This window comes from Crinia signifera, chromosome 4, assembly GCF_055691185.1.
Source record: "Crinia signifera chromosome 4, ASM5569118v1, whole genome shotgun sequence".
NCBI lineage: Eukaryota > Metazoa > Chordata > Amphibia > Anura > Myobatrachidae > Crinia > Crinia signifera.
In genome coordinates, this window is record NC_139220.1 from 325,641,776 (window position 1) to 325,713,864 (window position 72,089).

General features: G+C 42.1%; 4 protein-coding genes and 1 pseudogene across 4 annotated transcripts; 1 reads left to right on the plus strand and 4 right to left on the minus strand.

Moving 5' to 3' along the window:
- The first annotated feature begins 3,449 nt into the window (after nucleotides 1-3,449).
- LOC146073437 (olfactory receptor 6C1-like) lies at nucleotides 3,450-4,412 on the plus strand. The gene has a single exon (XM_083180615.1). The coding sequence runs from the start codon at nucleotides 3,450-3,452 to the stop codon at nucleotides 4,410-4,412; it is 963 nt and encodes a 320-aa protein (XP_083036741.1).
- A 3,740-nt stretch (nucleotides 4,413-8,152) lies between these two features.
- LOC146073438 (olfactory receptor 11L1-like) lies at nucleotides 8,153-9,079 on the minus strand. The gene has a single exon (XM_083180616.1). It carries the CDS (start codon nucleotides 9,077-9,079, stop codon nucleotides 8,153-8,155), a length of 927 nt encoding a protein of 308 aa, XP_083036742.1.
- Nucleotides 9,080-29,305: 20,226 nt separating this feature from the next.
- Nucleotides 29,306-30,235, minus strand: LOC146073439 (olfactory receptor 11L1-like). The gene has a single exon (XM_083180617.1). It carries the CDS (start codon nucleotides 30,233-30,235, stop codon nucleotides 29,306-29,308), a length of 930 nt encoding a protein of 309 aa, XP_083036743.1.
- Nucleotides 30,236-31,844: 1,609 nt separating this feature from the next.
- On the minus strand, nucleotides 31,845-39,058 carry LOC146073440 (olfactory receptor 11L1-like). The gene is made up of 2 exons (XM_083180619.1): nucleotides 38,161-39,058; nucleotides 31,845-32,056 (listed from the first exon to the last, which is right to left on the minus strand). The coding sequence occupies exons 1-2, from the start codon at nucleotides 39,056-39,058 to the stop codon at nucleotides 31,845-31,847; spliced, it is 1,110 nt and encodes a 369-aa protein (XP_083036745.1).
- Nucleotides 39,059-39,185: 127 nt separating this feature from the next.
- LOC146073441 (olfactory receptor 11L1-like) lies at nucleotides 39,186-60,185 on the minus strand (annotated as a pseudogene).
- Nucleotides 60,186-72,089: the final 11,904 nt, after the last annotated feature.

A 72,089-nucleotide genomic window follows, 5' to 3' on the forward strand; every position in this document is an offset into this window, starting at 1 on the left:
CCCATATTCAACATCTAACCTACTAGTGCTAGATGCACCCTCCTCCTGTCACCTAGTTTAAATTCTCCTCCAGCCTCCTGACCTCTGTCCCCAGCACAGCAGCCCCCACCTACTTAAGTGAAATCCCTACCTACAGTACAGATGAACCCTGACTCCTAACCTGTGCTCTAGGAATTGGTAAACTTTCTGAGCATATTACCCTTGCTTTAAGTTTACATCCTAAATCCCTGAAATTGCTTTTTAAGGACACTGCATCTGTCTCAGACTTTGTCATTGATGGCAATGTGCACCCGGACCACTGAGTCATTCCCAGACCTTCCAATAGTCTATCCACCCAGTCCGCAGTGTGCTGTTCCTGAGCACCCTGGAAACAACAGACTGTAAGGTGATCCCGATCCTGGTAGCAGATTGTCCATCCTGTCTTCCTGATAATTGGGACCCCTACCACCAAGATCTAGCTAAATGCCTGGGTTATCCTGGTCCCTTTTGTGCCTGATGGACCGGTCCTCTGGATGCTGCCTCTACGCCATCTCCTCCTGGATGTTCCTGAGCACTCTCTAAGGCTCAACGTGGACAAAATTGAAGTCATTATCTTTCCCCCAGCCACAGTAGCACCCACTACTAACAGCTTTATCACTACACCATTATCTCCCCTGTTCCCCAACTCCACTGCCTGGGTATTACTCTTGACTCCTTTTTCTCCTCTGCACCCCACATCTAAGCTCTGGCACAATCCTGTTGGTTCCAGATATGCAATATTGCTTGCATCAGGCCTTTAATCTCCCAGAGTGCAACTAAGCTGATCATTCACTCACTGGCCATCTCACGGCTTGACTACGGAAAGGTTCCCCTCACTGGCCTCACTGTCTTCCATCTTTCTTCCCTCCAATCAACGTGTCTCATCTTCCTCTTTTGACACTTCCTCTTTTGACACTTCCTCTTTTGACACTCCACTTCTGTCACTCCCCTTAACAAAATTTGGAAAGGTATGCACCAATTGGGATTTCCCATACCTTGGTCATCCTAATCAAGAATCGATTTAACCACAGTCTCATTAGTACCTTATTAGAATACATCTGGTATACATATATCTATACTGTTACTGGCTACCTACCTGGCTTTGCAATTACCATGTGGTGCCACTAAATGCCTTCCTGGGTACTGCACAGCTCGATAAATACAGTATGTTCCCCATGTCCGCATCCCTTATTAGAAACTAGTGCATATCTGTATGTGTGATGTATATCTGTACTGCCATGGTTACTTGTTCCTTGTACTGATAACCCTTTGTATTACAGTATGTGCACTGTTATTTAGTATTACAGTATGTGTACTGTTATTTTGTATTACAGTATGTGCACTGTTATTTTGTATTACAGTATGTGTACTGTTATTTTGTATTACAGTATGTGCACTGTTATTAAATGTCTGTAGAGCGCCTTGAGTCCTGTTGGAGAAAGTGCGATACAGTATATAAATAAAACTAACATACTAGTCTTATGTCAGGCTAAAGAAATTTGACCTATTTATACCTTAAATTTTTCCTTAACCTTTTAATACCGACCCTTCTGAAAAACAACTGCCTACTAGGTATTTTTAGAATCCATGGTGTTTGCACTGCTCACATGTACCTCTCACTGGCATGATGTTGTATTTTCCACTGCAGGCATGGCATGATGTCCTTGTGTCATATACCCATGTGGCTGGTTGTCACCAAGCATTGTCCTGAGAGACATGAACACTGCCATGCCACCTGCAATCAACTGGCTCCTGCACACCTATCCAGGAATTCCAGGAAGTTCCCCAGTAATCACATGATTCAAGTAAAGCCAGGTAAACCTACATCCTTGTTCTGTCCTAATTGCTGCTGCAGCCAATCAGCAACCACCTGGGGGAATGTAAGCAGGCCTCCCAGAGTCCTCCAGTGCGTTTAACTATTGTCTGTCTTCTGTGGAGACTCACAGTGTCAGCAGGGCAGCCAAAAGGTATGCCGGGCACCAGAAAAATGTTGGGGGCATGGTCTAATCATGGGAGGCATGGCCACCTCCAGTGAGACGCTCATGCTGAGCCTGCTGTCAGCACAGCAGATGCTGAAGGTGTGTGCTGCTGCTGCCCGGGAGGAACGGAGGGGGGAGGGATTGGGGGGGGGGCGGACAAGGGCCCCTGCGGGGCCCCTCCAGCAATTCTGGGCCCATGTAATTAGTACCAGCTCCTCCCATTTCTCGGCAGCCCTGAGTGTCAGCTCCCAAGTGTCTTACAAGGCTGCAGGCCTACTACTTAGTTATTGAGCTTTTATGTTGATATCTCAGGGCCCTTATTGCTTATCTATAAACTGCTTGTTGCAGCTTGTAAAGCGTTATCTTCAGATTTCAGCCACTCCTGCTCCTGCGCACCAGCCACAGGCTTCCAGTGGCTTTATCCTCTGCACCCTTCAATGGGGCAACTTTTGGCCCCAAGCACCCTCTCAGCATCCACTGAGCATCCCACCCAGCATCCTCTCCACTTTCTCTAGTCTTCACTCAGCTTACAACAAAACTCTTAGCCTCCCTCCTTGCCTCTCAGCGTCCATTTCTCTCACACCATGGACCCGACAGATGAGTGTCCCCCATTCCACCACACATCCAATCGGTGCATGCATCTCAGCATGTCCACCTCTCCTCCAAACTCCCAATCAGTGCATACCTTACATCATGTCCCTGCTGCACCAATGGTTTTTTGGTCCTTGACTGTTGGAAAATCTTACTGAATCCCTTAAAACTCCTACCCAAAATCTTGCGCTACAAATGCCACCTCTCTTGCCAATTGGTTATTTCCCCCATTCCTACCTCCAAAGCCTTGGCTATTGTGCTGTCTACTTGGACTGTCAACTAAGACACTATTGACCCTTTATACCATAACCACTTTGGTATTCTTGTAAGACCATTAAGACCATATAAATGTGTGGTGCCCCTGGAATGGTTGAGCTGTCCCTGAGTTATTTTTTTTCTTTAGTATTTTACTTACATTGCATATTTTTTCTTCTCTCTCACTTTCTATATAGCTTCACCTTCCTATCACTAATATTTATTAACACTATAGTATCTCACTGGTGTGGTGCTCTGGGCTTTCTAGCTTATGCAGTTTTTTTGGGATGCCACACCCTGCACCTAGATATAGCGCTAGGGACCCCCAATATACAGAGAAGCCTTGACGCGGCTTGGGGGCATATCACACACCTGCGCAGGTATATGTAACCAATATCTATGAATTCTATTATCATGGAGTGTTCAAGATTGGTTACTAATACCATTCAGTGAGCTGGGGGAACAATGTCTTTTTTACTTACTCATGCACCTAAGTGGTATTACTGAACTATTTGAGCATCTACCACTATCCATACCATATAAAATATAATAAGTATACAGTATGAACATAATTCATTTCCATAGAACTTCTGAAACACCTGATAAATGTTGATCTGTGTGTTCCTTTTACAGGAAACTTACAAAAATAATATCACCTCAGTCGTACTTCTCGGGTTATCATTTCTTCAATCATTTAAAAATCCTCTGTTCTTGCTCCTACTCATCATTTACTCTGTGACCATCTCTGGAAACCTCCTAATCGTGGTTTTATTTCTACTAAGCAGTAATCTTCAGACCCCCATGTACTTCTTCATTACACAGCTATCATTATATGACATCATACTGACCACAGATATTCTCCCTAACCTGCTGCACATTGTGCTGTATGACGGATGTGTTATGTCACTTATTGGCTGCATCGTTCAGTTTAATTTCTTTGCTATGTCAGAATCCTCCGAGTGTCTTCTTCTGTCGGTGATGTCCTATGATCGCTATCTGGCCATCTGTGACCCATTGCACTATCATTCTATAATAAATCCCAGGTTTTGTGTGAAATCTATGACTATAATTTGGATGATGAGTTTTATAATGATAATAACTGATTTGCAATCTATGTGTAGTTTGCATTTCTGTGGACCAAACGTCATTGACCATTTCTACTGTGACTTTGAACCCATATTGCAGCTTTCCTGCTCTGATACCTCCATAATTCATATTGAGACTTTGGTGATGGTTATTTTAGCTGTTATAGGACCCTTTATAATAATTGTGATGTCATATGTATATATTGTGTTTACTGTTCTGAAGATACCGTCATTAACTGGAAGACAGAAAGCTTTCTCCACCTGCAGCTCCCATCTGATGGTGGTTTCCATATTTTATGGGACATTAATCATTGTTTATGTGTTTCCTACAAAGCAGTTCTGGATACTCAGCAAGATCATGTCTCTGTTTTACACAGTGATAACCCCTTTGCTAAATCCCATAATATATACTTTCAGAAACAAGGACTTTAAGAATGCTTTCGATAAAATTCAATACTTTCACTTCTACAAGAAATTTGAATAAATATAAAAAACACAAATGAAGCAAATGATTTATTACATGTACTACGCGTTCAAATACCCAAACTAATGCTTGCACACACTGAGGGATATGTTGTTAATGTTATGCATGATATTGTTAATGATATTTTGCACATATCATCTAGTGTGTATGCTCAATATCATTACCAATGTTAGTGTTGGCGCCGGCCTTGACCCCCCGTAGATATATTATAATTTTTTTTTACACATCCCAATATATTTATTATATTTTTATTTACCTAAATGCTCGTTGCCAGGGGTTAATGCTCATTGAAATCTATTCTAAATTAAAAGTGAAGTTTATTTTTTTTAAAACCAACCACTTGTCTCTACGGTCATATGTTCCTTTTTGTCAAAGACAATGATCACCACTTCCTCCTGGTGGCATTTCAGGCAGCAATGGCACCTAGAGGTTCCCTTATGAAAACCTCTGAGTGCAGACAGATAGGAATTATGGTAGATATTTAGAAAAGCTCAGTGGGTACTTGTGTACTAGCACGGCGCCCATCGCATCGCAGACCATAAGGCATGCGATGGTATGCAATGCGATGGCAGCCAATGTTATACAATTTTAAATTGTATACCATCGAATTGTATGGCATTGTATGCCATTGTATCGCATATACAATGGTATGCAATTTAAAGTTGTATAAGCACCCTAATGGAGGCTTACAATGTTAAATGCACCCCCACGCCGCCCCCACTATGAACGTAAACCCGAAGCGTGGCAAGCGCAGCGAGCCCGCGAGGGCCGGCGGTACGCGTCCTATGACCTTTTCATACCCCCACTATCCACGTCGGCGTGTAGTTGATTTTATATAGTGTGGCGAGTGCAACGAGCCACCGAGCCGGAAGCGTGACGAGGGGATGCGGAATACATGTAAAGTAATACGCGGCCGCTCGCCACGCTTTGGGTTCACGTTCATAGTGGCGTTGGGGTGCATTTAACATTGTAAGCCCCCATTAGGGTGCTTATACAATTAAACATCGCATAGGGGGCTTATACAATTTTAAATCGCATCGCAGTGCATCGGGTGTATGGCATGCAATGCGATTATATGTTGTGCGACCAAATGTCGTGGGCGCCGTGCTAGTACACAAGTACAGCTCAGTGTACATACAGTACTCCCCTGGCCAGTAACATTTTGTGAGTGAACAATCCAGGTATGCTAAATACAACCTGCCTCCAATAAACTTGGAATTATCAAAAATATCCTTTAATGACCTGATATGGATCTATTTTGTGGTAATGGTTGCACCAGAAGCCTGTCCAGTCCCCATATGCAATGCTCTCAATAAGGAATCCAGTGCAAAATTATAAAAAAAAGGAGAGTTGTAAGTCCTGGGGGGACCTGTGTGTTCCTCTTACACTAAGGGGCGAGCAAGGCACAGCTTTAGGTAGAATACTTTTTGGGTGGACCTTAGGGGTCTTACACAATTGTGCTTGAGTTCCCTAACAGTCATTTATGGGGTGACACTGTTTCAGACCAATAAACTCTTTGATCCTACACCATCAGAAACTTTTCCATATTCATGTTGCTACAAAGTTACAAGTTTAAATTAAATTTCAGATGTGAGCTCATAACCAGTAGATTACAAGCACTTATTGACTTTTACCTTCAACCTTTAGTTTCAGGTACAAAAGCATATCTGAAGGATACAGGGAATCTATTAAGAAACCTAACCAGTTATGAATGGAAGGAAGGTGATTTACTTTGCAGTGCAGACGTGAGCACCCTTTACACAATAATAGATAAAGAGAAAGGTCTCACTGCTGTATCACTTTTTTTTAAATCTTTCCACGCATGATGAAATATTGAAAACCTTTATTTTAGATAGTATTCATTTTATTTTAAGTAATAACTATTTTTATCATGAGGGCAATTTTTATTTACAATGCGTAGGTACTGCAATGGGCACCAGATTCGCCCCTAGTTACGCCAATCTTTTTATGTCATACTGGGAACATCTTTTTATTTGGCGAGATGGCATTCTGGGGGTGGGTCTGGTGCTCTGGTATTGTTTTATCGACGATATCTTTTTTATCTGGAGAGATGGACAGTCATCCTTAGAGAATTTTTGTCAATCTCTTAATATCAACGAGTTCTCTATTAATTTAACTTTTACTCAAAGTTTTACTGAAGAATCCTTTTTAGATCTTAATATGTATATAGAAAATGGGACAGTAAACACTTAGGGGGATATTCAATCTTCAGGTCACGGCAGGCGAGCTTGCTCGCCTGCCGTGACCCAGTCCCGTTCTCGGTCAGCTCGACCGAGAACACGCAGGCGGGATTCAATGTCCCGCCTGCAGCGGGGCGAGAAGGGGGCGTGGCCGCGAGTTGCGGCCGGGAAGTGACGAGCTGCAGCCGGCAGCTCGTCACTTCCCGGCTGTTCTCGGCAGAACGAGCCCGACAGCTAGAGATGTCGGGCTCGTTCTGGCAGGAAACCCTGTTCAATGCTGTCGGGGAAGACAGCATTGAATAGGGACCGTCGAGCATCTCCCCCACGGGAGATGCTCGACGGAGATTGAATATCCCCCTAAAACTTTTAGAAAACTGACTGATTCAAATGGTTTTATTGAGACATCTAGTCAGTATCAGATGAATTGGCTGAATGGCATTGCTTTCGGGCAGTTCACCCGTATAAAAAGGAATTGCACAGACCAAAATGTTTGTAATGTCCAAATTAACGAAGTATCAGAAAGACTCCAAGCAAAAGGATATTCAGAAGAATTGTTAGAGAATGCAAAAGTAAGAATTGATGGTATTGCTAGAAGTGAACTCCTGAGAGAGAGGGACCCAACAATGGAAATGGAAAATAGATATCAATGGTCTTTCATCTCTCAGTATAATGATTCTCATTTTAAAATTGAAAATGTTTTTAGAAAAAAATGGTATATGCTCAAACAGGATCCAGTTCTGGGGAAATTAATACCCTAGAAACCGTCCTTTATATATAGAAAATCTAAATCGTTAAAAAAAAATCATCTGGTAAGCAGCTCGATAGATAATCCAATAAGACAAAGTATTAGAACAAAGTGATTCCATCGTTGTGGTAGCTGCCTGTTGTGTAAGAGAGTAAGGTCATCAGAAAGAAAAATTGTGGAATTCCTGGTGAAGGGCAAAAAATATAGAATAAATGATTTTATTACGTGGCACTCTAAAAACGTTATATACCTTTTAGAATGCTCCTGCAATTTGTTTTATGTAGTTAAAACCACACGCCAACTAAAAATAAAAGTAAAGGTCTTTTAACCCATACATTTTCCAAACATTTTAAGACCTGTCATCAATCCAATGAATTATTAAATATTTTTGTGGCATTCAGTTAGTGGTACCAAAATGGAGAACAAGAGATTTAGATAAGAGATTGGCTCAAACAGAAATGCGCTGGATATATCATTTGAACACTCTCGTTCCCGAGGGACTAAATGGAGAATTTGAGCTGAAACATTTCTTAAATTAACATTTTTTTTTAGTAGCCCCTATCATATATCATATATATATTCTTCTGTTTTAAACCCCTTTTTTTTACTGTTTTTCCACTTTTTAATCTTCCTGGTATTCTTATATATGTTCTATGCAATTTTTAGATATTTTTCCTCGATTTTATTAAGTTTGATCATAGTATGCACTGCTAAGTTTATTGTATTTTCTTTGAATTTTCTTTTTATTTGCATCCCGTCACTGATGTAATATAATTAATATAATATTAATATAATTAAATGTTATTTTTAAAGGTGTATATGCCTTTTTTCAAAGCTTCCTTGAAGTCTTTGTTCCTCAATGTGTATATTATTGGGTTAAGCATTGGTGTAAACACAGTGTAAAAAAGAGACAGGACTTTGTTCACAGTTAATAACTTTCCCCTGGTAGGAACAATGTATACAGAAATAAGTGTCCCGTAAAATATGGACACCACGGTCAGGTGAGAGCTGCAGGTGGAGAAGGCTTTCTTCCTCTTGGTAATGGATGGGATCCGTAAGATGGTTAATACGATATAGACATATGATACAACAATTATTATGAATGGGCAAACGATTACAGAGAAAGAGATCATCATAGTCTGAATATAAACTACAGACACATCTGAACAAGCTAGACTTAGTAGAGGCGTAAAGTCACAGAAGAAATGGTCAATGACGTTTGCTCCACAGAATGTTAAATTGCACATGGCGATGGCATTGATTAAAGTCATGAAACAACTCAAGAGCCAGGTGAACAGGATAGCTTTAAGGCAAAACATGTCATTGACTGTTGAGCTATATAGAAATGGTTTGCAGATGGCCAGGTACCGATCATAAGACATGACTGTCAGAAGAAGACATTCCCAGACTTCTACATTGGCGAAGAAGAAAAATTGGGCAATGCAACTATTCAAAGACATTGTGCTCCCATCGTGTAGTACAATAGAGAGCATGTTAGGAAGAATACCAGATGTCAGTAGGATGTCAGATAAAGACACTTGTGTGATGAAGATGTACATAGGAGAATGAAGGTTCCGGCTTATTGAAACTAAAGTAATAATTAGCACATTTCCACAGATGGTCACACAATAAATAATAAGCATAAACAAGAACAGCAGCATTTTGAAATTATGAAGCCCTTGAAATCCAGTGAGAACAACGAAGGTGATATTATTTTGCATCTTCTGTCAATTAAACTGCGATATCTTTATAGAAAATGCAGTTATATATTCAAGTTACACAGCTTTCGATCATCATCACATATTTCTAGAACAAAATTAAAAGAAGGCCCGGTACAGTATATCAAACAGACACTGAAATAATGTGCATTGTAAGCTTTTAACATGGTAGTCCAGTTAGTTATCAGTGTTTCCTTCAAGTTCTGGAGGAATTGGTTCAGGCAGTAATAATTCAGAAAATGAGACACAACAAAAAATATAATTAACATATCAGACAATTAATTTCATGTTTAAAATTAATAACGAATAAATGAAAAATAAAGATGGCTTCCAAATGTAGCATAGATCAGACCTGTTGATAAGCAGTTATGTTAGATGTGGGAATTTGCATTAGGTAAATGGATTCTGTGTCCAGTTCTGTGTCGGTCAATGGTACAGGCCCATCTAGAATACTGTATCCAGTTCTGTATTGGTCATGGATGTGGCCTCATCTAGTATACTGTCATATGCTGTTATATATGTTATATGGCCTTCAGAACTTACATTAAGTTCTGAAGGCCATATCTCCAGAAGGATATAACTACATTAAAGATGGTACTAAGAATTACAACTAAATTGTACATGGACTACACCAGAAAACTTACCCCAAAAGAATAAAAAAATCTCAATATGTATACTTTGGAAAAGAGAAGGGAAAAATGACCTCACAGAAAGGGTAGTAGATAAGTGGAATAGCCTCCCATCAGAGGTGGTAGAGGTAAAGACAGTAGAACAATTTAAACATGCATGGGACAGCCATACATAAAAAAAATCATTGCAAGGAACTAAGGATCAATAAGGGTTAAGGTTACCTTAACAATAAAAAAATGGGCAGACTAAAAGGGCCAAGTGGTTCTTATCTGTAGTCACATCCTTATTACACAGCACACTTGTAGGACAGAAGGAGGAGGTTAGACTTGGCTTATTAGAGGGGAACACTGGAGACAGACATAGCTTCGTTTTACTTTTATAGTTAAAGTTGACAGACAAAACACATGAATAAATACAAAGTTCAACAAGTCAGCAGAAAAGTGCAACCTTTATTGTAATAAAATAAAACTTTAACTGTATCCTAAAAATAAAAGTTGTTTTAAAAAGCAATATTGCTATAATACAAGGGCTAAAGTTGATGCTGCATGGTTTATTTTTATTTTTAAAGTAAACAAATAATCAATGTCAAACACTCATAACAATGAACATTAGGATGGACATAAAGTGTATGCTTGTGGGCTATGAAGAATTTAGGGCCTTATTCTAGTTCACTGTTTCTGGCAAATTCCTTCTTAGATGGACAAAACCATGTGCACTGCAGGTGGAGCAGATGTAAAATGTGCAGAGACAGTTAGATTTGCGTGAGTTATTTTGTTTCTGTGCAGGGTAAATACTGGCTGCTTTATTTTTACACTGCAGTATAGATCTCACTTTGAATTAAAACCCCACCCAAATCTAAGTCTCTCTGCACAGGTAACATCTTCCCCCCTGCAGTGCACATGGTTTTGTCCTTCTAAGAAGGATTTTGTCAAAAAGAGTGAACTAGAATAAGGCTCTATAAGAGAAATATATAATTAAAGGATTGGTAATGACGGAGACAGCATGACAAATTGCTGAATAACCTGACAAATATCTGTCTTGAGCTCCGTATATTGCTCAGTGTCTTCTTTGCATCAGCGACCAGAGATGGCCGCTGATAAAAGGGAACCTCTGCCGGGGGAGCCGCAGATGTAATCAGCTGGTCGCAGGAGCAAGCTCCTGCGACCAGTGATCATAAAGAGGCTAAAAACGGGAGCGCGCACCCAGCGATTTATCACTGGTGCGCACTCTAATCGCTGGCAATATGGTCACCAGCGACCATATTTCCAGCGATTTTAGCCCCTATCGCCCCCATGTGTATACAACTTTACACACATGACAATCATTGAGGAACCCATGGAATGAATAAGTGATTTTGATTATTATCAATATGAAGATAAATATGTCAGTACAGTATGTGCAATCTCCATGTGATAAATAACCTACTGGGCAAATAGAAAATGTATAATGTGACAAATGAAATAAATATTGCTGCAGTATTACATCATTTAAGCAACAGGGCAAGCAACAGCAACAAGGCAAGAAAACAGATAATACTTACAAAGAGTGTATCCGTGTCACTGACTGATACACACACATACAGTCACTTGCAAATCTCTGTTACATATATACTCTACCAAGACTATATAATCCTGTGCTAACTGGTAGTAAGTAACCTAATGATGTTCTAGTCCATACAGACTGACTGAGAATCTCTAGTGTTTGATTAAGAGTATTCCTAAGAGTAGTCATACAGGCTTTAGCAATAAATACAATAAAGAAATAAATTGAGTAGAACAATTGCACATTTCATTTAATTAAATCTGATCTAGTTGGATTTATCTATCAATCTATAAATAAATATATATATATATATATATATATATATATATATATATATATATATATATATATATACACAGTATATATACAGATAGAGCCATCCTCATCTAGCCCTTTAATAGGATTAAGTGAGCCAGAGCTATCGGACTTAAACTATGCCATTCCCCTACTGTATTGTTCTACGTATTGTATTGCAGCTGAGAACAATAGGCCTTGGCGAGCCATGGCTCTCCAGAGAAGGCTGGCCAGGGATGGCTCCATCTGTATATATTATTAAAAAAATCAATATCCTTATCTCACGCTAGGGAGCTGCATCATGGGATAAGACCCCTGTTAGTGGACCTTGCATACAAACACAAATACAAGAGATTTCCCAAGTGCGCTGTGCAGAGGATATTTTAACTAAAACATTCCAATCAGAATCTGTGTTCCGTGAGGCGAAGGGGACTCCCAAGTTGCTTATCTGTAAGACAACTCCTCACCAAATGTTCACCCAAGAAGACCACAATGGCCAAATTAGATACCAAATGTAAATTTTTTTAGAGATGTCAATTTACAAGAGTTTTTTTTCTTTTCTGTACATCAATTAATTTATCTGAGATGAGCATTCATTCAGACAACACTTTTTACAGTCCCATGGCTGATACCCCTATCTTCTCACCAACCAGGTTCCATTGGGCCTCTGACTTGGTCTCCTGGGGTAGTTCATGTTCTGCTGCCCAGCTGCCAGTTCAGCAAACCTTTTGAGTAATTCCCTCATATTACCCTGTACTTTCCATTTAAGGGCCAATCTACTTGTCTTAATATAATGTACCAGTCTTATAACACAGACCAAGCTGACATCTGCCTGCTTTGCTAGCTGGTAAAAACAAAACGGCAAATTGTCAATAATGTGGTTGCCCTTAAAGGCTACCTACCTCTTTCTCTGCAGGCACATCTGAGTTGATTAGGCTAACCAACTCACTAAAACCACACCACAAGTGAAAACCCCCTTCGGGCTTCCAAGCCAACTGCACAATGTGTAACCAGGAAAAAAAAAACTTGACCATTTAAACATAGGTAGCTTACCCATGTTCTCTGCTGCATGTAGTGTCCATCTGAGATGTGTCCTTGCTTGCATTCTCCACCAATTGTGAAAACGATGACATATACGGGGATTCATAAGTCTTTGGTCTCTATTTTGTAAATCAGGTCACAGAATTCCACAGGCAAGTGTAGTTACAGCCAGCAGCATACAGGTTGCCACAGTATATAACAGACTCTTGCAGATGCTCCAGTGGTCCCTACAATAATCCGCACCCTGGCCTATCATTGGGGCAGCTAATTCAAACATCATGAGCATTTACCCTTTGCCCCGGAAACACTTATATCAGGAGATCGCAGGTGCTTCTGATTACACAACTTTGCTTCTGCTACTGCTCCAAAACCTTGATCCTCCACGTTACTCTCATGTGGAGAGATGCTGTATTTACATGTACAGGGGTTCTACAAGCTAGGCAATGGAACAGGAATACAGTAGGAATTTTTAAAACTAATTATGTTTTATTTGAATTAAAAAAACATGAAGTGTATTTTATCATTTTTGTTCATCTAAATTTGTCCAAGTTGCTCTGACAACCGTTTTTTCTGCCATCTATGCTACAAATATTACCATTAGCATCTGACATTTCTGACAAACCTTGCGGTCTGAGGGGGCTAGACAGGGGAGTGTCTTGGTCCCTCAGACCGCATGGTTTGCCAGAACTTTCAGTTACTAATGGCAATATTTGTAGCATATGGAACAGTTGCCTCCAATTGGCCTTGACCCTCCAATTAGAGGCAACTGTTCCATATGTCTTAATAATTGCCACACAGAAATGCCAACTTGACATTAGAGTCTGTCGTGCTTAAGATGTGACCAATGTAGACACAATGGGGCAGATGTATTAAGCCTTAACAAGAGAAAAATGCAAAGGTGATAAGGAGAGATAAACGTCCAGCCAATCAGCTCCTTACTGACTTTTTTCAAACACAGGCTGTAACATGGCAGTTAGCAGCTGATTGGCTGGACGTTTATCTCTCCTTATCACTCTGGCATTTATCTCTTGTTAAGGCTTAATACATCTGCCCCAATACTTGAGACTCCAGATGTTGCCAGACTATGACACATGCATCTGACTCAGATTCAAACCTATCTATACTTCTGTCAAACACAGGGGCTTAGTCGGACTTGTTCATTATGGGCTGAATTTGTTCCCATCCCCGGTGGTTTGGGTTCGCACAAGCATATGCGTGAACATGCGCATGTGCAAACCCCCTGAGCAAATGGCTTCTGCGAATTTTACCCTCCGTAGTGGGAGGAGCGGTGGCAAGTAGGGGGCTGGAGCAGGTTAACGCCCAGTGTTTAATGGGCATTCCCATAAAAACTTTGTGTGTCCCCCTGCGCATGCACGAGTGTCACATGACGTCAGCGCCTGCCCCGAATTCCACCATCTCTGGCCAAGATAAAGTCAGTCTGGACTGACTTTTATCTGGTAACGTGAAAAAAAGTGGTTTGATTGGTCAGCGTCAAAAGGGTCTGAATCAGGCCCATTATAGAAGATAATGATTTTTTTAAACAGTTCATTGTTTCAGAAATGTAGTGCAGACATGTAGTGCAGAAATGTAGTGCAGACATGTAGTGCAGAAATGTAGTGCAGAAATGTAGTGCACTGTGTGTGTTCAGATTGATGCACATTCAGGGGATGGACCAATTAATCTATCCTAAATTGGAGTAGGGAAGGTAGTAGCAGTAACACATAAGCCTATAGAGTGTAAGCTTTCGAGCAGGGCCCTCCTACCTCTATATCAGTAGATATAAACTGTTACTACCCAGTTTGTTTTATCACTGTTGTTTGTAAATGTAAAGTGCAACGAAATATTCTGCGCTATATAGAAACTGTAAAGAAATAATAAATCATAATAAAACAGTTACTGCAACCGGTTCAATATATAGAGCAGCATGGACGGTGTAGTGGTTAGCATTACTGCCTCACAGCGCTAAGGTCATGGGTTCAATTCCCACCATGTGTTATATACACTGGGCAGTACGGAGGGTGTAATGGTAAGCATTACTGCCTCACAGCACTGAGGTCATGGGTTCAATTCCCACCATGGCCATGTGCAGAGTTTGTATGTTCTCCCTGTGCTTGCGTGGGTTTCCTCTGGGTACTCCAGTTTCTTCCCACAAATCCAAAAATATACTGGTAGGTAAATCGGCTCCAACAAAATTAACCCTAGAATGTCTGTGTGTGCGTGTATATGTGGTAGGGAATATAGATTGAAAGCTCCACTGGGGCAGGGACCGATATGAATGTTCAAGTAATTTCTGTGAAGCGCTGCGGAATACATGTGCAATATATAATTGACTGTCAGGACTGCCATTTATGTTACATTATGTTTGGCCTGCAGTGCCTCTGGTTTGCCAGAGGTGCTGCTGTTGTGCTATATTCAGCTTGCAGCACATCTGTGTGGCCAGAGGTGCTGCTGTCATGCTTGGTCTGCAGTACCTATGGTTGGTACCTATGGTTGGCCAGAGGTGCTGCTGTTGTGCTATATTCAGCTTGCAGCACATCTGTGTGGCCAGAGGTGCTGCTGTCATGCTTGGTCTGCAGTACCTATGGTTGGTACCTATGGTTGGCCAGAGGTGCTGCTGTTGTGCTATATTCAGCTTGCAGCACATCTGTGTGGCCACAGGTGCGGCTGTCATGCTTGGTCTGCAGTACCTATGGTTGGTCAGAGGTGCTGCTGTTGGGTTCTGCTTGCAGATCTGTGGTTTCTGAGAGCAGTTCCAGCTGGTGTCATCAGCTGGATCAGGCTGTTCTCAGAATACCATGCCCAGCTGCAGCACATATTGATGATAAAGGGGCCTGTCTCTGTGTGCTGCAGCGATTGGTTTGTTCTGGTTTTAAAAAGCTGAATTTGCCCTGAGCATGTGTTGTCCAGTTATAGCTTTCTCAGCCTTGCCTGAAGTGCTGAACCTTGTCTGTGACCTGTGACCTGTAACCTGATACCTTGTTACCTGTTCCTGATCCTGCTAATACAGTGTTTCAACATCCGTCCTGCCTCCATGGTCTGTTCCTCCAGCAAGTAATATTACTACAGTCTTGCAGTCCACTGGGACTCCTAACATTAACTGGTAATACTATTCTCTGTAAGGAACTGCGGAATATGGGCCTTATTCAGATCTTATTGCAGTACAAATTTGCTCTCAAAATGGGCAAAACCATGTGCATTGCAGGTGGGGCAGATGTAACATGTGCAGAGAGAGTTATATTTGTGTGAGTTATTTTGTTTCTGTGCAGGGTAAATACCGGCTGCTTTATATTTACATTGCAATTTATATTTCAAGTTCAACACACCAAACCCAAATTTACTGCAATTTGTACTGCAATCAGATCTGAATAAATAAATATCAGCTTTATATTTAAAAGTGTCACTGGCAGCAGTGGGGTAGGGTGCAGCCAGGGCACCCGGAGCAAGCTCATGTCACAGCACCCCCCCCCCCCCCATATACACAAAAATTGAAGATTTGTAGTGCAAGTTACCAAAATAAATGTTAATATAAAACATTAATGGAGGCCACAATCACTAATAAATATATAAAATACACTATATATATATATATATATATATATATATATATATATATATATATATATATATACACACTGTAGCTCCCATACCTAAAACCCCTCACTGTGCAGCCTGTTGACAGCTACTCCTCAACCCCCCAGAGCCGAGGTTGGACAGACTGGCAGGCAGGTGGCCGTGGTGAGCGATGTAAGGAGTGAGCAGTGATGACTCACTCCATGGGGTTTAGTTGAAATTGGACTGCCGGACTGCCGGACCGGCTGTGTTGTCTCCCTCCAGCCAGTGGTTGCTCTCGCAGTCACTCAGTCCGGAAGCAGCAGCAGCAGGCAGAACTAGTCACACACTACTCCCCCTGTCCACCTACATACACCCCATATGCCTCTTCCCTTACATAACCTACTGCCCATGTATTCCCACATGCAGACCATACCCCTCTACCCCAACATACCCTACTCCCCATATTTCCTTCAAACACCTTCTATCACCACCACACACACTCTATTCCACCCACATATACCCTAAAATCCTCTTCTCCCATATACACCCTGTTCCCCATCTTCATCCCACATATGATCCATGTTCGTCAACTACCATTACACATCCACTGACTGTCCCCAACATGCCATAACTCCCCTCCCACACACCCACATCCCACACCCGGGTGGTGACCTTTATTGTACCTCTGATAATGCAACCAGCAGGATGAGGTTAGCTGTGGCAGCCGTGGGCTTTGATCTTCTTCGTGCATTGGCAGCTTGCTCTGGGCACAGGCCGAGTCACATAGCCGTCGCAGACTCACAGCCGCACAGAATCTGAAGTGCCAGCGGCTGTGACAGCTGTCTCTGGGGGCAGCAGGGCTGCGGATCTGATCCTTCACCCCCCTTGCCGCCGCGCAACATTCTCCCGGATTTTCCCTTCGTGCCCCACACCCACGCCACCAAAACCGGTGCTCCAGTTTTCACCCAATCCTGCCTCCATGCTGTCCCTGACACCTTTGGCACCCGGAGCATGAGCTCCACCGGCACCACTCTAGCTACGCCTCTGACTGGCAGCTCGCAATGAGGGATCTCTCCAGGTTTTTTTTTTGTAATTTTACATGTTATAAATATTAATTCTCTATTTTTATGACTGTTACATAATAATTACATTCATAAAATGTAATTGTGTTTAAATTGAAAGTCATTTTCTAGTGTCATGTGTGCACTATCTGAACAGTAGTGTAAGTTGTATAATTTAAATAAAAAATAATCTAATAAATAAAAAGCAACAATCCACAGAAATCAACACTCCTAAATTTGGGGTGCAACCTCCTACCTCCCAACATGACCCTCTCCAGGAGGGACACATTGCTCTGTTCCTAGACTTCCCTGGTAATGTATGACTGTCATTACCTGTGGTGAAACACCTTTCTTACCAATTAACCTGTTCAATATAGGTGATGGTAATTGTACATTAAGAGAGAAGTCCAGGAACAGAGCAATGTGTCCCTCCTAGAGAGGGTCATGTTGGGAGGGATATGCACACTTGCACACTAGATATGTATTTCCCTTATAATCTTAGGGAAAATATAGATGGCACACAATATTTTGGCAATGCTATTGGGGGGTGCTGTCATAGGTTGAACATATTATGTAGAAAGGGATGCACACTTGGCAATATAAAACTTAACTTTTAATATAATTTATACACAGGGAAATAACAGTGAAATAAAGAGGTAAAATGACAGACAAAAACAAAACATATACACACATATTGTGCTTGAATTTTATAATGAAGTGTATTAAAATCACAATGATGGATTTTTAGAGAAATATTGTGTCAATTTTCGGATAACCTCTGCAGTCGGGCAGTTGTGAACATGTCACTAATAATTCTGTATTTTTGTAAATATCTTTATTAACACTTAGGTTCGGTGGTTCAGGGTGTAGTTTCAGTTTTATTGGGATGCTTCATGGGTGGAGGCAGGATTAAGGTAGGGCACAGGGGGTTCAGAACCCCTGGGCCCCCCTCTATCTAGTGGCCCCTGTGGTTGGTTTTGTAGTGGGGTAGTGCTGCAGCTTCACTGATCTGCCAATGTGACAATGATAAATGGTTCTGAGCATCGGGAGACAAGGCACACTGACTGCACAAGTGCAGTGCATTACTGGGAGTTAACTAAGGGATTTATTCTGGTTCATTCGGAAAGGCACAATCACTCTCTAATGGACGAAAACCCTATGCACCACAGGTGGGGCTGATGTATGATGTGCAGAGAGAGAGAGTTAGATTTGGGTGTTTTATTGTTTCTGTAGTATAGATATCAGTTGGAAGTATACCCCCCACCCAAATCTAACTCTCTCTGCACATGTTACATCAGCCCCACCTACAGTGCATATGGTTTTGTCCGTTAGAGAGTGATTGTGCCTTTCTGAGTGAATCTGAATAACCCCCTAAGTCCCATGAGATTTTGAACAAAAGGTCATAGGCTGAGCAGCTTGTGCAGAGCTCTGCTTGGTGAAGCTCATGATATGCTTCTTAGGCCCATGGAGGACAGCAGCAGAAGCCTCGTCATGGGGGGATTTTAAACAGAGGCAGCTCTGAGCATGTCAGGGCTCCTACAGAGTAAGGTACAGAGGGACAAACACAGGCCTTTCATATGTTTTTTTTTTATATATATATGCGCCAAGGTGTATCAAACAGGTATTTGTAAAAATAATCCAGTCACATATACTGCGCTCCCCTTGAGTATGTTGGGTGTCAGCTGAGTCCAAAAACAGTGGTGGGCTGTTCAGGGAGTAGTTTTGGTAGCAGACTTTGTTTGGACTCTGATAGCAACTATTGTGCACGTATTAAATTAGCATGGGACAGCATTTATAAATAATAAGTTTGACAGTTTATTATACACCTGGGAAAAAATGAAAAAAAAATTAGAAAAATACAAAAAATTGTATATATATATATATATATATATATATATATATATATATATATATATATATATACACAAACACAGGGGGCCCAGCACTCACTACAACAAACTAACTCACATTAACATTCAAATAATCAATAAATAAATAATGGGGTTTTAGTTCATGAATTGATCAATGCATTTAAGCTTGCAGCCCATTGCCAAGGGACCCCATTTCACTGCAAGTCCTACACTAACTGGTTTTCTTGGGAACCTGGCACCTGCTTACACATCATAGCTAAAATGAACATGTGTTTTTTCTCTGGGTTAATGCTCAACTGACAAGTAACATGGCTTTTATAAGGTGAGACAATCCCAAACACAGCACCTGAATTAGTATTAAAGGGGCAGCTGTCACAGGTTTCAGGTAAATGAGCTTATAAAGGGTGCATGAGAAAGCTATGATCACAGTAACAGAGGTTAATTAAAAATCAACCCAAATATATAGATACAGAAGTACCAACACACTCGCCATTCCTAGGAATGGGGTGCAAACAGCACCCACATCCCAGGGTGGGGTGCGATGGCCTGTGACCACACACTAGTAAATACAAACACAGGGGGCCCAGCACTCACTACAACAAACTAACTCACCTTAACATTCAAATAATCAATAAATAAATAATGGGGTTTTAGTTCATGAATTGATCAATGCATTTAAGCTTGCAGCCCATCGCCAAGGGACCCCATTTCACTGCAAGTCCTACACTAACTGGTTTTCTTGGGAACCTGGCACCTGCTTACACATCGTAGCTAAAATGAACATGTGTTTTTTCTCTGGGTTAATGCTCAACTGCCAAATAACATGGCTTTTATAAGGTGAGACAATCCCAAACACAGCACCTGAATTAGTATTAAAGGGGCAGCTGTCACAGGTTTCAGGTAAATGAGCTGAAACCTGTGACAGCTGCCCCTTTAATACTAATAAAAGCCATGTTACTTGGCAGTTGAGCATTAACCCAGAGAAAAAACACATGTTCATTTTAGCTATGATGTGTAAGCAGGTGCCAGGTTCCCAAGAAAACCAGTTAGTGTAGGACTTGCAGTGAAATGGGGTCCCTTGGCGATGGGCTGCAAGCTTAAATGCATTGATCAATTCATGAACTAAAACCACATTATTTATTTATTGATTATTTGAATGTTAAGGTGAGTTAGTTTGTTGTAGTGAGTGCTGGGCCCCCTGTGTTTGTATTTACTAGTGTGTGGTCACAGGCCACCGCACCCCACCCTGGGATGTGGGTGCTGTTTGCACCCCATTCCTAGGAATGGCGAGTGTGTTGGTACTTCTGTATCTATATATTTGGGTTTATTTTTAATTAACCTCTGTTACTGTGATCATAGCTTTCTCATGCACCCTTGATAAGCTCATTTACCTGAAACCTGTGACAGCTGCCCCTTTAATACTAATTCAGGTGCTGTGTTTGGGATTGTCTCACCTTATAAAAGCCATGTTACTTGGCAGTTGAGCATTAACCCAGAGAAAAAACACATGTTCATTTTAGCTATGTTGTGTAAGCAGGTGCCAGGTTCCCAAGAAAACCAGTTAGTGTAGGACTTGCAGTGAAATGGGGTCCCTTGGCGATGGGCTGCAAGCTTAAATGCATTGATCAATTCATGAACTAAAACCCCATTATTTATTTATTGATTATTTGAATGTTAAGGTGAGTTAGTTTGTTGTAGTGAGTGCTGGGCCCCCTGTGTTTGTATTTACTAGTGTGTGGTCACAGGCCACCGCACCCCACCCTGGGATGTGGGTGCTGTTTGCACCCCATTCCTAGGAATGGCGAGTGTGTTGGTACTTCTGTATCTATATATTTGGGTTGATTTTTAATTAACCTCTGTTACTGTGATCATAGCTTTCTCATGCACCCTTGATAAGCTCATTTACCTGAAACCTGTGACAGCTGCCCCTTTAATACTAATTCAGGTGCTGTGTTTGGGATTGTCTCACCTTATAAAAGCCATGTTACTTGGCAGTTGAGCATTAACCCAGAGAAAAAACACATGTTCATTTTAGCTATGATGTGTAAGCAGGTGCCAGGTTCCCAAGAAAACCAGTTAGTGTAGGACTTGCAGTGAAATGGGGTCCCTTGGCGATGGGCTGCAAGCTTAAATGCATTGATCAATTCATGAACTAAAACCCCATTATTTATTTATTGATTATTTGAATGTTAAGGTGAGTTAGTTTGTTGTAGTGAGTGCTGGGCCCCCTGTGTTTGTATTTACTAGTGTGTGGTCACAGGCCACCGCACCCCACCCTGGGATGTGGGTGCTGTTTGCACCCCATTCCTAGGAATGGCGAGTGTGTTGGTACTTCTGTATCTATATATTTGGGTTGATTTTTAATTAACCTCTGTTACTGTGATCATAGCTTTCTCATGCACCCTTGATAAGCTCATTTATCTGAAACCTGTGACAGCTGCCCCTTTAATACTAATTCAGGTGCTGTGTTTGGGATCGTCTCACCTTATAAAAGCCATGTTACTTGGCAGTTGAGCATTAACCCAGAGAAAAAACACATGTTCATTTTAGCTATGATGTGTAAGCAGGTGCCAGGTTCCCAAGAAAACAAGTTAGTGTAGGACTTGCAGTGAAATGGGGTCCCTTGGCGATGGGCTGCAAGCTTAAATGCATTGATCAATTCATGAACTAAAACCCCATTATTTATTTATTGATTATTTGAATGTTAAGGTGAGTTAGTTTGTTGTAGTGAGTGCTGGGCCCCCTGTGTTTGTATTTACTAGTGTGTGGTCACAGGCCACCGCACCCCACCCTGGGATGTGGGTGCTGTTTGCACCCCATTCCTAGGAATGGCGAGTGTGTTGGTACTTCTGTATCTATATATTTGGGTTGATTTTTAATTAACCTCTGTTACTGTGATCATAGCTTTCTCATGCACCCTTGATAAGCTCATTTACCTGAAACCTGTGACAGCTGCCCCTTTAGTACTAATTCAGGTGCTGTGTTTGGGATTGTCTCACCTTATAAAAGCCATGTTACTTGGCAGTTGAGCATTAACCCAGAGAAAAAACACATGTTCATTTTAGCTATGATGTGTAAGCAGGTGCCAGGTTCCCAAGAAAACCAGTTAGTGTAGGACTTGCAGTGAAATGGGGTCCCTTGGCGATGGGCTGCAAGCTTAAATGCATTGATCAATTCATGAACTAAAACCCCATTATTCATTTATTGATTATTTGAATTTTAAGGTGAGTTAGTTTGTTGTAGTGAGTGCTGGGCCCCCTGTGTTTGTATTTACTAGTGTGTGGTCACAGGCCACCGCACCCCACCCTGGGATATATATATACACACACACATAAAAAAGAAGGGGAAGAGTATATCAATAAAAGAGAGGGATATCTCGATAAAAGAGGGAAAAATAATAAAAAAATGTTAGATCATAAAGGATATATACACCTAATTATTAATAAAATGCGAGTATAGAAGGAGAATGGCAAAGAGAAATATATTTTTTAAATTGTAGCTTATCTTAGGCAGTGCGATGACCAAAATTTTCCCAACATGTTTCATCCATCCGCTGTGATGAAGTCCGGATGCTCTATAACTGTACCCTCCTATCCAATCCAGGCTCCTGGTTATTTAGCTGGACTATCTCCTTTTTAGAGTGATTAAGTTAGACTACATCACATCAATACAGATCACTGACCACCACTGCTTGTCAGCTACATTGCTTCATTCTAATAAGGTAAGCAGACTGCCTTCTATCTGAGCTTACTAACAATGGGTTAATTGCTACCACATATTTCCACAATACATTAATTTCCTACACGTGTTTCACAAAAAAAAACCCAGCTTTATCAAGGCCCCACTGGTGGCTGTGCGCACTGGCCTGATGCTTTAGGCGACTACCTGACTCCCCGTATACACCGCTGGCAAGCTGTTCATGTTTTATTTCAGATGTACTGTATGTGAACTTATTTATTATATAATTTTTATACCTCTACTTTATTTGTTGTGCACTGTCTCCATTTTTCTTTCTATGTGCTATATTGTTTGGCGTATATTCATGTTCCGGAGAGAGTGTTGTGAGTGCCACACTACCACTGTCTTTATTGCTCTTCGAGCTGTGGAGGCACCGACCACAACTATATTCATTGTTTGGAGTGCCGGACCTCATATTCCTTTATGTGGTCGATCTCACCTGCCAAGTGTTTGATTGTCTGTCATTGCTACCTTGTGTGACTGTCACACTACTGCAGGTTACCTGGTGTTCCCCAGGCTATACCTTTGTTTTTACCACAACCTTCGCTGATTGGAGCGGTACACAGTTCACTTAACCCCTCACTCCATCCATAACCGCCATGGCGTAGGAAGAATTGCCAGGTTTGTTTAATTTTCCAATTGGAGATACACACACATACCTTCTCCGATGTGGAGATTAATGCTATTCTGCTTGATAAAGGTCTAGACGACGAGATTGTATCTACATCTGCCGATATCGTATACCGGGAAATACTTTGACTAAATAAAAAGGAGGTCGATTATCACCTTCATGCAGTCTCACTTAGTGACTATTACAAAATTGAACATGATCCCAAGGGGATTCAGAGTGAGAAACTGCCCAACGATTGGGTGCTTTGACCCTGCGTTTTGTAAGCGCTGCGTGGGGATCCTCAACCGATTTTCATTCGATCTCATTGTGCTAGTAATCGAACAACCCTTTTAAAGAGCTCAGCATCATTAAAGATAAAATTGCTAAGTTTGAGGATTCCCATCTTATCACTTTGTCTACAGACCTTGACACAGATTGGCTGGACCGACTTAAATTGCAACTTGCTGTCTACAAAAAAGAATTGATCCAATCCAAAAAAGAAATGCTTACTAAAGTACAAGGGAACTATGAGAGGCATACTGTATATAGATGGCTCTCAGGAAATCCCACAGATGGTCCCAGACGCCCCTTTTTCCATTCCAGACAGCGGGGAAAGGGTAATAAAAGCCAGTTCGACACCGACACTTCACAGGAGACACAAAGTTCCCAGAGTGATGAAGACAGAGGCACTAATGATGCTGTCCCTTTAGGGGCATGATCAAGATCAACCAGATCCCGGGCACCCACCACAAGAGGCGCTACTCCCGGAGGGGGCAGCAATGCCAAAGACAAAAGAAGACCAGAACGTCCTCTGATCCTGAAACCCTAATCTTTAACCTTTCCTCACATGACCTCTCTTCTGGTGAAGTGCAACTACTAAGTCAAGGTTTGTCGTTTATTCCGACTGTAGGTCGATATAGGTGATGGTAGGTCACCTCAAAAAATGTGTCAAAGGGGTTAATAAAAGTATTAGCAACCTATGGTATCTAGAATAATCTAAACTAAAACAGTACATTAATCAAAAATTGGTGAAATTAGAAAAGCTTAAACTAAGAATGTTCTTGTAAAAAAAGATAATAAACAGTAAAAACTCTTTTTTACAAGAACATTCTTATTTCAGTGCGCAAGAGCTTGCTTACGTCTTCAAGGACAAGATTGCTAAAATCCAAAATGAAATGTCATGCTCTTCTTCAGCCAGTAACTTACTTACTTCCTTTCCTGATCCCTTTGCCACTTTCTCCTCATTTGACCCCACAAGTGAGGATGAAGTATCCACAATCTTCTCATCCTCCCACTCCACTAACTTTCCTCTTGATCCTATAACCTTACAAGTCAGTAAAGCTCTGTCTCCTGTGCTTATCCCAAGCTTAACTAAAATCTGTAACCTTTCTCTCTCTACTGGTATCTTTCCTTCTCTGTTCAAGAATGCACTTATTACCCCATTCTAAAACAACACCATTATGATCCACACTCAGCATTTTTACCCATATTACCCAGCCTTGTGTAATGTTGTATGAATTTGTAAAACCACATATGCGCACCATAAATAAAAGGTGCTGCTCTATTTTATCAAGAAATGGAACTAAGAATATACAAACATTAGATTCCCAAGAAAGGGGGAACAACCTTTAAGGTAACGCCCGCTCCCCCAGCATGAATGGAGCCTGGGGAAGCGGCTAGCTCCGACATACACAAACCAGAAGCACAGAATCCACCATTTTGGTAAAGGGCATAAACAGCCCAAATGAAGAGATACTGCATCCAGTATTGGTGGAACGCATATGCGGTTCACCTTACGCGGATATTACAAAACCGGATGTCCGGAAACGGGCTATGTAATTCTACATGTTCTACTAAGTTTTTCTGCACTTTAAACTACTCGTTTTTTTAATCAAAAAGGTATGTTAGGATACAGTTCTGTCTCCTATTTCTATTAATATAGCTATATAAACAATATGTGAAAACAACTAGTGTTTCCAATTAACATGCAACAGGTGTTAATCATTTTCCCCTAACACAGAGGATACATAACACTGATAGTAGGTACCCCAGGTATCACCTTGAAAAAGCCTTTGAGCGAAACGCGTTGGTGGAGGGGAGCAAGGACACCCAAAACTACCCAGGCGCCTCACTTTTCATCTCCTGCAAACCAGACCAGTCTCCAGAACCATTCCCATAATCAGGAAACTAAGGGCAATACTTCCATGCACACCAGGTAGAGCACCTCACAACATCAGGCGCTCCCTGGATTGGAGATCAGCATCTCTCCTAAATACAAGTTTCCCTGCATTGGCAATCCTTACGGGACGATTATCTGGAGGCACTATAGGAACGGACACAGGACACTAAACGGGCGGACTGTGGGTGACTATCCTTGCTCTCATTGCTACATTGTGGTACCCTCAATTTTAATGAGATATATGTTTTATTTAAATACTTGAATATTTTAGGTTTTGTTTTATTAAATGGTTGAAGCATACATTTACACCTGTTGCATGTTTTTAGCGAGCGTGGTCTCAATTCCCTTTTTCTCTTGTACTACCTTTTTTTGGGACAGACTTCCCAAAGTTTAGAGACCGCTGCTCCAGCGGGACAACCCCTCCCAGGCGCCCTTACAGGACACTTTGGTGACCTATTCTTTTTCACCATTCTGATCCAAACTGTCTCTCTAACTACCGTTCTATCTCCCAGCTCCCATGTCTCTCCAAGCTACTTGAGAGACTTGCCTACACTCACCTCACACACTTTCTTAACATTGACTAAAGTAGTTAATGATCTGGCCACTGCTAAATCTAATGGACATTTCTCAATTCTTACTCTTCTTAATCTCTGAGCTGCCTTTGACACTGTTGGCTAGTCTCTTCTCATACAAACACAACAATCCCTAGGTCTTCAGAACACAGCCATTCTTTGGTTCTCTTTCTACCTATCTAATCGCTCTTTCAGTGTTCGCTTCTCTGATTCTACCTCCTCCTCACTACCTCTGTCCATTGGAGTACCACAAGGCTCAGTCTTAGGTTCTCTGCTTTTCTCAATCTATCCCTCCTCACTTGGGAAACTAATCAACTCTTTTGGATTTCAGTATCATCTGTACCCTGATAATAGTCAAATCTATCTATCCTCCCCGGAATTGTCACCATCAGTATTGCTCCGTGTCTCTGAAAGTCTTTCTGACATTTCATCTTGGATGTCATCTTGCCACCTCAAACTCAACATTTCCAAAATGAATAAATTATATTCCTACCAGCCAAGAGTAGTTACCAACCTGATATCTCTATCACTGTGGAGAACACAACAATTAATCCTACTCCACAATCTTATTGCTTGGGGTCATCCTCAACTATGAACTGCGCTTTATTCCTCACATTCAATCTGTCTCTAAACCATGTTCCATGCATCTAAAAAACATATCCAAAATTTGTCCGTGCCTTACACAAGACACTGAAAAACTATAATCCATGCACTCATTATATGACGCATTGACTATTACAAAAGCTTCCTTACCGGTCTTCCCAAGAAAATACTCTCACCACTACAATCCATTTCGAATGCAGCTGCGAGACTGATCTTCCTGGCTAGACATTCATCATCTGCTGATCCGCTCTGCCAGTCCCTCTATTGGTTGCCTGTATATTACCACATTCAATATAAAATACTTCTACTTACATACAAAGCCATTACTCTGACTACACCGACTTATATCTCTTTGCTTATCTCATAATATATCCCCACCCGAACTCTCCGCTCTGCACAAGATCTGTGTCTCTCATTCACACTCATTACATGCTCCCACTTACACTTGCAGGAGTTTTGTCGCACAGCACCCACTCTATTTAATGCCCTTCCACGCACATTAAGACTCTCCTCTAGCCTCCAAACTTTTAAGCATTCCCTGAAAATATCATATTTAATTGCATCCCATAAGGACTGTCTTGAAATTTGGTGGCAAACGGGTTTAAAGAAAATGTTGTCACTGTGTGGTGCACCACAGGAAAAGGCTATGTAGCCTTTATTATTCTAGAGACCAGCATACAAAACTGGTCCAGGAGACCACCTTTGAGGGAACCGACACATGGGGACACTGCACGTGCAATTTTAATTTGCACCTTTTTCACTGTGTTTTGTTATATGTTTTATGTAGTTTGTCATACTTCGTGGTTTTAACATAATTCAAATAAAAGTTACATTTTAGTGACTCAAAAATTTGTAAAAAAAAAAATATATATATTTTTTTCCTGTGGTGCACCACACAGTGACAAAACTTTCTTTAAACCTGTTCGTCATTATCTACCTCTTGTCCTGTGGTAGCACACACCTGCAACATAATTTATATTATATTGAACACTCATGAACAGCAGGGGGACTCCTATGATATTACTTATCTATACCTGCGGTCTTGTGCGACTAACCTCAACAAAAAACCCTGCACATTGAAATTTGGTGGGACTGCTATGCTTTGGAATCCTATTCTTATGTATCCCTCCTATTATCACTATAGATTGTAAGCTTGCGAGCAGGGCCCTCCTACAGTACCTCTATGTCAGTTTGTTTCTACCCAGTGTGTTTTATCACTGTTATTTCCAATTGAAAAGCACAATGGAATATGCTGCGCTATATAAATAAAAAAAAATTGCAAATAAATAAACCACTGGTCATATGAACCCCTATCTATGTCTGTAATATATATATATATATAGCCACAAAGAATGAGGACACTCACCGGTCTTCTTGAAAACAGACAATTTTTTCTTTATTTAGTCCATCTCACCAAAATAAAGTGCAAAGTGCATGACAGTGGGCCAAGGGCCAACGTTTCGGTCCGCCACCAGACCTTTATCAAGGCCCCCACTATCTCCTCCTAAAGTGCATAACCTGCAGCATTACCATGTATGCCTTATATGAGCCCAGCTAGTAAACAGCAGGTTTGTGGTATTTAATTGTAAATGAACACTAGGTGGCAGTATTACCATGTAGACCTACATGTGCCTTGGTAATTTATACTAATGGGTTGCTGTTGTGATGGCGTTTTTTGATTGCTGGTCTCAGTTTTATTATGCCTTGTTAGATCAAGGCTATCCATGTATTCTACAGCGCTTTCTTCTATAGCGCTTTTGAGTAGCAGTGCTGGTGCCTGTGTGGAGCGCACACTTCCGGGTTGTGCGCTCCACTGACAGGCGATGACGCTAGCAGCAATGTATTACCGCCGCTTGGCAGTGTTAAATGACACTTGTGTATGAATAAAGTTTAGCGCTGTAGATGGAACGCACACTTCCTGGTTGTGCGCTCCACCGGCAGGAAGTGACGCCACTGAGACGCACTTCCGGTGCCGGACACATTGGAATACTATACACCATGAAGCAGGAAATGTGCCTGCGTATGTGGCACAGCTGCACATTATTCTCCCGATGTGGCAGGCGGGAATATGGGTGTAAGTATACACTATTAACTGACATGGAGTACTAAGCTTTTGCACACCTATGGAATGTTATATGTTATAGTTCCAGGTTTTATGTATTTGTCTGGGGGCGTTGCTGTTTACTAGCTGGGCTCATATAAGGCATACATGGTAATGCTGCAGGTTATGCACTTTAGGAGGAGATAGTGGGGGCCTTGATAAAGGTCTGGTGGCGGACCGAAACGTTGGCCCTTGGCCCACTGTCATGCACTTTGCACTTTATTTTGGTGAGATGGACTAAATAAAGAAAAAATTGTCTGTTTTCAAGAAGACCGGTGAGTGTCCTCATTCTTTGTGGCTATATTGGTGGACTGGATTTGTCCAGGATCTCCTGAGGTGACACCCCGGCAGTCGACTGTGGTTGGAGGAGAGTGTGATCCCTACCTCTGGATATATATATATATATATATATATATATATATATGTTTATGTGTGTTATATTATATTGGTTTTAAACTTGAATACAGCTTTTTTCAAAGCTGCCTTGAAGTCCTTGTTCCTCAATGTGTATATTATTGGGTTAAGCATTGGTGTAAACACAGTGTAAAAAAGAGACAGGACTTTGTTCACATTTAGTAACTGTCCTTTGGGTGGAACATTATAAACAAAAATAAGTGTCCCATAAAATATGGACACCACGGTCAGGTGAGAGCTGCAGGTGGAGAAGGCTTTCTTTCTCTTGGTGATAGATGGGATCCGTAAGATGGTTAATACGATATAGACATATGATACAACAATTATTATGAATGGGCAAATGATTACAAAAAAAGAGATCATCATGGTCACAGTATAAACTACAGAAACATCTGAACAAGCAAGACCTATTAAAGGCATAAAGTCACAGAAGAAATGGTCAATGACATTTGCTCCACAGAATGTTAAATTGCACATGGCAATGGCATTGACCAAAGTCATGAAACAAATCAGGAGCCAAGAGAACAGGATAGCTTTAAGGCAAAACATATCATTGACTGTTGAGCTATATAGAAATGGTTTGCAGATGGCCAGGTACCGATCATAGGACATGACGGTCAGAAGAAGACATTCCCAGGCTTCTACATTGGCGAAGAAGAAAAATTGGGCAATGCAACTATTCAAAGACATTGTGCTCCCGTCGTGTAGTATAATAGAGAACATGTTCGGAAGAATACCAGATGTCAGTAGGATGTCAGATAAAGACACTTGTGTGATGAAGATGTACATAGGAGAATGAAGGTTCTGGCTTAATGAAACTAAAGCAATAATTAGCACATTCCCACAGATGGTCACACAATATATAATAAGCAAAAAGAAGAACAACAGCATTTTGAAATTATGAAGTCCTTGAAATCCAGTGAGAACAACGAAGGTGATATTATTTAGCATCTTCTGTCAATTAAAATGCAATATCTTCATATAAAATGCAGTTATATAATTAATTTACACAACTATTTATCCTAAAATATATATTTAGAACAAAGCGAAACAGTTTGGGCCAGTATGTCAAACAGATATGTGCATTGTAGGCTGTTAACATCATAGTCCAGTTAGTAATCTCTGTTTCTGTAAGACCAAGTTCTGGAGGAAAAATCCACAAAATTCTTATATAAACAGAGAGGTTATGGACGTGTTTGAGTAGGGCAGTAATCATTTGGAAAATGAGTCACAAAAAAATATGCAATTAACATATCATGAAATTAATTCCAAGTTTAAAATAAATAATAAATAGACTTAAAATAAATGAATAAAGGTACTTGTGCATTATCTGGGCGCCCGATTTTTTCATTGCATGGCACGACTTAAGGCATGCGATGCGATTTGTCATTGTAAAGACCAGATTTTTAATTGTATAGTCACCCATGGGTGATTTCATACCCCCACTATCCAACTACGCATGGAGTTGATTTAATATAGTGTGGCGAGCGCAGCGAGCCACCGAGCCCGAAGCGTGGTGAGCGGCCGCGGATTACTTTACATGTATTCTGCGCCCCCTCCCGGGGCTCGCTGCGCTCGCCATGCGTAGTTGGATAGTGGGGATATGAAATCACCCATGGGTGACTATACAATTAAAAATTGGGTCTTTACAATGAAAAATCGCATCGCATGAATTGTATGCCACTATATTGCATGCAATGCGATGCAATGCAATGCAATGAAAAAATTGGGCGCTCAGATATTACACAAGTACCTAAATAAATGGCTTCCAAATAGATCAGACAGGTGTGGATCATTGGGTCATCATTGGTTGACATGAATTTAGATCTACAGGTGTCTCGGTTGACATGCAGGAAGGTTGACATGAGTCTAGGTCAACATGGGTTAGGTTGACAGTCAAAAGGTTGACATGGGGTTTTTCACATTTTTATTGTCCCGAATGTCGATACAGTCAACTTGGACACTGAAATGTAGCATTGCGCGCACTCGCCATGCTTCGGGCACGACGCCTCGCTACATTCGGCACACTAGTTTATTCTCCTGCCAAGCCCTAGTGGATGGCAGGGCATGAAATACCGTCTGTCAGCACATGTCGGCTCAAAAAAATGTGAAAAACCCCATGTTGACCTTTTTACTGTCAACCTAACCCATGTCAACATAATGATTCATGTCGACCTTCTTGCATGCTGACCTAGACTCATGTTGACCTCATGACTGTTGACCAACATGCTGGTGACCCAATGACCGTATTCCGATCAGACCTGTTGATAAGCAGTTATGGTAGTTTTTGGATTAATATAGAGCTGCTTTGCTTTCTGTCCTCCTCTGCCCATGTGTGGCCCTCCTCTATACGGTGCCCTGCCAAGGCTGCATGGAGGCCTTCCCTGGTGTTACAGTTCTTCCAAGGCAATATGCAACCATTCCAATGTCGCACAACTTTTCATGACACACATTGCCTTTAAAGTGCCAGATTACTTCATTGGTTAATTACTATCTGAAAAATCTTCCCCACTGTTACCGTTACCCAACTACCCAGACATGTGTCAGGCCTATTTTTCCCTTACAAACCTTCTAAATCACGTAACATCCAGTCAATGTCATTCATGCTCCATGTGCCACTATCCATTGACCAGGCATTTAGCTCAATCTGAAACCTCACAGAAGAGGATTGGACTTTCTTGTGCAAAGCAATTGAATAATTAGTGACCAGTGCAGTATCCAATGGATCTGTACTTGGAACAATGCTCTTTTTTGGTGATTTTGCAATGGGTTCTTAAAGGAAAGTATGATGTTTTACAGATGACACAGAGAGGGTAGACACACAGGGAGGAGTAAATGACTGAGGATCTAGGTAGACTTGAAGGGCTGGTCAAGAACATGGAAACAACAGTTGAATGCTAAAACGTGCAAAGTAGAGTATTGCACTTAGGTCTTAAAAATCCAAATGCTAAATAAAGTATAGATTAAAGGTAGTATAAATGGAAAGTACTGTGGAAGAAAGAGATTTAGGAGTCAGTATTTCAGATTACTTAAAGGCAGGGAAGCAATGTACAGTACTGTAACTAAGCAATGAGGAAGCAATACGTAGTAGAAAAAAATAACAATGACATTGTATAGATTCCTGGTACAGACCCATGTAGAATGCTGTATCTAGTTCTGTATACTGTAGTCCATTGGTACAACCTCAGCTAGAATACTGTTTCCAGTTCTGTATAGTTCACTGATGCGGCCTCATCAAAAATATTGTATGCAGTTCTGGAGGTCATAGCTGCAGAAGGATATAAATACATTAGATATCTTACAAAGAATGACAACTAAAATTGTACATGGCCTACACCACAAAACATACATAGAAAGACTAATAAAATCTCAATATGTATACTTTGGGACAGAGAAGGGAAATGGGGGAGGGGGTATAGAAATGTTCGTATATATCAGGAGTTTACAAAAGTACAGGATGGAAAAGGAAGAGAGGTATTGGGAGGTGGTAAAGGCTAAGATACTGTAGTAGAGTTTGAACATGCTTCGGACAGGCATACAGTACATCCAAATATCATTGCAAGTAACCAAGGATCAAATAGGGTTAAGGTTACCTAAAAGATAAAAAGGGGGCAGCCTAGATGGACTGAGTGGTTCTTATCTGTAGTCACATCCTTATCACACAAAAAACTGTCTGAATAGTGACACTTGTAGGTCAAAAGGACAAGGTTAGACTTGACTTATTAGAGAGGGGAACATGTGAGACTAACCATAGCTCAGAGAGGGAAACACCATAGCTTAGTTTTACTTTTATCGTTAAAGTTGACAGACAAAACAAAAAACTAAAAGTCAGCAGTAAGTTGCAACCTTTATTCTAATACAATAAAACTTACATCTTATCCTAAAAAAAAAACCTCTTAAAGAGCAATGTTGCTAAAATAAAAGGGCTAATTTGATGTTGCATGGTTAATGCACTATTAATCAAACACTCGTCCTTAGCCATGAGCATCAGGGGTAAAGCAATGCAGATGTTATCTGTGTTATAGGCTAATTATAGGATTGGTAACGATGGAGCCACTATGACAAATTGCTGAGTGACCTGACAAATATTTGTCTTACACACATGACAATCATTGAGGAACCTGCAGAATGAATAAATGATTGTGATTATTATCAATGTGAAGATAAATATGTCAGCACAGTACATGTGATAAATAACCTACTGGGGAAATAAATAACATATAATGTGACAAATGAAATAAATATTGCTGCAGTATCAATTCATTTAAGCAACACGTAATGGGATAAGGTAAGAAAACAGATAATACTTACATAGAGTTTATCTGTGTCACTGATAATAAGACTGATGCACGCACATACAGACACATGCAAATCTCTGTCACATATATACTGTACTAAGTCTGTATAATCCTGTGCTAACTGCCAAATGACGTTCCAATCCTTACAGACTTACAGAGAATCTCTAGTGTTTGATTAAGAGTATTCCTAAGAGTAGAATATAAAGTCATGCAAACTTTAACAATAACTACAATAAAGACATAAATAAGATATAACAATTGTAAATCTATCCATCTATCTATCTATCTATCTATCTATCTATCTATCTATCTATCTATCTATCTATACATGTAAAGTAATCCGCGTCCGCTCGCCACGCTTCGGGCATGGTGGCTCGCTGCGCTCGCCACATTATATAAAATCAACTCCATGCGTAGTTGGATAGTGGGGGTATGAAATCACCCATGGGTGACTATACAATTAAAAATCGGGTCTTTATAATGAAAAATCGCATCGCATTGCATGCCTTAAGTAGTGGCATGCGATGAAAAAATCAGGCGCCCAGATAATACACAAGTGCCGGCTAATTGGCTCTCAACAAAATGAACCCTAGAATGTCTGTGTGTGTGTGTGTGTACATGTGGTAGGGAATATACTGTAGATTGTAAGCTCCACTAGGGCAGGGACTGATGTGAATGTTTAAATACTCTTTGTAAAGCGCTGCGGAATATGTATGCGCTATATAAGAAACTGTTAATAAATAATAAATAGAGAGATAGATGGCTAGGTGTCATGATCCCCAGCCGGAGCATGCCTCTGCAGCTGTGTCAAGTCCGGGGAATAAGACCTGCATCGGGATTATGGTCCCACAGCTCCTGCTGGGTGCACATACTTCCCCAGCATGGTGGGAGGCTGGGGGAAACCTCTCTTCTAGCTCCCGCCTGCTGCTGTCGGGAGGGCCGCTTATACATGGTGCTGCAGTACAATATTATGTATTGTCCTGGTAACTTGAACGCTAAGCAGATGCATTGTCAGTTTCTCAAAAATATGAAGGTTCTCTGGTCTTCTCATCTGTAGCCTTACAGCTGACTCCTCCCCCATGGATGTCATGAATCAGGGAGTTAGAAACACTTTCCTACCTCTCAAGTGTCTCTCCAGGCATGCTCTGAGCTGCACACCCAGGAGGGTAAATCCAGATACACATTCTGCTGAAAATCCGGTGTCTGTTCAGCGTTGCATACTGTAGCACTCACTACCATACTGTAGCGCTCTCTCCTGAAACTGCTGTGGCCTACTAACCTCCTGACACTCAGTGCTGTTCTCCACCATTAATGTAGGCCGCAGCCACGCTGCATACAAATCAAAGTTCCCTCAATTCCATGGTATGTGCACGGCCATCTTGGATTCAGTAACATGGGGGCAGATGTATTAAGCCTGGTGAAGAGATAAACTGGAGATAAAGTGGAAGGAGATAATGCACCAGCCAATCAGCTGTGTTTGAAATATGACAGTTGGGAGTTGATTGGCTGGTGCGTTATCTCTTTCCACTTTATCTCCAGTTTATATCTTCACCAGGCTTAATACATCTGCCCCATGATTACTTCCAGCCCATCACAGACTTCCTGTTACTGACATCACAGACTGCAGCCAATCCCGGTGCAGCTCTCCAGTGAAGTTTATTGGGCTGGGACCTCGGAATTCGCCAGTACAATGTTGTTACCAGAGAAAGCTGTTACCTTTACCCAACTACCCAGACATGTGTCATGCCTATTTTTCCCTTACAAACCTTCTAAATCACGTCACATCCAGTCAATGTCATTCATGCTCCATGTGCCACTATCCATTGACCAGGCATTTAGCTCAATCTGAAACCTCACAGAAGAGGATTGGACTTTCTTGTGCAAAGCAATAGAATAATTAGTGACCAGCGCAGTATCCAATGGATCTGTACTTGGACCAATGCTCTTTTTGGTCATTTTGCAATGGGTACTTAAAGGAAAGTATGATGTTTTACAGATGACACAGAGAGGGTAGACACACAGGGAGGAGTAAATGACTGAGGATCTAGGTAGACTTGAAGGGCTGGTCAAGAACATGGAAACAACAGTTGAATGCTAAAACGTGCAAAGTACAGTATTGCACTTAGGTCTTAAAAATCCAAAGGCTAAATAAAGTATAGATTAAAGGTAGTATAAATGGAAAGTACTGTGGAAGAAAGAGATTTAGGAGTCAGTATTTCAGATGACTTAAAGCAGGGTACCCAATAGTACCCAGTTTTCGCTTTAACCAGCTGCTGCTGTTTTCTAAAGGTTTGCTCAAACTCACCCAAGAAAAAAAAGGTTAAAAATCAAAACATAGCAAATCAAAACTGTGCATACTGTAGGTTAGAGTATGTTAAAAAATAAAATACATATTTATTATCACTTTATGAACTGATACATAATTATTAACGATATTGACCTTAATAATATAGATTCAAATAAAAAAAAAACAGTATAGCTAAATACACAATTAATAAAACCAATAAACTCCCCAAGGATAATGCAAGGTTGGTGTTGCTTTAAGCTGGATAGCAAGCAGTGGGGCAGATGTATGACTGGGCGTTATCGGGTAGAATGGGTATTAGCGCACGTTATGTGCACTATACCGCTGCTCCCTATGTATGAAGGAGCCGGGATGCGGTACAGTCCATTTTGGCACTGCTATCTAAATGATAGCAGGCCAAATGTTCCGCCTGCTGCCGCTTTTGGCTTCGCCAGCATTAGCTGTGGGCTGCACTGGGGATCTCGCGTGAGCAGCGAGATCCCGCGCATGCCCAGTCGAGCGGGCCGGGGGACAGGAGAAGGCGCATCTCCAGGAGAGGACATCGCCGGAGGGGGGAGTTAGTGCTCCCCAGCTTCGGCAGACAAGATGTTAATACATCTTGTCGATGTCCCTTTCTGCTTCGCCTGCTAATGAGGTGAAGCAGGAAGTATTATAGTGGCGCGATAAGCGCCGCTATAATACATCTGCCCCAAAATTCGTTATTAGAATTGGCATAAGCAGGCATAAAGTTAAAATAAAACTTCCAGGTTAGTTTTTGTTAGAATAAAAGTCCTGCGACAACACGTGTTAAGTTGTATAGTGTGTGGAAAAAGAAATTGCAGCTCTACGCCATGGAAAGTATTACGAGCGCGCACTGCGCAATTCCATGGCGCCACTTGCGTCTTATTAGCTTAAACGTAACTACCAGTGCCGGACGTGAAACATTAATGGTTAAATTCTTAAAGATTTGTTACCTTTTGTCTCTTTCTGTTTGCGTGAAACTCCCTGAATAAACCTCAAATGTTGTTTTGATTTAGCTTGTTTCAGTTGCCGTCAACAGTCGCAAATGTCAGTATGGTGAAACAACCACTATACCTGCCCTTCCAGATACCTAAATCAATGTAATTAGATGAACATTTGTGTATAGTGAAACCAATGACCACCCATCCAGTTCAAACTGGTTTCCTTGTCTCTGTTTCCTTTTTTTCCTATATAAATGTTTTTTTTTTTCATCAATTGCTGTGTAATATGTTTTTATTGTAGATAAGCGCTGCTTTATCTGTGTATTTCCTTTGCTTTATTTCATAGGGATTGACTACCCCTATACCCAGCAGCTGCTTTTGAGAACCAACTCAAATCACAGGTGCCTTTTTGTCTTTTTTTTAATAGATTAATATCTTTTCTTTTTTATATTACTATACATGTCTGCAGTCGGGTTAAATTAAGAGACGTCATAACCAAGCATATGTGCATATGTTTTTATTGATGCATTCTATTAAAGCATTATAAGAGGCAGGTTCAAATGAGGATCTACCATGCAATTTTCTAAGAGATTGTGGTATTATAACATCACCTTGTACATTGCTATTAGGTTCTATCACTTTCAGATGTCTATTCAGATGATATTTTTCAACTTCCCACTGCATGGGGTCAAATTTGACAGTGGATTTAAATGAAAGTCCCTGGTTCAAAACCTACTGTATAATTCAAGCTCAGACAATGGGCGGTATTCAATGAGGCTGATTCGGCAGGTTTTTATGGCGATTTTGTGCTGTAAGGCGAATTTTTGACTAAAACGGTGAATCACCCTATTCAATGACCAGATGGCGAATACATTTCAAGTTTTTTTTCGCCATGATTCACCGTGTAGCAATCGCTATCTTTTTATGGTGAAGTGGAAGGTGAACTTTTAAAATAAAGTGTTTTCTTTTTTACAATTGGTGTCAAAAAATCTGGAATTTTTTTCTGAGGAGGGGCATGCTATTTTTATTCATGTGCTGTAAGCACATGAATATATATTTAATAAAAAAAAAAAATATTCGCCGGTATTCACATTGAATACCGCCCAATGTGTATGAAGTTAAGATGTTTTCCTCCTGGATTTAGGGGGCATCCTGATCTTTCGCGACATCGCATTTTGGCCACCCCAGTGTGTTTATTGCCACCTTGGATCCTTGTACGTACTCTTAAAGGGCCTGTTGAAGTATTGACCATAACTCCATAATTATCCATATAGGACCTCTCTTCTGTTGTATTATATAGTAATTACATATTGGTTTTAAACTTGTATATACCTTTTTTCAAAGCTTCCTTGAAGTCTTTGTTCCTCAATGTGTATATTATTGGGTTAAGCATTGGTGTAAACACAGTGTAAAAAAGAGACAGGACCTTGTTCACAGTTAATAACTTTCCCCTGATAGGAACATTATAAACTGAAATAAGTGTCCCATAAAATATGGACACCACGGTCAGGTGAGAGCTGCAGGTGGAGAAGGCTTTCTTCTTCTTGGTGATAGATGGGATCCGTAAGATGGTTAATACGATGTAGACATATGATACAACAATTATTATGAATGGGCAAACGACTAAAGAAAAAGAGAGCATCATTGTCTGAATATAAACTACAGAAACATCTGAACAAGCAAGACTTAGTAGAGGCATAAAGTCACAAAAGAAATGGTCAATGACGTTTGCTCCACAGAATGCTAAATTGCACATGGCGATGGCATTGATTAAAGTCAAGCAACTACTCAAGAACCAAGTGAACAGGATAGCTTTAAGGCAAAACAGGTCATTAACTGTTGAGCTATATAGAAATGGTTTGCAGATGGCCAGGTACCGATCATAAGACATGACTGTCAGAAGAAGACATTCCCAGCATTCTACATTGGCGAAGAAGAAAAATTGGGCAATGCAACTATTCAAAGACATTGTGTTTCCATCATGTAGTATAATAGATAGCATGTTAGGAAGAATATTTGACGTCAGTAGGATGTCAGATAAAGACACTTGTGTTATGAAGATGTACATAGGCGAATGAAGGTTCCGGCTTATTGAAACTAAAGTAATGATTAGCACATTTCCACAGATGGTCACACAATAAATAATAAGCAAAAAGAAGAACAGCAACATTTTGAAATGATGAAGTCCTTGAAATCCAGTAAGAACAACGAAGGTGATATTATTTTGCATCTTCTGTGAACTGAATGACAGAATCTTCATATAAAATGTGATAAATTTAACTTACACAACTTTATAACATAAAACATATTGGAACAAAAGGAAGATTCTCTCTGTAATTATGTGAATAGTAAGCTTTTCACATGATAGTCCAATTGGTAATCTGTGTTTCTGTATAACCAAGTTCTGGAGGAGATTCCACATAATCCTTAAATAAATATAGAATTTATAGACATTTTTTAGTGGGGCAGTTAAAGTTCTGGCAATGAGTTATATTGCTGAACAACATATATGTCATTAACATAACATGGCTGATAAAATAAAGATGGTTTCCAAATGTAGCATAGATCAGACTTGTCAATAAGCAGTTATTTTAGATGTAAGATTTTGCATTTAGTCCTGATAAATGGAGTCTTCAGCCTGGTAATGTGTGGTAAAGTACTACCCCACAAGCTCATTGCCTAGGGGTTCATCTTCAACTCTGAACTGTCCTTTGTTCCCCACATTCAATCGGTCTCCAAATCATATTACATACTAACTGGTCTTCCCAAGAACAGACTCTCACCACTGCAATCCATCCTAAATGCTGCTAGGCTTTTCAACCTAGCAAGATGCCCATCGTCTGCTGAACCGCTCTGCCAGTCCCTCCATTGGTTGCCTGTATTTTACCATATTCAATATAAAATACTTCTACTCGCATATAAAGGTATTAACCATACTGCACCAGCATACTGTATATCTCTTTTAATATTACTGGACTTTCATTGAGCTTCCCCCACCATATAGAATGCCCTTCCATGCACAATAATACTAGCATCCAAACTTTCAAGCGTTCCCTGAAAACTCACCTCTTTAGGCAAGCCTATCATATTTACGTACCACACGCATAACCCTCAGAGGCACTGATGTGTTATATAGCTTTTCTTCTAGACTTGCAACTTGGTGGGACTGCTATGCTATTACTGGTGCCTACCTCTGTGTTTTCCTCCTATGTCATAGTAACATAGTAACATATAGTAACATAGTAATTAAGGCTGAAAAAAGACTCCATCGAGTTCAACCTATCTAACTTGTAACTACTGACTTGAGTAATTCATATCTACAGGATTCTCTTAGTGGCCAAAAATGCATCCATTAACAGTAGTTGCTGTAATCACCCCACCGGCAATGAGTTCCAGAATTTTACTGCTCTAATGGGAAAGAATCCTCTTAATTCAGTACGGAATTTCTTTTCCTCGAGCCTCAGTACATGCCCGCGTGTCCTAAGTATAGGCCTTTTAGTGAACAAAGCATCTCCTAGTTCCATATGATTCCCATTCCTGTATTTGAACATACTAATCATATCACCCCTCAACCTCCGTTTCTCCAGTGAAAACATATTCAGCCTGGTTAACCTGTCTTTGTATTCTAGTGATTCAAGACTTTTTCCTAGCTTAGTCGCCCTTCTCTGTACCTGTTCCAATTCATTTATGTCCTTTTTAAGGTGCTGTGCCCAGAACTGAACATAATATTCCAAGTGTCTCACCAATGCCTTGTAAAGAGGCACTATCACATTGGCATCCCTTGAATTCATACCCCTTTTAATGCATGCCAGTGTCCGGTTTGCTTTTGCTGCTGCACTTGAGTAGTGTGCACTATTACTCAATTTTTCATCGTAGATGACCCCCAAGTTCTTCTCTATAGCAGAATATCCTATAATAACTCCATTTAGCCTATAAGTAGCTTGTGTATTTTTGTTCCCATAATGAATAACTTTACATTTTTCAACGTTAAACTGCATTTTCCACCTTTCTGCCCACCTTTCCAGTTTATTTAAGTCACTTTGTATTGTTTCCACATCCTCTCCTGAGTTAATTTCCTTACTCAATTTCGTGTCGTCTGCAAATATTGCAATTTTACTCACTCTGTCACTTCCAATATCTTTAATGAATATATTAAACAAGTTGGGTCCCAATATTGAACCTTGCGGCACTCCACTTTGGACCTTACCCCATCTGGAATTTATGCCATTTAGCACCACTCTCTGTCCCCGATTGTGCAACCAGTTTATAATCAAATTACAAATTTTATCTCCTAACCCTAAATTACCCAGTTTCATTATTAACCTTTTATGAGGCATTATGTCAAAAGCTTTAGCGAAATCAAGCATTATTGCATCAACACATTTCCCGTAAGTCCAGCCCCCTACTGACTTCCTCATAGAAGCTAATTAAATTAGTCCGACATGATGTATTTTTTGACGAACCCATGCTGAGCCTTACTTATCACTATCTCCTGTTCTAAGAAATTTTGGATACTATCTCTTATTATTCCTTCTATTATTTTCCCCACAATGGATGTATGCCTGACCGGTCTATAATTTTCATGGTTAATTTTGCTACCTTTCTTTCATATTGGTACAACATTAGCTATGTGCCAGTCCTTTGGTACCATCCCTGAGTTTATTGATTCCTCGAATATCAGATATAATGGTAGTGCTATGATAGAACTCAATTCTTTTAGTATACTAGGGTCTATTTCATCTGGGCCAGGAGATTTGTTACTATTTAGGTTCTGTGATCTATTTTTGACTATTTCCTCACTCAAACATACAGTTTGGGAGCAATCAAAAGCCGAGCATTTAATCTGTGGGAGATCTTCTGAAAATTCTTCCCGAAGCAAAAAATAAATTGAATAATTCCGCTTTCTCTTTTTCTTCTATTACCAGGGTTCCCTGCTTATTTTTTAGTGGGCCAATATTTTCCTCCCTTAACCATTTCCCATTTATATGACTAGAATTTTTTGGGATTAGATTTGCTATCTGCCACTATTTTACGTTGTATTTTTACATTTTCTATTACATTCTTTATATGTGGCAAATGATTTGGGTGTCCCATCTTGTTTACATGTTTTGAATGCCCTCCGAGCTATTTCAAATTTGACTTCGCTGCTAAGCCACGTAAGTTTCCTTTTGACATTTGTTCTTTTATTTACCCTAGGAATAAATTTATCAGTGCCCTCCAGCAGTATTTTTTTTTAAAGTTTCCACCTTTTAGTAGTATCCATACCTCTAAATAATTCCTTCCAGTTTATATACTTTAAGGACTCCTCAAAATTACCAACATTTGCTTTTCTGCAAGTTAAGGACCTAGTTGCTCCAATATAATTATCTTTGTTAAAATCTAAATAAAATGTGATCATATTGTGATCACTGTTCCCCAATGTCTCCCTTATGGTTATGTTAGTAACAATTTCCCCTTTGTTGCTTATCAAGAGATCCAGGATATTTTTATTTCTGGTTGGACTTTCAATAAATTGGTACAAATAGTGGGGATTTAGGGCATTCAATGAAACATTTCCCTTAGCGGTACTAGTTGATCTATCCTTGTAATGTATTTCTGGGTAAAGTCACCTATAATAATAATGTCCCCTAAGCTGGCCGCTTTTACCACCTGTAGCAAGAGGTCTATGTCCCTATAGACTGTAAGCTTGCAGCAGGACACTCTTACCTCCAAGTCTGTCTGTTGTTACCCAGTTTGTTTTTTTGCATAAATCTTCCCTACTGTCATATAAATGTCTCCTCTTCCCAACAACCCAGCCATGTACAGTAGAATGCATGTTTTTCCTCTAAAAGCCTTCTTAATGCTGTCACCTGCAGTCAAAGTCATCCATGGGCCTATATCCCTTGACCAGACATTTACCTCAATCTTAAACCTCACAGAGAAGATTTGACTTTCTTCTTCAAGGGAATTGAATAATAAGTTACCAACGCTGTATCCTATGGATCTTTACTTGGACCAATGCTCTTTTTAAACTTTGTTGGTTATATTGCAGATGGTATTGAAAGGAAAGTATGGCTTTATGCAAAATACACTATGATATTCAACAGATTAGAAACACAATGACTGAGGATCTAGGTAGACTTTAGAAATGGTCAAAAACATGAAAACTGCATGTTTTAGCAAAAAAAAGTAAAGTATTGCCCTTAGGTCTCAAAAATCCAAAAACCAAATATAGTATAAATGGTATTATAATGGAAAGTACTGAGGAAGAAAGAGATTTAGGAGTCATTATTTGAGATTAGGGAAGGAAATCAATGTAACTAAGCAATGAGGAAGGCAAGCCAGATGCTTGGCTGCATAAGAAGAGCAATTATTAGCAGGATAAAAAGAAGTAATAATGTCATTGTACAGGTTACTGATACAGTCCCATCTAGAATACTGTGTATAGTCAGTGGCATGGCCTCATCTAGATACTGTGTCCCATTCTGTATAGGTAACTGATGCAGCCTCATCTAGAATACTGTGCCCAGTTCTGTATAGGTCATTGGTACGACCTCATCTAGAATACTGTGCCCAGTTCTGCATAGGTCATTGGTACGACCTCATCTAGAATGCTGTGCCCAGTTCTGTATAGATCATTGGTACGGCCTCATCTAGAATACTGTGCCCAGTTCTGTATAGGTCATTGGTACGACCTCATCTAGAATACTGTGCCCAGTTCTGTATAGGTCATTGGTACGACCTCATCTAGAATACTGTGCCCAGTTCTGTATAGGTCACTGGTGTGGCCTCATCTAGATACTGTGCCCAGTTATGTATAGGCCACTGGTACAGCCTCATCTAGAATACCTATGTCCAGTACTGTATAGGTCACTGGTACAGCCTCATCTAGATACTGTGCCCAGTTCTGTATAGGTCATTGGTATGGCCTCATCTAGAATACTGTGCAATGTTCTGTGTACAGATGGAGCGCCTGTCAGCCAGATGTCCTGAGCTTGTGCAGGCTGGCAGACAGGAGCTCCATCTTGCAGGGAGGCATGAGAGTCTCACAGGCATGAGAGTCGTGCGTCCCCATCAGCACGGTGGCGGGGAGCGGCTTCCCTCCCTTCCCAGGGAGAGTGGGGGCAACCGGGGAGCTGCAGGGAGCCGGTGGAGGGCTACAGCGGGCTCCAACAGAATGAGGCACATGGGTTTCTCATGTACGTGTGCCCCCTTCTGTCAGATGGCGCACAATGGCGATTGGCTATACAGACAGGAGCAGCTCCATTGAGAGCTGCTCCATCTGTAGTTCACTGGTATGGCCTCCTCTAGAATACTGTGTCCCATTCTGTATAGATCACTGATGCAGACTCTTCTAGAATACTGTGCCCAGTTCTGTATAGGCCACTGGTACGGCCTCATCTAGAATACTGTGCCCAGTTCTGTACAGGTCACTGGTACGGCCTCATCTAGATACTGTGCCCAGTTCTGTATAGGTCACTGGTACGGCCTCATCTAGATACTGTGCCCAGTTCTGTATAGGTCACTGGTTCAGCCTCATCTAGAATACTGTGCCCAGTTCTGTACAGGTCACTGGTACAGCCTCATCTAGATACTGTGCCCAGTTCTGTATAGGTCACTGGTTCGGCCTCATCTAGAATACTGTGCCCAGTTCTGTACAGGTCACTGGTACAGCCTCATCTAGATACTGTGCCCAGTTCTGTATAGGTCACTGGTACGGCCTCATCTAGAATACTGTGCCCAGTTCTGTACAGGTCACTGGAACGGCCTCATCTAGAATACTGTGCCCAGATCTGTATAGGTCACTGATGTGGCATCATCTAGAATACTGTGCCCAGTTCTGTATAGGTCACTGGTACGGCCTCATCTAGAATACTGTGCCCAGATCTGTATAGGTCACTGATGTGGCATCATCTAGAATACTGTATGCAGTTCTGGGGGCATATCTACAGAAGGATATAAATACATTACAGATGGTACAAAGAAGGGCAACTAATATGTTACATGGCCTACATCACAAAACTTACTGGGAAAGCCCAAAAGATCTTAATATGTATAGAAGGGAAAGGGGTGGGGGGTCATTATGGAAGTGTTGACATTCATCACAGTTTAGGTATAGGATGTATAATAAAGAGTATTGAAACATGAGGACATGTACTGACTCTGGAGGGAGGCTCATGGGAAATACAGTATAAGAAACAATGATCTCACAAAAAGGTTAGTGGACAAGGGGAATCACCTCCCATCAGAGCAATTTAAACAGGTAAGAGACAGGCATATATATGAATATCATTGCACAGAACTAAGGATCAACTATGGTTGAAGTTACCTAAAGGCACAGAATAGATTGGCCTCTGGTTCTTACCTGCAGTCACATCCTTATTAACAGTAAGCTGTCAAGGATATTGACACTTGTAGGACTTGGCTTATTAGAGAGGGGAACACTTGAGACCATAGTTACCTCCCCTCCTGCATTCTGCAGGAGACTCCCTGAAATAACAGCAATCTGCCTCTCTCCATCATTAGTCTAGCAATCTCCCTCATGTCACCTAGCCCACATTACACTGTTACATCATAGTTACCTCCCCTCCTGCATTCTGCAGGAGACTCCCTGAAATAACAGCAATCTCCCTCTCTCCCTCATTAGTCTAGCAATCTCCCTTTATTTCACCTAGCCCACATTACACTGTTACATCATAGTTACCTCCCCTCCTGCATTCTGCAGGAGACTCCCTGACATAGCAGCAATCTCCCTCTCTCCCTTATTAGTCTAGCAATCTCCCTCATGTCACCTAGCCCACATTACACTGTTACATCATAGTTACATCCCCTCCTGCATTCTGCAGGAGACTCCCTGAAATAACAGCAATCTGCCTCTCTCCATCATTAGTCTAGCAATCTCCCTCATGTCACCTAGCCCACATTACACTGTTACATCATAGTTACCTCCCCTCCTGCATTCTGCAGGAGACTCCCTGAAATAACAGCAATCTCCCTCTCTCCCTCATTAGTCTAGCAATCTCCCTTTATTTCACCTAGCCCACATTACACTGTTACATCATAGTTACCTCCCCTCCTGCATTCTGCAGGAGACTCCCTGACATAGCAGCAATCTCCCTCTCTCCCTTATTAGTCTAGCAATCTCCCTCATGTCACCTAGCCCACATTACACTGTTACATCATAGTTACCTCACCTCCTGCATTCTGCAGGAGACTCCCTGACATAGCAGCAATCTCCCTCTCTCCCTCATTAGTCTAGCAATCTCCCTCATGTCACCTAGCCCACACTACACTGTTACACCATAGTTACCTCCCCTCCTGCATTCTGCAGAAGACTCCCTGACATAGCAGCAATCTCTCTCTCTCTCTCCCTCATTAGTCTAGCAATCTTCCTCATGTCACATAGCCCACATTACACTGTTACATCATAGTTACCTCCCCTCCTGCATTCGGCAGGAGACTCCCTGACATTGCAGCAATCTCCCTCTCTCCCTCATTAGTCTAGCAATCTCCCTCATGTCACCTAGCCCACATTACACTGTAACATCATAGTTACCTCCGCTCCTGCATTCTGCAGGAGACTCCCTGACATAGCAGCAATCTCCCTATCTCCCTCATTAGTCTAGCAATCTCCCTCATGTCACCTAGCCCACATTACACTGTAACATCATAGTTACCTCCGCTCCTGCATTCTGCAGGAGACTCCCTGACATAGCAGCAATCTCCCTATCTCCCTCATTAGTTAGCAATCTCCCTCATGTCACCTAGTCCACATTTCACTGTTACATCATAGTTACCTCCCCTCCTGCATTCTGCGGGAGACTCCCTGACATAGCAGCAATCTCCCTCTCTCCCTCATTAGTCTAGCAATCTTCCTCATGTCACATAGCCCCCATTACACTGTTACATCATAGTTACCTCCCCTCCAGCATTCTGCAGGAGATTCCCTGACATAACAGCAGTCTCACCTTATGTAGCTGTTACATATTTGGGAAAAAAAGGAATTGATTGATTGTTGAAATAGTCTCCTAAATGGTCTTCCCAAGAACAGACTCTCACCACTGCAATCCATTTTAAATGCTGCTGCTAGGCTGTTCTTCCTTGTAAGATGCTCATTGTCTGCTTATCCGTTCTGCCAGTCCCTCCATTAGTTGCCTGTATTTTAACGTATTCAAATTAAAATATTTCTACTCACATATAAAGCTATTAACCATAATGCACCAGCATTTGTATTTTTACTTATCACAAAATATCTACCATCTTGACCACTCCACTCTGCACAAGATCTGCGTCTCTCTTCTGCAAGGATCACTAGATCCCATTCACTATTACAGGACTTTCATTGGGCTGCTCCTACCCTATGGAATGCCCTTCCATACACAATAAGACTCTCCACTAGCCTCCATACTTTCAAGCATTCCCTGAAAACTCACCTCTTTAGGCAAGCCTATCATATTTAAGTACCACACATACAACCATCTGAGGTACTTACAGTATGTATTATATAGCTTCCCTACTGGACTTGCAACTTGGTGGGACTGCTATTCTATTACTGTTCCTGTCCTTGTGTTTCCCTCCTAGGTCCCTATAGATTGTAAGCTTGCAGCAGGGCCCTCCTACCTCCAAGTCTGTCTGTTGTTACCCAGTTTGTTTTATCACTGTCTACAATTATAAAGTGCAATGGAATTTGCTGCGCTATATAAGACACTGTAACGGAATCTGCTGCTATATAAGACACTGTAACGGAATCTGCTGCGCTATATAAGACACTGTAACGGAATCTGCTGTGCTATATAAGACACTGTAACGGAATCTACTGCACTATATAAGACACTGTAACGGAATCTGCTGCGCTATATAAGAAACTGTAAATAATTAATAAAAAAATTAGGTCAAGCAGGGAGTGCTAGGAAAAAATAGCCATTTGTAGACAATGCACTCAAAGACTTAAGAAGCATAATGTAGGAAAAAGATAGGTCAGTAGTTTGAGAGAGTTTTAAGATCAAGAGTAAGTTTATTTGAAAATGGGGAGGCAAATAGATGCTTGACTGCAGATAAAGTATTGCCTGATTAGAGAGAGAGAGAGATTAAAAATGTAGTCAAGATAGGATGAGGCAGCAAGAAAAAGGTAGCAGTGGAAGCGAGAGGGGAAGGAGGTAGGGGCCGATGACCAGATGAGTGTCATAACTTAATCTCCAGTTACAGTATACAAAGAAGTCAGAGTCGGAAAGGTGGATGGAGATGAGTATGGTGGAAAAGGAAGCTGAAAGTCTGGTGATGTCCTGGCACAGAGAGCTGTGGATCTGCATTAGTGAATAGTGATCGTCAGAGCAAAAGAGTCAAGCAAAGTAGAAAGGGAGGCATTGTAAAGGGAAGTAGGTTGTTCAGGGAAGTAGAAAGCGATAGAATAGTTGAAATAATTCAGTGGGTCAGTGGGGGATAAGGAAACATTGTTGTTAGACTTAAGGATATGCTTTGAGAGAAAGTCATGCACAGAGCAAGGCAATGGAGAATTGGTTCTTGAAGACCAGATCAAGTGAGATAAATTCCATTATGACAGAACAAGTGATGATGTGATGGTAAGGAGTTTAGAGGGAGAGGACAGGTGTGAGGTCACCTAAGATAATAGATCAAAAAATAGAAAGTGATGGAGCTAGGAAGCCAGTTTGTCAAGAACATGAGGGGTGGAAAGGGGTGGGAAATGACAGTGCCTTTGCAATGCAAAGGTTGGGTAAGGCATATAGCATGTACCTCAAATATAGGCAAAGTAAGGAAAGGTTCTGCTGGTATGGTTTGGTAGGAGAAATGTGAGTATAGGACGGCCCCAACTCCATCACCATGACAACCAGATGGGTAGGGGTGGGAGAATGTGAGGTAGCAATGGAGTAGTGGTGTCAGAGGGGGAAATCCATATTCCAGTAATGGCTAGGAGATTAGGGCCCTTATTCTGATCGGTGCATACTTTCCCGAATTCTTACGGAGCGGGCCGCACGCAACGCTATGCGGACATCGTCCGTAGAAACGCCCATCGAGCCTCCGCATTCGGACGGACTCACTCTTTAAGAACAGGGCGTGTGTACGGACGACATACAAACCTTGCATGTGCGGTGGACACGCACAGATTCGGCATGGTCTTACAGCGTAAGCACGGTCTTACCGCATCAGAACGTACGGGAACCTGGCCGTACGCACCGATGCGGAGTATTTACGCTAAATACAACACTATTTATCTGAGCACAGACAGCGATCACATGACCCACTTATGCAATTAGGCAACCTCATTAAAAAGGGATTGTTTTCTATTTGAATCAATTAAATCCTAATACATACTGAACCACATTACTACTACATTCATTACACACATTAACCCTTACAGCATGTGAACATAACATACATCTATATACAGTATGTACATTTTGCTAATTTAAAAGAGTATAAACAAGTTACACATATACTTTTCCATGTAAACAAAACACACAGACAACTTCGAACTGTAAGAAAATATTTATTAAAATAACAATTTTTTTATGAAAAAAATAATGTAAAAAATTAAATAGCTACATCAAGCAGCTGGTCCAACTCCGCCATGACCTGGCGCATGTGTTCTCTTATTCTTAAGAGGGCCCCACGTAGACCCTCTTCTGCTTGGGCTGGCTCATCTGTGGACATATTAAAAAGGGTCAAACTACTAATGATATTCATGCATACATTTGACATAGTCATACCTAAATTTTAAACATGCAAGGTGACAGGTGTGTGTGTGTGTGTGTGTATGTATATATATATATATATATATATATATATATATATATATATAGACACATATATAACTATATATATATATGACACATACAGCTATACATACATGCATACATCCTAGATGGAAAGCCTGTTTTTTCCCCTCTACCCTTTACTCTGTAGAACACCTCACAGTCATAGTGCTCCTTCTGAATCCAAACCCACCCATGACTAAGCTCTGAGAAGCATGTCATGCGCTGCACCAATCCCAACTCATCAAAAAGCGCTCAGTGTCTGTTATATGATGGAGCGTGGCAAGGGACTTAGTCAACTCTCAGGAATGCTCAGTACATTTGTGCAATCAAGCATGGCTTGCCTGCTGATGGTCTGATCCATAAATCATTGTCATAATGCCAGTTAGGTGAAGCTGCAGCACTAACCCACTCCCATGCCCAAAATCATTACTAAGGTCAAATCAACACACAATTATGGTGCCAACCATACATGGGGGTGTTTAGCTAGAGAAGGGCCCAGGGGCACTGACCACTTGTTACTCCATTCTAAGCCACGCCTGTCCATACTCCATTTATGTCATACTTAATCTAGTTTAGAAAGATCAATCACCAGTAAACTCTACTCACCTATATGAGGCTACAGATTGTATGCTTGCAGCAGGGACATGTAACCCTTACATGAGCAAGTCATCCCTTTCTTCCGGGATACAGATTAACTACACAGGTTCAGTGGCTCTTAAAATTGACCTAAAGGCCATCCGCACAACCTGTGTCATTAATATGTGTCCAGGATGAAAGGGATGGTTTGGCCACCCTATATAAGTGTGTCTGTTGGTACCCTGTTTGTTATATGAATTTATAGTTTTAAAAAACACAATTGAAACACCAGTGCTACATAGCAAATAGTAGATGACAAAAGGAATAATTAATTCTTATGTATACATACCAATTTCGGCCGCCTGCACGACCTCACAGGCCTCCACCTCCTCCTCTTCTTCAGGGGCCTCCTCTGCTGGCACCTCCTCCTCTGCTGGCAGCACCTCCGCCTCCACAGCCCACACCTCCTCCTCCACTTCCTCTGCCACCTCCTCCACCTCCTCCGCCTCCACTTCCTCCGCCATCCCTTCCTCTAAAACCACCTCCTCGGCCCTCGCTTCTGCAACCTCCTACTGGGCCACCTCTGCCTCCGCCCGGGCCTGTCTTGCTCGATCCCGTGCTGTGTTTGAGACAAAAAAAATGCCAATTAGGGGTCATTTGGACAGATGTATTAAGCCTTAACAAGCAATAAATACACAGGTTATAAGTTGAGATAACTGTACAGCCAATCAGCTCCTGTAACACAGCCTGTAACATGGCAGTTATGATGTGACATTTGGGCCATTGTAAGCATCACAATCAATAATCCTACACAATGACATATTTTATCACCATTACAGGGTGTCAAACAGGAAGTAGCACACATATAGTGTATGCCATGTTTAACTCATGATCAGGCTGGTTACCTTATTGGCTTAAATAAGGTCATGTAAGCAATCATGTACAAATGGCCATTTAATGTATAAACACTTACATCTCGCAATCCTGGCCCTGATTTGCTGGAGCAAATCCGGCTGCCGACGCCTCAGGTCTGACCATCGCCGCTCCAGCTGAGCGATGGTCCTCCGCACCTGTGTGCGGGCGTATATGCGCCGGCGGGCCACCGCATAAGCATTACGCTTTTGCCTGTTGGTAATAAATGGGCCCGCCCGCCCCAGCCTGGTCTCCATAATGGAGACCAGTGTCCTCAGCTCCGCTGGCGAAAAAGGTGCTGCTCTGCCATAGGCCGCCATCTTAGCAATGGCACAATTCAAGCAATCATGTCCTGTCATTGGTTGATCAGAGTGATATTTGGTATTAACTTTATTGTTCATTTTGACAGTAACAGCGTGTATGCGCCACAACAGACGGCTAACCCATTGCATCGCAAACCCACACTTGCTGTACCTTTGCATAGTTGAGCAGACCATGCCATTACTTACTATCTCCTAAACAGACAGTGTAAAATAAGTTGGGAACCCATTATATATAATCTATTACATTCACCAAACATGGGTATGAGCAACAGGTGAAATAGTCTGCATCACTAGCCACTTACACCTAACTCAACAAGGTACTAAACAGCTTTATTATAGTGAAAGCTATACAGCAGAAACATAGCAAATAGTGCCAGACCTTTTCCCAATATTAGGCCATGGTGCCATGTGTACACTTACCTTCTACTGGGCCACACTAGAGATGTGGAATGAAAAGTAGCTAGCATCAAGGCTGAATTTGGAGACCTTTCACATGTGATTTGGATGCTAGCACTGATTACTATTGCCTAAGTGGTGGACTGGATTTACATATGGAATGGGTATTGTCATTTGTACTACATACCAAACAAGTGCTCAGTACAGATGTACATTCACATATACATTTCATGTCTGACCTCAGTTTTATTTGGTCATTGGAGTACAAATCTGCAATTACCTACTAAATCAGACTTACTAAGTTTGCCAGGTTTTTTTTTTTTTTTCGCAGCTAGGGGCGTGGCCTATGCGCCGCACGGTCGACGCTGCCGTACAGAACGCGGCTGTACGGAACGCGGCCGTACGGAACGCAGGGTGTCGCTGATGTACGCCAATTACAAAAATAGGATATAAAGGTGTGTTAGACAAATGCAATGTTGTTGCAAACATGGCTGGCTCAGATTCAGAGGAAGACCAGGTGTTGCAGGACCTGTTTGGCAACATGGACTCCAGCACCACCTATGTCCCCATCAACCCAGACCAGCCATTGGGAGAACAGCAGCCAGATGGGCCATCTACATCAGGCCAATCGGCAGCTGGCCCATCTTTAGCCTCAGCAGAATCATTGGGAACAAGGCAGGTGGCTTCCCAACAGAGTAGCCTGCCCAGCACTTCGAGTACAGCGACAGGTGGCCGTGGCCGTGGCAGTGGCATGACTTCAAAACGAACCTCAAGAAGAAATTGACCCAGCGGTGGGAACACAGCCACACCTCTGGGGCTGGCCCCATGCCATCAAAGCTGAAGCTCACCCCCCTGGAAGAGATGGCAGAGTGCTGCATTGCAGTCGAGGAGGTCCGGGGGGTGAGCACCATGGACAGCGAGGCCCCAGCGGAAGTCATGGCTTCTTTGCTTGAAGGTAATTATTTGCCATGCCATAAGTAGCTGGTTCTAATTTTGCATGGAATGTGTTGTAATTGTAATGTTCTCTTTCACCAGCATCCCCACCGCTTGGTCAAGAATCTCTTGAGGAGGTTGAGGTGTCTGTGCCACCTGCCACCAGTACCAGGCCCGTGCAGCAGCAGCAGCCACTGACCGAGGCTGAATTGACCAGGTGGGTGCAGGTGCTTTCCCATATTCAGCAGCAGGGAGAGTCCGCATCAGAGCGGGTGCGTAGGACTGAGGAGGTCTTGCAGGGTTTGGTCAGCAGCCACCAGAGTATCGCTGGGAGCCTGCAGGCTATGGCTGCCACCCAGCAATCAATTGCTGCTAGCCTGCAGGTGCTGTCTGATCAAGCCCTGCGGCAAAATGACCTCTTCCTCCACCATAATGAGCTTATGGTGGAGCTAGTTGCCAGCAATAGGGTCCTAATGTCATCCGTTTCTGGTGCATTCCCACCATCAGCACTCCCTGCTGCCAGAGGGGGAAGACCATCCACCCCCTCACCAGCATCTGCTCCACCTGGGCCACCATCTGACCGTGGCCGTGGCCGAAGAGCTGCTGCACGTGGCAAGGAGCCTGCCAGGGGCAAACGTGCCCGCAAATGAACTTGTGTCCGCATTAATCTCCACCCTTATGTCTTCCCAAATCTTTCATTGAGCTGTGTGTCAGCTTCTTGTGTCCAATTCCGTGCAGAGGGTACCCACATTTGCCCTTGCTTCGAATGTCATGTTTGGTTCCCCTGTTGGCCTGTTTCGGCTAGCATTACTGTCTGCTGTACGTGAAGTGTTGGTGCTATACTTTTGTTGTGAAGCCACCTGATGTGTTCCTAATGATTCTGCTGTGGCTATGTATGTCTACAATAAATGTATTTATTATATATTATTTACTTTTATTCCTGCAATGGTACATTTTAATTTGTGACAGTTTCTAATTTATTTTATAAGTTCATTTAATAAATGTTTTTTTGTTTCCCCCAAATGTGTGGTTTAATTGATACATGTAGAAGTGACATGTGTATTTGTATTATTAATATTAAGTTGTGTTCATTATTTGCAGTGTAAAAGTGTGTGAAAAGTGCAGCATATATGTGTGTGTTTAGTAATGTTCCATTTAAGCTGCAATGGTTCCAATTGAAGCAGTGACAAGCATGTAATTAACAAGTAATGAGTAAAGGAGTGGATTGTATTGTGTTCAGCTGACAATGGTTTCAGTGATTAGGCGTTCCGATTGCCTAGCGCATGACCGAGTGGTGTCCGCAAAGCAATACTTGCTTATGGACACCGCATATTTCTTGCCTTTTTGTTCGTGTGCATTCGGCGTGCTGTCCGAATGCACGCCTACCAAAATGAGTGCACTCCCCCGTGTCCGCCCATGTTTCCGCCCAGTTTAGCTCACTTTGAAACTACGCCCCTGTGTATTTCCGAATGCCGCCCATAATACGCCCATATTTCACGAGTGATTGCGGTGCACATTTCTGTATGGTATTAGTTAGTACAAGTACGTAGACCATGCGTGGCACATGCGCATAGCGTTCCCCACGCATGCACAGATGGCTAAAAAACGCCATCCGTAAGAATTCGGGAAAGTACGCACAGACCAGAATAAGGCCCTAAGGGAGATGGACATGAAAAGGTCATTGGTGGGGACCAGTTGATTACAGACCTGGTTAGTTGGTACAGGAGAGAGGGACACCGTTTGCAATTATAAGCATTTTTTTAGTGATGAAATTAAGTTGGGGAGCAGAGATGAAGCTATTGTAGTAATTTATGGGTTCCTGAGCTAGGACAGGAGCTTCCTGGCTATAGGGAGTGAGAGAGGTAAGAGTGATACAGATGGTGGTAAAGTGAGGTGCCAGCAAGAGGGCCTGGAATGCAGATAGAGGAGGAGAGAGGAGGGCAGAAGGAGATGGAGAAGACTTACAGAGAAAGATAGAGGTGGGAAATAGGGGACAGAATAAAGGACAAGGCAGATAATAAGTGGTGGATACTTTTAAGAACACATATCAATGGTTTGGAAATGGTAAATATGGTGAGGGGAACTGGACGTAGGAGTAGAGGATGTGTTACTGACAGTAAAGTAGATGATGCACTGAAGTACAATAGATCGTTTTTGTTGTTGGTGGAGATTCAAATTGACCTGCAAAAATAATGTATTTCCCTGATGAAAGCTTCTGCTACTGTATCTGAAGATAATTAGGTGAGCAATTTATATTTCTCCTAAAATAATATTTATTAAGGAAATCCCTTCAAACCATTTTAGCTGCAACTACTGTACATTAAACTGTATAAATAGCTTGTAGTTTGCAGAGGAACTTTCAATGTTCTTGTTTTCACTGTACATAGAAAAAGGGCAGGTATAATACCATCAGGAATTTTACACAGATCTTTAAAAAAAGTTTTAACTTTAACATACTGTCGATAGGATTTTGTGTTGTACTTCTCATTCTCAGCCATGTCAAGTTTTTATTTCAGTGGTGCACGCAGGGGGGTTTCTGAGTACCCAGAACCCCCCCCCCCCCCCCCCCCCCCGAAGACCAATTTTTCACTCTTTTTCCTTCATCGGCAGAGGCAGCGTACGGTAGCAGCAAGCAGCAGAGGGTTAGGTGTGCAGCTATGGCCCTGCAGGGACCTTGGCATACTCTGGAAATCGGCAAAACTGGGGTAGGCAGACTGCCATGAGCTGGGGGAATTTGGTGGCCACTGCTAGTAATTGGCAGTAGAGTGGAGGGAGAGGCACAGCTGGGAGCTACGGTCAGACTTCAGCTGTGTTGGGAACTTGGCAGTGGCAGGCGGCAGCGCAAGATGAGGCCGGGCAGCTTCATAAACTGTGGGAGTCAGACGACAGCAGCAGGGGAGGTGGGCAGAAAGCAGCATAAATAATAGGAATAAGGTATTTAAAGCTTCAAAAAATGACAAATGCAGTGGCGTAACAATAGCCCCGCAGCCCCCGCAGCGGCTCGGAGGCGCTGAGTAAAGTGTGGGCGCAGGGGGTCTGCTGGGCTATTGTTTCACTGCTGCCTGCTTGCCCCCGCCGCCACCACCTCTGTAGCCGGGACACGCACATCTACTTGTCTGCGGTCCTGGCGCTTCTCCTCTAGGCTGGCTCGGCTCCTGTCCTGCTGCTATTAAAATCTCCCTCCCAAGATGTCCGCCGCCTTATAGCAGACTTTTTTTGGATGCTAGAGGAGCCTCCTCTAGCATCCCAAAAAACGGTCTGCTGTTAGGGGGCGGACATCTTGGGAGGGAGATTTTAATAGCAGCAGGACAGGAGCCGAGCCAGCCTGGAGGAGAAGCGCCGGGACCACAGAGATCTGCGTGTTTCAAAGACAGCACTGCAGCGGCAAGCGGCAACGGGGTAAGAAAGGAGGGGGAAACTTTTTTTGAGAGAGGGGGGGGCGCGACAAAATTCCCGGCGGGGGGGGGCACAATTTATGAAGTTACGCCACTGGACAAATGGTTATGTTTTTAGCCCATAACAGACCTTTCTCAAGAGCCATTTTGCATTTCTGTGCAATAAATATGCTGGTGTTGAACACTGTGATGTTGGTCTACAGAAAAGTCTGTTATGGACCGTGAACATTTGCTATTTATATGAACACGAATTACTTATTCTCTGCTATTGCTTGCCCCATTGTCAGCAGTCTCTGTAGCAGTGAAAACAATCAGTGTTTATTTCTGTCTTCATTTTCGAGGTTAGCACATGTTACTCCTGATGAAGGGTCTGCTGACCCCTTAAACGTAGATATATACAAAATGTGTGGCACTCGATAATAATGTCACGAGCACCAGGAATATCAAATATGTTTATTACATTGAGTGCCGCACATTTTGTCTATGTATTTCGATATCCGTGAGGGATCTGTGAAGGCATCAGACCTATTGAATCCTTACTTTCTCGGCTACAGTAATTAAAACTACATCAAAATAATGTTCCTTATTAAAGATCTGCTGTAAGTTAGATTTTGTTATAATACAATAGTCTCCCATTCCGCTGAGTTTGATGTCTACAATCTATACTGGTGCTGTGACTGTCTATGATATGGGGAGTGCAGATTTTTTTTATTTATTGTCAGTTTTTCATCCCCCTTCTGTTTCGATAGGCTGGGCCTAGAAATGTCTCAAAGGGACATGTACGCTTCTAGGTCATCTTGCCTGCTCCATTCCTGGGTCCAAGGGGCAGATGTATTAAGCCTTAACAAGAGATAAATGCAAGGGTGATAATGAGAGATAAACATCCAGCCAATTAGCTCCTTACTGACTTTTTTCAAACACAGGCTATAACATGGTAGGTAGCAGGTGATTGGCTGGATGTTTATCTCTCTGTATCACCCTTGCATTTATTGCTTGTTAAGGCCTAAAACATCTGTCCCCAAGTGCCTTACAGAGTACTTTACTTCTCCTAAACATACAGTATATATTTCTACATTTACAATATGCAATGACATGCAGTGCAGCTGCTATGGAGCACAGAACTGAGAGGGGCCCATCTATCCTGTGAACTTGGCATGTGCTATGTTCATTTTGTAACATCGGGTGGTGCATAGAGGCCTTTTAATTTTTTTTTGCTCTGGGGCCTACAAACATTTAGGGGGAAATTTGCTAAGAATGCGAATACGATTTCTCTTATTCATATCCTTAATATGAATGGATATGAATGCATATGGCTGTTATAGCCATATGCAAATTCGTATTCCTGAAGGGAAACTAATCAAATACCACTGCTTGATATTCTCCGATGGCGTATGGATTCGTATTATATGGCTGCTAATACAAATTTGTATAGGCAGCCTGAACGGCTCAGTCAGATCCGTGCAGGCTGCAGTGTAAAAAAAAAAAAGAAGATAAATAAATAAAAAAACGGCGTGGGGTCCCCCCCCCTCATTGCCGTAACCAGCCCCAGGCTCACAGAGCAGGTCCTGGTTGTAAAAAATCAGGGGAAAAACCAACTAGGGTTATCCTGATTTTTTTTAAACCAGCACCAGGCACAAGGGCCGGTCCTGGTTCCCAAAATATGAGGGAAAAAACAACTAGGGCTCCCCCGTACTTTAAAAACCGGCACCAGGCCCAACCAGCCAGCAGGATAATGCCACAGCCAGGGGGAGACCTTTTATACAAGTCCCACGGCCAAAGCATTAACCCCCTGACCGGTCAGCCTTGGCAGGGGTCCTGGGGGAGTGGGGTCCCCCCCCTCCAGAATTTCTCTGCCCAGGCTGAAACCTGGGGCTGTCCCCGATGCCCCTGGGCTGTGGGCATCGGGCTGATTTTGGTGTAAAAAATAGATCAAAACTATTGAATATTGCTGTTGAACTATGAGTCCCAGCAAACCTCCCTCACATGCAGGGACTCGGAGAACCACAAGTCCCAGCATGCTGGACATTAAAGGGCCAGCTGGAACTTGTAGTTTCACAGCAATTCAAATAGTTAAATAAACACACTGACACACAAGAAAAATAAAACTTTATTACGTACATAGCCCACTCATACAGATACTTACCTATCTTGAGCCCGTAAGTAGCCGTCCATCCGCACGTTCTGAAGAAATCCTTTGGGTACCTGTGGAAACAAATTAAACTTACAAGTCTCCTCCGCCAAAGATCTGGTCCTCTTCATTCCAAGTAGGATCCCCGAACTTGGCAAGGAAATTGAACGCAGAAACTGAACCATGCCGAACTGAGGAGAAGCCACATGGTGTCTGTATTTACATTGTGCAGTTCCTTCTTCCAAATGCCACTATTGGCCGGCTAGCTGCACCTAGCGGCCAATCAGGAGCCGGCCGGCTAGCAGCAATTAGCGGCCGTATCCTGCTAAGTGCCAGTAATTAGCAATCGTATTAAAAAAATTGCAGCTTAAATTAGGAATCACTATTCTTTTGAATGGTCATTCCTAATTGTATTCTGTTGATGGCGTATACATTTATATTTGTAAATACAAATACGAACCTGCCATGAATATGAATAAAGAATTAATAAGGATAGTAAATTAATTAAGTAAATTAAGGATAGTAAATCCTAAAAATACGAATACGCCTAAGCAAATCGTATTTTGCATTACAAATATGATTTTTTTAAAGCCGTATTTGGCTTAGTAAATTTCCCCCTTAGCAGGAACTGGGATTACATTAACATATACAGATGGTGCGCCTGTCATTCAGCGCGAGCTCTTGCCAGATTCCCTCCACTGGTGAGAGCTGGTGGACAGGCACTCCAACTGATGGGGACGCACGAGCCTCTCACATGCATGCGTGTCCCCGTCGCTCAGCGGTGGGTGGTGGAATTTCTGTCCATTTCCACTTCAGGGAGACAGGCAGGGTTAGGGGGGGTGCGGGGAGACAGGGGGGACCAGTGGGGACTAGTGCGGAGTGACGGGGAGGTGGTGGAGACCTCTGTCAGGATGGGGCGCATGAGCGTTTATTGCTCGTGCGCCCCCTTCCGGCAGATGACGGGGGCTGGAGGGCGCTGGAGGGGGCTGGCGGCTGGAGATTCTATTGCCAGCCCCCGGCTGAATGACTACATATGTAGAAATGTATTTTCTAAAAGCTTCTTTGAAGTCTTTGTTTCTCAATGTGTATATTATTGGGTTAAGCATTGGTGTGAAAACAGTGTATAAAAGAGACAGGACCTTGTTCACAGTTAATAACTTTCCCTTAGTTGGAACAATGTATACAGAAAAAAGTGTCCCATAAAATATGGACACCACGGTCAGGTGAGAGCTGCAGGTGGAGAAGGCTTTCTTCCTCTTGGTGATGGATGGGATCCGTAAGATGGTAATACGATATAGACATATGATACAACAATTATTATGAATGGGCAAACAATTACAGAAAAAGTAATGATGATAGTCTGACTGTGAACTATGGAAACATCCGAACAAGCAAGACTTAGTAGAGGTGTAAAATCACAGAAGAAATGGTCAATGACATTTGCTCCACAGAACGTTAATTTACACATGGCGATGGCATTGACCAAAGTCATGAAACCACTCAACACCAAGGCTAATAATATAGATTTAATACAAAACATATCATTGACTGTTATGTTATAATGTAATGGTTTGCAGATTGCCAGGTACCGATCATAAGACATGACGGTCAGAAGAAGACATTCCCAGGCTTCTACATTGGCAAAGAGGAAAAATTGGGCAATACAACTTTTCAATGACATTGTGCTCCCATCGTGTAGTACAATAGAGAACATGTTAGGAAGAATATCAGATGTTAGTAGGATGTCAGATAAAGACACTTGTGTGATGAAGATGTACATAGGAGAATGAAGGTTTCTGCTCAATGAAACTAAAGTAATAATTAGCAAATTTCCACAGATGGTCAGACAATAACTAAGAAGCAAAAAGAAGAACAGCAACATTTTGAAATGATGAAGATCTTGAAATCCAATAAGGAAAACGGAGGTGATATTATTTTGCATCTTCTGTCAATTAAACTAGACAAAATTAATATTAAAAACAGTTTATTTTGTACAACTTGAAATATTAAATGTATTTTTGAGTAATATTACACAGACATTGCACTTGTAGGGTGAGAGTTAATAGGATGAGAGATTCAGAAAGTGACAGATTTGGTTAGAAATCTCCAGGTTTTTTTAAAGCGGCAATCATTTACACTTTAATATCAAACTAGTTTTGCAGTGTAAATGATTGCTGCTTTAAAATAAACTGGAAATTTCTTACCAAATCTTTCACTTTCTGAATCTCTCATCCTATTTTAACTCACCCAAAGTATAATACATTATAAACTCTTAATATGACAGTCCTATTGGTAATCTGTGTTTCAATATAACCAAATTTTGGAAGAAATTTCAACAAAATTTTAAAAACATGAAAGGAGCTTATAAAAATTTGTGAAAAGAGGCAGTTGTAATGAAGTCATTCAAATTATTCCGATGAAGTAACAAGAAATACAAAATAAAGATGAACTTTCGAATAATTATAGAGCGGGCTTATTGGGCAATTATGAATGGGGATTTTTATTTTGGTCCTTATAAAAAGATGGAATTTAAAAAAAAAAATTGTAATTGTGGACAAAAATACTACAATCAAGGGCATAACTACAATAGGTGCAGCGTGTGCAGCTGATATGGGGCCCTATACTTAAGGCGACCCATCTTCCCTGTGTAAGTTACATTTGTTATATACATTCAACTCTATTTGCTATGGGGCCTACAGTCATCTAGTTGTAGTATGTCCCTGGCTACAGTGTATATAATGGATTGCAGTTAGGCAAGCCTATGAAGGGGTGAGTTAGTATATGATGCGGGGTGCCAGATGACACTCCGACAGTCAAGATTCCAATTGTCAGTACACTGACTTCGTATTCCCAACTGTAAAATGCCAGACAATAAGGATCCTGAATTACAGGGGCTACTCTCCCTCGTGGAGGACCTCCACCCCCATAGAGGGAAAATAGAACCTGTTGTGAGTACCACCGAGTTTGGAGGCTTCTCTGCGCTCACCCCTGTGTTGGAGTTCACGCGTTTGGGATGCTGATGTCGGTATGATAACCGTTAGAATTCTGAGTGCCAGAGCTGCATACCACACCCAATATTGCATGGTCATGACTATCATTGCTGATTGCAGAATCAATGTTTGCATTGAGCAGCCTTGTTTTCTGTCCTCCTCTGCCCATTTTCTGCCCTTCTCTGCCTGTGTGGTGCCCAAATAAGGTTGCATGAAGTTCATTCCTAATCATACAAGCTCTTCCATTTTTTTTTAAACATTACATTTTTATTATGAATTTTTCATGAAAATAACATGGGGTTACAGAAGGGAAAGAAGGGGAAGGGGGACTAGAGAAAACAATAAATGATAACGCAATAATTGTCTCACAAGTCACATCAGACCAGAAAAGTGCATTAAAATTACAGTCTGCATCCACACAAAGTAATAAATCATTGTATAACAAAGTAACACTCGTCTACTGCGAACATGGTAAAGCTAGGTCAGGAGGGTTGCTGTAATTAGTCAAGTGGCCCATCTTTTCATTATACAGAGACAAGCCAAGCCATTTCATAACTATCGAGTTTGGAGAAGAAGAATACTTGGCATCGGTGGTTTCATAGACAAAATGGTTGTGTACCTTGCTTCGAATAGTCTCTATGGACGGTAGAATATCAGATTTACATAATTTAGCAATAATAGCCTTGGTAGCTATAAGGACCTGAATGAGGAGGGGGCTGTGGTGCTGTGGGGAAGGATGGTTAGAGGGTTGGAGGAGAATTTAAACTAGGCGATGGGGGTGAGGGTAGCTAGATACTATGGGACCTGTAGTGAGAATAGCAGGATTGGGGGTAAGGATCAATTTGGGGGTGAAGAAGGGGGGGGGGGAGGGAAGGAAAGAGCTACAGACAATGTCCGGGGTACTATCAAGGGTAATATCGTGGGTAATTCCCAGGGTACTTCAGGAATGTTATGTAATAAGAGTTACATTACCTCTCCACAGCTCTTAGATTGGGTGAATTAGATTGGGTTTATATGCGATTCTTAGGGTCAGTTATGTGCTAATGGGCAGGATTTAATTCTGATTGTACACATTTTATGATTGGCAGCCTCCAGCACTGGTTTTGCCCATAAATAATTAACCATAAATAAATTCAATTGGTCCTGGACCACCAACCTGGGGCACCCCTGCAAGTGTCCCGAGGCACCCCAGGGAGCCACGGCACACAGTTTGGGAACCACTGTCTTAAAGTATGGGAAGGCGTGAATTACATTGGAAGGGGTTTCAAACCTATACATAAGTCGGGCAGTGGACATGGTGGGGAGGGCAGCATAGAATCTTTTAAGGGGGAGTTGGGCACAAGGAAGTTAGTAAGGAATACAAATAAGTCTAGGGAAAAAAAATAAATATGTTAGGGACACAATTAAAATAAACATAAACTAAAATGCTTACTGGCTAATGCAAGAAGCTTAGCAGGAAAAATCGGGGAACTAGAATCTGTGGTCACTAGGGACGATTATGACATTATTGGTATCACTGAAACATGGTGTATTGAGTCGCACAACTGGGCATTAAACATGGAGGGATATACAATCTACAGAAAAGACAGGGAAAATAGAAGGGGCGGGGGGGGGGGTGTGCCTTTATGTAAAAAATAACTTAACGTCATGTGAGAAAGAAATGAGCACATGTACAGAGGAAGATAACACTGAGGCCATGTGGGCAGAGACAACCAATAATAACAAAAAATCTGTACTTATATGTTCGTTGGGCGCCCACTATAGTTAGTATGCTCATATCCCCACTATCCATGTCGGCATGGAGTTGATTTCATATAGTGTGGAGAGTGCAGAAAGCCAACGAGCCCAAAGCGTGGCGAGGGGACATGGAAAACTAATAGCTTAGTGGGCACCCAGCTAACATATAAGTACCAAAAAAATCTAATAAAATTTTAATAGGGGTATGCTATAGACCGCCGAACATTAACGATAGGGACGAATCTCTCCTATTTAACCAAATCAAACAATCGTCAGATATGGGGCAGGTATTAATTATGGGGGATTTTAATTTACCGGATATTGATTGGAGTAAGAAAACATGTAAATCAGCAAGAAGCAGTGGGTTCCTAAGCTTACTTAAAGACCAGTTTATCACGCAAACGCTAGAAGCTCCAATTTGAAATGAGGCATTATTGGATTTAGTACTAACAAATAACATAGACTTAGTTTCAAACACCAATGTAATTGAACATCTAGGGAACAGTGATCACAATATGGTTTCACTGGAAATCAACTTCTGTAAACTGCAACATAAAGGACAAAAAATACTAAACTTCAGAAAAGTTTACTTCAAATTATTCAGGGAAGCCCTAAAAGAAATTGTGTGGAAAGAGGTATTGGAGGGAAAATGTGGGATACACTAAAAAATGTGCTCGAATCATTAACTTTTAAATACATACCAAGAGTAAATAAGGGTAAATTCAACAACAAAAAAAGCCATCATGGTTGGACAAAAAAGTCAGGACAGCAATCAACAATAAAACAAGAGCATTTAAATTCTATAAAAAAATAAAGTAAATGAATAGGTGTTCAACAAGTACAAAGACTCAAACAAAACTTGTAAAAAGGGTAATCAAAATAGCTAAAAGGGAAAATGAAGAGCAAATAGCCACTGAAAGCAAAGCCAACCCCAAAAAGTTTTTCAAGTATATAAATACAGTATGTTACTACTGCCATCCTTGCTGGCGGGTCGCCAGAACGTACGTGCTGGCGACCCGCCAGCAGCCACACCAGCGAGGAGACTGAGACGCACGCGCGTCTCAGTCTCCGTCGCTAGCGCGACGGAAACCCTGTCCATCTCCGCCTCAGGGAGACGGACAGGGTTAGGGGGGTTAGGGGGGGTGCGGGCAGGCGGCAGGGACCCCGGGTTACCGCCGGCAAGCCGGCGGGGACCCGGGGAAACGGATGGAAGCGCCGTCGGAAGGGGACGCGAGCGCCTCTCTTGCGCGCGCGTCCCCTTCTCACCATTGCCATGGCGCTGGCGGGGGATGGCGGCTGGCGACGCCAGCGCCATCCCCTGCCAAGATGGGAGAAGACCCATCTGTAGTAAGCAAATAATAAAGAGAACATAGGCCCATTAACTGACATCAATGGTAAGAATATTACGGAGGATAAGGGAAAAGCAGAACTACTTAATGGGTTCTTCTCATCAGTGTTTACTAGGGGAGAACAGGCAGTGGAACACACATGTACCACAAATGGGATGAACAAGTCAGATCTCAATATTGTTTTCATAACCAGGAGAAAATATTGAGGCTCAGCAAAATCAAAACAAACAAATCACCAGGGCCAGATGGTATTCATCTGAGGGTACTAATGGAATTAAGGGAGTAACTAGCGACCCCTCTATATTACATTTTTGATAATTCACTATCATCAGGTAAGGTACCAAAAGACTGGAGATTAGCTGAGGTAGTGCCAATATTCAAAAAAGGAAAAAGGGACGACCGGGCAAATTACAGACCTGTGAGCTTAACATCAATAGTGTGTAAAATATTTGAAGGATTTTTAAGGGACGGTATCCAGGAATATTTAGACCTTCATAGTTTACTCAGCACTAACCAGCATGGGTTTGTAAAAAATCGTTCATGCCAAACAAATTTACTAGGTTTCTATGAGGAGGTTAGCAAAAACCTTGATATTGGAAACACTGTAGATGTGATCTTCCTAGACTTTGCTAAAGCTTTTGATACAGTACCACACAAGAGGTTGATAAATAAAATGGAGGACCTGGGATTAGGCGCAAACATCAGTAGATGGGTTGGGAACTGGCTAAGTAATAGAGAACAAAAAGTAACTGTGAACAGTGTCGTATCAAATATGACACCAGTACTAAGTGGAGTGCCACAGGGTTCGGTTCTAGGGCCCATTTTATTTAACATTTTTATCAATGATATTGGGATTGGGTTACTCAGCAATGTTTCCATCTTTGCAGATGATACAAAATTGAGCAGAGTTATTAATTCAACAGAAGATGTTGCCGTGCTTCAAAAGGATCTTGACAATCTAGATGAGTGGGCAAAAATGTTGAAAATGAGGTTTAGGGGGAAATTTACTAAGATGATGTTGTACAAAAAAGTTGTATTCTTCACGGAAAAGTTGTATTTTTGTGTCGTATTCGTATTTTCATCATTCACTAACGGTCAAAATCGTATTTTTGTGTTTGTCGTATTATTCTGACTTTGATGTGGTTTTCGTATTTTTACACCAAAATCCGAATCTCTACGAATGTCTACACCATCGATAGAATGCATGTGATTTTTTCATTGGTAAACTGTATTTTCTTCATTTACTAAAAAGTCGTATTCGTAAAATAGCCATTTACGGGTCGTAAAAACTTACGAATCGTACCAAAAAGTGTAAAAAAAAATACACTTTAATTTTAAGGTGTATTTTGATGTTTATTACACAAAATTAAGTGGAACACATGTGTGTACAGTTAAACATTACAACACAAACAATTGTAAACACTAATGTGTGCCTTAGACTTACAATCAGCACCTACAAACATTTCACACTTTAGCATGTCAGATTTTTAACCATATCACAGTCTTGCAATGTGTCCTTTCAGACACCTACAGATGGAGCAAGTCCCATCCTTGCCGCCAGGCCGCCATGGCGGAGTTCTGGCGCTCCGATATTCTTCTTGCGCCGGCGTCCGCCAAGGGGCGTGGGTTCACGCCATGCAATACAATCCGCCACCACTGGGTGGCTAATGCTCCATCAAGCTAGAGTCGTAGTGGTATACTGCAATGTGCCAATGGAAACCCGCCATTCGCCGTACGGAGCGCGCTTACAGTATGAGACGCTCGTGCGCGATGAGCCGCTCATAGGAAATGAGACGCTCGTGCAAATGAGTCGCTCGTGAACATCGGAGCGCGCAAAAGGACTGTGTAGTGTCATGATCCTATACAAGCATTTACCTTCACGTTCACGTAGCCGATGCTGAATATTTTGAACTGTTTGTACTGTGCATAATGTGTATGTTAATCGCCTCCTCCCCTTCCAGGGGTGGAGGGGGTCGACTTGACCTGAAATACAGTACAGTACATTACATCACATTACAGCGCTAATTCTTTTACTAATTATTTACTGTAGTTCCTGCGCTTCATGCACGCGCTGCAGCATAAATTTTACGCATGCGCAAAGAGGTTTTCAAAAGTGACATCTGGTGGATGATCACTGGTATTGCACCAGTGACGCCACGGTGAATCGCCAAGCATTTAAAATGTATTGCGATGGCGGGCGCCGTGGCCAGCCATGGCCAGCTGGCGAAACTCTCGCCATAGGTAGCCAAGATGGGACCTGCCCCATCTGTATGTCCTGTCACTGGCAACAAAGAAGATGCTGGCGTCATTCAGCTAGGCATGTTCACCAGGTACAGCAGGTATCCCAGAGGGTGCTTAGGTCTTGATTTGGTATTGTGTGTTTCTGCATAGACACATGGCTGGATGATGTGGTTAGATAGATGATCTGCCTTAATTTTTACAACATTCTCCCTCTGTATAGTGTCATTACACTGGATCTAGATCCTGCAACTGTACACTCATGTGCAGTTTCACACTTGCACAAACTGTTGTAGTTTCTGATGTACGGCACTTGTAAACACATCACTGGCAGAGACAGTGCCATATCTCAGGCCACACTGTCCATGTACCTCACCCAGCTGCATCAAGCCCTTGTGCCGCATAGAGATGGCTCAATATGCTTCCTAAACCAGAAGACAGAGTGCCATCATGTTCGGGTACCATTCCATGGCCTTGCATGCATGGCCAATGTTCTCGTACCAAATTGCTGCATCAACATTCTGGACACACGACCTTCCAATACTGGCTGTTACTATTATAACTAACATGGAAGTTGAAGTTCTAGTGCCCATGTGGCTTGTGATGCCACTTTTACATCATGATTGTGTTTGCAGCCTACACGTGCTCATGTCATCACTACTATATCCTCAGCCACTCAGTCCTGTTTGGTGATTTCCAAGGCACATTAACCACTTAAGTGCTATGGGTCGTATTTTTCCTGCCTAAGCTGTTCTGCTGCAGTGGCCTGTCCCAGACAATTTCCAGTCATACCACTATGTAGGTGTGCGCCAGTGGGGTCTCCATTGGAGCACCACTGGCGCAGTACCTTAGGGGTCCCCTCCTCAGTCCCCCCCCCCCGGGTCTGTCTGCTTCGGCGTATACGCTGATCGTACACCGGAGCTTCCCCCTGCCAGGCGGCAATCATCTGACCTGTAGTGATGTAGGCGCCAGGCTCGGGGATGTTTTGGCCGGCTTGGGGGGACTCGGGACAGTTCAGTAACCCAAGTCTGGCCAAGCCCCAAACATCCCCCAGGCTGGCACCAACATCACTACAGAATGTGACAGGCGGCTGAGGAGAGCGGTGAGAGCAGCAGCAGGGAAGGTCTGGTGTACTAAAGCCAGAGGGGAGGGGGTGTTTTGCTGGGGCAGGATAAACCTGGCCTGGTCGGTTTGTCCTGCCTCAGCAAAACCCAACACTCAAGAGGTTAATGCCAGAGGGCTGGCTAGTGGGTAAGTATGTATTACTGTGTACAGTGTGATGTGTAACATATATTAAATGAAAAACATGACACATGCTTATGGATAAATGTTTTACTGGTCTTAGAACTGTGTAAATACCAATGGTTGCCTTACAGTGGTAAAAATTATTTATGGCGACCACGCTTGGTGCCTGTAGACTCCTTCACGCTGCCATTATCGGAGCGACTAGATTTTTGACGATGAGATCGGCGTGGTGGTGATGCTATCGGTGTGGATAGTGGTGTTGCTGTGCTGCCTTGTGAGGGTGTGGTGGCTCTTACAGCTAAAATATTTCGCTCCTTTAGAGACAACGAAATGTCCTCCACAAATCTGGTAAGTGCAGCATGATGTTGGCACAACCCCTCCATGATTGACATCATCCGGGTTTCATAGTGGAGTCGTTCCACCCGACTCTCCACAATTAACTTTGTTAATGTCCGGCTCTCCTTGTACATGAGGGACATGGTATGATTTGCCCGGGCTATCTCCTTGGTCTGCTCTTTCAACTGTTCGGCCTGCTGCTTCAATGCCTCCTCGCAGCGTGCTTGGTTAACTGCCCAATTAGTGAAGAAATTGGCAGCCCCACCTTCATTTGGATTGGGGCTGAAATGTGACGGTGGGGTGTGCTCCATTAGTGGCTGGGGTGAATGATACTGCAAATGCTGGCTGAAAGGGGGCGAGTCCCCAAGAGTGGCATTGTCACCATCCTCTGGCATGTCAGCAACTACAATAGTAAGAGATGACAGAAACATTAGTTATATTGATTTGGACACAACTGCACTATGTAATTAACCGTTCCATTGGTACCTTAGTAATACCGATCTGCTGTTATATTGGAACAAGTTGCCAATGTGACACAACCATAGCGTGTATACTATATTATTTACCAACAACGTGCAACCTTTGCACCTCCACTTACGCTATTCAAGGCCAAGGTTTATTGAGTTTTGCTCCAAGTTGCTATGATGTTTGATGTAATATAATTGTGTTACCTGTGGTTGTCCATAGCAAAATACATTGATACATGTGTAAATGTGGTGACTTAACTCACAACAAATTTGTCACACAATAAGACAATAGTATAACAATCAAACATTGCACAAAAAATCGATTTGACTATCATGTTGTGAAGCCTGCTGCATTGAAGGTGGTCTGGATGTAACATACTGTATACACAAATGTGTGCTTCTATGTAATAACAGTATGTGTAGTGGTCATTTTGTGGCTAAAACAATTATAACCAGCATTACACCATTTCCCCCGGTACATTTTTTACAACACATGCTGCACTAATGTGGGAACATGTCATTTCCTGCAATATAGCATTGAAGCCTGGATCTGTCCAATTAATACCTCCCAACATGACCCATGCCAGGAGGGACAAAATGCTCTGCTTCTGGACTTTCCTCTTAATGTATTATTGCCATCCTGGAGAGGGTCATGTTGGGAGGTATGCAATGTACAAAGGATCAATCTCACATGAAATCGATTATGTTTCTGTTTGTGCATTTAACATTAGCCATATCATAGTGTGTGATCACTATTATAGAATAGAATAGAATCAACTTTATTGGCCATGTATGCTTGCGCACACTAGGAATTTTTTGTGGATTTTTCAGTGCAGGATCAACCAGGGAGGGGGGGGGGGGACATTACATACATTAAATTGAGACAGTATATGCAGGAAACACATGCCCGCCGAGCTGCACAGCGCCTAGGCAGCCATCAGCGGCGCCACTGGTCGTTGCAGCAGCCGGTAGGTAACAATACAAGCAGGGACAGTACAATATCACACAGGGAACATATACCCGCCGAGCTGCACAGCGCCTAGGCAGCCATCAGCGGCGCCACTGGTCGTTGCAGCAGCCGGTAGGTAACAATATAAGCAGGGACAGTACAGTTATCACACAGGGAACATATACCCGCCGAGCTGCACAACGCCTAGGCAGCCATCAGCGGCGCCACCAGTCGCTGCAGCAGCCAGGTAGGCAACAGTATGAGCAGGGACAGTACAGTTATCACACAGGGAACAAATACCCGCCAAGCTGCACATGCATAATATATGTGCTTTATGTTAATTAATAGAGTAATTATCCAGTGTCTGACAAATGTCTCAATCATGGAGCTATTGAATGGTGTGTCAGGACTTGTCGATTATTGTGTAATTGCAATCAGTTGATTCACAGAGGAGGCTTGCTATCAAAGGTCTATATAAGCAGGTGTGGAGAATAATTACTTTCTGGGTAAGGTCAGGAGCAAACCAATGTTTATGTGCTAGAGAGGGACATATTGACAGCTTCTTTCCTTAAGCATGGCCTGGATATAATAAACATAGTTCCCTACATTGGCCTCTCCAGGAGGGACCCATTTGTGTGCTCCTGCACTTCCCTATTAATGCCTTATTAGCATCATGTGTGTGGAATGTGCTAACTCAATAACTGAACTCTTCAACACAGGTGATGATAATTCGACATGATTCGGAATTGATGAGGCACTATGTTGTGTGGAATGTGTGAACTGACAAATTATTATTAACGCTTACCTTTTTCTGGTTGAGGATGATGTGGAAGGCGACGAGGTGGGGTCAGCACTGGTGGGCGAATTCTCATGGGACCCAATGGAGGTGGAGAATGAGGGGCACATGCAGGTGCTAAATTAATTTGAAATGTAACAACGATTAAACAAAGTTTCTGTAAAAATACGTGCACTTATTCAACATTACTTGCACAAATGTGTAATGATTTACCTGTATCAATGTCCACATCAGTCTCAGGTGGTGGCACAGAAATAGTTGCTGATGCCCATCTTCTACGCACAGGGACAGTTTGAGCAGCAGAACGTGATGCTGTTAAGATGTATGGATAATAACACATATTTCATTTTATATATATATATATATATATATATATATATATATATATATATATACATACATACATACATACATACACACACTGTTTCTACAAAGGCACATGAGGAAATAGAAAAGTACCTGTGTCAATATCAAAGAAGCTAAAACCATCAGAACCAACAGGAGCGGATGAGGTCAGACGGGCTATATATATATATATATATATATATATATATATAGAGAGAGAGAGAGAGAGAGAGAGAGAGAGAGAGAGAGAGAGAGAGAGACACTGGTTTCTACAAAGGCACATGAGGAAATAGCAAAGTACCTGTGTCAATATCAAAGAAGCTGAAACCATCAGAACCAGTGGCGTAACTAAGTTTTGGGCGCCCCCCCGCCGCCCCACCAAGCACCCCCAATCCCCCGCCGCCCCGCCGCCCAGGCAAACCCCCCCCCCCCAATCCCCTGCAGCCGTACCTATAGCGCTGGTCCCGGCGGCTCCGTTCTTCTTCTGCTGAGGACCACCACAAAATGGCCACCCCTATACAGCAGACAGTTTCAGAGAACTGTGTGCTATATGGGGGCGGCCATTTTGTGGTGGTCCTCAGCAGAAGAACGGAGCCGCCGGGACCAGCGAGATAGGTAAGTCTGCGGGGGATTGGGGGGGGGGTGTAACTATAGCACCGCAGCCCCCGACGCCCCCACATGCACAGCTGCGGTGCTAAAGTTACGCCGCTGATCAGAACTAACAGGAGCGGATGAGGTCAGACGGGCTTTGGGGGCAGGAGCGGTTGATGACGGACGGGCTTTGGGGGCAGGAGCGGTTGATGACGGACGGCCTTTGTGGGCAGGAGCATTTTTAAGGGGGGGATGCTGTAAGGGGGAAAGAAAAATGAAAATAGTTAAGATATTTATTAACCAACCAACAAACAATATAGAGTGTGTGTAAACACACATGAGGAGACAAACATGTACTTGTCTGAACATCAAACAACTCGGACTCAGGAGCGGCATCCGAAACAGTAGCCGAGGGACGGGCTTTGCGGGCAGGGACACTTTCACCAGCAGAACGTGATTGCTTTTGGCGGCGCTGGGAGCTTTGTCTAGGTGAGGAACTCAAAACCTCTTCATCACGTGCGGCTGTAATCATAAAAAAAAAAATACAAAATAAAAAACACTTGCATTCCAATGTGCAGCACTCAATGACCATATAATGCAGTGAACATCATGACAAGATGACACCTTCATTTTTAAAGCACACCAATACCTGTTCCAAATATTGTGATTCAGATATATTGGTCAGGTTGGTTACGGCTTTAACAAGAGATACATGCAAGGGTGATAGGTGGCCACATTCTGTAAGCTTCAAATGTGATAAAATGGAGAGTGATAAACAGGCAGCCAATCAGCTCCTGCCTGAC

Coding starts and splice junctions, on each gene's coding strand:
- LOC146073437 (XM_083180615.1), top strand. CDS start 3,450: ATGTTGATCTGTGTGTTCCTTTTACAGGAAACTTACAAAAATAATATC.
- LOC146073438 (XM_083180616.1), bottom strand. CDS start 9,079: ATGCAAAATAATATCACCTTCGTTGTTCTCACTGGATTTCAAGGGCTT.
- LOC146073439 (XM_083180617.1), bottom strand. CDS start 30,235: ATGCTAAATAATATCACCTTCGTTGTTCTCACTGGATTTCAAGGACTT.
- LOC146073440 (XM_083180619.1), bottom strand. CDS start 39,058: ATGCAAAATAATATCACCTTCGTTGTTCTTACTGGATTTCAAGGACTT. Junction 32,057..38,160: donor CAAGGAAGCTTTGAAAAAAG/GTATATACAAGT, acceptor CTTTCCTTTAAG/AACCCATTGCAAAATCACCA.